This window comes from Oncorhynchus mykiss, chromosome 22 (genome assembly GCF_013265735.2).
Source record: "Oncorhynchus mykiss isolate Arlee chromosome 22, USDA_OmykA_1.1, whole genome shotgun sequence".
NCBI classification, from domain to species: Eukaryota; Metazoa; Chordata; class Actinopteri; order Salmoniformes; family Salmonidae; genus Oncorhynchus; species Oncorhynchus mykiss.
In genome coordinates this window covers 18,990,318-19,062,406 of record NC_048586.1, presented here as the reverse complement: position 1 = coordinate 19,062,406, position 72,089 = coordinate 18,990,318, and the positions used below count along the sequence as shown (strand labels likewise).

The following is a 72,089-nucleotide window of genomic DNA, read 5'->3' as shown; positions in this document are numbered from 1 at the left end:
TTGATGTCCTTTAGTAGTTGTTTCTTTGCATCAATTCAACCATGAAGGCCTGATTCACGCAGTCTCCTCTGAACAGTTGATGTTGAGATGTGTCTGTTACTTGAACTCTGTGAAGCAATTATTTGGGCTGCAATCTGAGGTGCAATAAATTGCTGATTTCTAGGGCTGGTAACTCGAATGAACTTGTCCTCTGTAGCAGAGGTAACTCTGGGTATTCCTTTCCTGTAGCGGTCCTCTTGAGAGCCATTTTCATCAAAGCGCTAGTTTTTGCGACTGCACTTGAAGAAATAAAAATTTTCCAAACCCATCAAGGCCCTGATTGGTGAACCACTGATCCATTCACAGCTCTTTGTCTGCTGGCAAGGTTAGGGACACCCACACACATGAACAGTGCTTTCAACGTACATATTTGACAAACAGGATTACATTGATTACGTTAATTTGAATTCACAACATCTTGGTTCACGGCATTCCGATCTTCCTGCTAAGCCACCATGTCTGTGTCAGTATCTTTAACAGAGCTAAGATTTACTTTGAAGTGCAAATTGTAGCAATACAGGTGAAGTCAGTCATTCACACAGATATGGTGGCGTAGTAGGAAGATCGGAATGTGGTGAACTAAGATGTTGTAAGTTCAAATCCCTAGTGAGGACATGTTGAATAATAATTACTGTATAAATGAAAATGCCCAAGGTAATTGCGTGCCAAATATGCTCTATGTTGAAACCCCTGTGTGGGTGTCCCTAACCTTGCCAACAGACAAAGAGCTTGGAATGAATCAGTGGTTCACCAATCAGAGACTTGAAGTTCTTGACAACAGTAACCAAAACAAATTTGGGGGGACCATAAGGTGATGTCCTAAAAATGTATTTAGGGTATGGCCCCGGTGAAAACTCTGGGCCACCTTTACTCCACACACAGAGATGCATACAAAGCTCTCCCCCGTCCTCCATTTGTTAAAACTGACCATAATTATATCCTCCTGATTCCTGCTTACAAGCAAAAACTAAAGCAGGAAGTACCCGTGACTTGCTCAATACGGAAGTGGTCAGATGCACCCCCACATGGATGCTACGCTAGAGGACTGCTTTGCTAGCACAGACTGGAATGTGTTCTGGGATTCATCCAATGGCATTGAGGAGTATACCACCTCAGTCATCGGCTTCATCAATAAGTGCATCAACGACGTCATCCCCACAGGATTACAGGCAACATCCGCATCGAGCTAAAGGCTAGAGCTGCCGCTTTCAAGGAGCGGGTCACTAATCCGGACGCTTATATGAAATCCCGCTATGCCCTCAGACGAACCATCAAACAAGCAAAGCGTCAATACAGGATTAAGGAAGGTTGAATTCTACTACACCGGCTCAGACACTTGAAAACTATTACAGACTACAAAGGAAACCCAGACGCAAGCTGCCCAGTTACACAAGCCTACCAGACGAGCTAAATACCTTTTATGCTCGCTTCGAGGCAAGCAACACTGAAGCATGCATGAGAGCACCAGCTGTTCTGGATGACTATGTGATAACGATCTCGGTAGTGAGCAAGACTTTTAAACAGGTCAACATTCACAAAGTCGAGTGGCCAGATGGATTACCAGGACGTGTACTCAAAGCATGCGCGGACCAACTGGCAAGTGTCTTCACTGACATTTTCAACCTCTCCCTGACTGAGTCTGTAATACCTACATGTTACAAGCAGACCACCATAGTCCCTGTGCCCAAGGAAGCGAAGGTAACCTGCCTAAATGATTACCGCCCCGTAGCACTCATGTCTGTAGCCATGGAGTGCTTTGAAAGGTTGGCCATGGCTCACATCAACAGCATCCTCCCGGATACCCTAGACCCACTCCAATTTGTATACTGTCCCAACAGATCCACAGATGACGCAATCTCAATCACACTCCACACTGCCCTTTCCTACCTGGATAAAAGGAACACCTATGTGAGAATGCTGTTCATTGACTACAGCTCAGCATTCAACACCATAGTGCCCACGAAGCTCATCGCTAAGCTAAGGACCCTGGGACTAAACACCTCCCACTGCAACTGGATCCTGAACTTCCTGACAGGCCACCCCCAGGTGGTAAGAGTAGGTAACAACACATCTGCATCACTGATCCTCAACACTGGGGCCACTCAGGGGTTTGTACTTAGTCGTCTCCTGTACTCCCTGTTCAATAATGACTGCGTGGCCAAACGCGACTCCAACACCATCATTAAGTTTGCTGATGACACAACAGTGGTAGGCCTGATCACCGACAGCGATGAGACAGCCTATAGGGAGGAGGTCAGTGAACTGGCAGTGTGGTTCCAGGACAGCAACCTCTCCCTCTATGTGAGCAAGACAAAGGAGCTGATCATGGACTACAGGATAAGACAGGCCGAACAGGCCCCCATTAACATCAACGGGGCTGTAGTGGAGCGGGTCGAGAGTTTCAAGTTCCTTGGTGTCCACAGCCCCACCGAACTATCATGGTCCAAACACACACAGAGTCGTGAAGAGGGCACGACAAAAACCTTTTCCCCCTCAGGAGACTGAAAATATTTGGCATGGGTCCCCAGATCCTCAAAGAGTTCTACAACTGCACCATCGAGAGCATCCTGGCCGGTTGCATCACCACCTGGTATGGCAACTGCTCGGCATCTTACCGTAAGGCGCTACAGAGGGTAATGCGTATGGCCTAGTACATCACCGGGGCAAAGCTTCCTGCAATCCAGGACCTATATTATAGGCGGTGTCAGAGGAAAGCCCATAAAATTGTCATACTCCAGTCACCGAAGTCATAGACAGTTTTCTCTGCTACCGCACGGCAAGCAATACCGGAGCGCCAAGTCTAGGACTAAAAGGCTCCTTAACAGCTTCTACCTCCAAGCCATAAGACTGCTGAACAATTAATCAAATGGCCACCGGACTATTACATTGACCGCCCCCCATTTGTTTTGTACACTGCTGCTACCTCCTGTTTGTAGCCTCATTATTGTTATGTTATTGTGTTACTTTTTATAGTTTTTTACTTTAGTTTATTTGGTAATATTTTATTAACTCTTCTTTGAACTGCTCTTTTGGTTAAGGACTTGTAAGTAAGCATTTCACGGTAAAGTACTTGATACTTGTTGTATTCAGTGCATGTGACAAATAAAGTTTGATTTGATTTGAGCAAGCCAAACGCCTCCAGGGGACTATGGCAGAATGTCCTGTGTTTTAAAGTGGTTGGACAGAGGAATGTTAATGCAACATTCCAATGAAACTAGAACATAATTTGTATTTTATTTAAGGAGAAATGTCAGTTCAAAACAATTTCTTATTTACCTTGGCTGCCTACACTGGACAAATGCTGGGCCAATTGTGTACTGCCCTGTGGGACTCTTCCAACTCACAATCACAGCTGCTGCTCCCGATTGGCGCGTTTTTTAACATTAGATTTACTTAACAAAAGGCAAATCTCAGTAGGTGGTCACTGTAAGTCATGGTATAGCACAAGTGGGTGGTGGGCTTTTCCTCTTTTGTTCTCTATTGCTTCTCTATTGTTCCATAACCAAGGGGGGAGGCCGATGACATCACGGATTACCATCAGACCAACTCCTTGAATGCCCTACTCTTTGAAGTTTGCACTATTTTGCTCAAAACTAATTTTTGTTACCCTTTAGTGTGTACTTTACTGTATTTATCCCTGGGATATCACTTTTCAACAGTAAAAGTAAAAAAATTGAATATTAGATATTCTGAGAACATGGCCACCACGTTCCGGGTAAGTTCTGTTTGACATTAACCTTTTACTGCAGTGGGCTAAATCAGTGTCACACAGAGTCTTTCTTGGTAGTCTTAAACAAATATACTTTGAAACAAAAGTATATACACCTCACACACATGGTTATCGGCTTAAAAAAACGAATACACCTGCACCATGTCAGATATAGGGTTGAAATGTATTCAATGTTGAATTTGCATCCTAATACTACACTTTATATACATAACGGAAGACTGAAATACTGTACAACAAAACCGTTTGACAAAGAAACACTGGATTTTTGCTCTTTTTTTTATAATGCTTTTGAATTATGAAATTATTAAAAATATTTATAATATTCCACCCATGAGGCCACTAGGCCATTTGACTGCAGGAAAGGGTAATGTTCTCCTAACTCTAACACTTGTGGTCCCCGCTTTTTTGTGTACTATGTCATCAAATTGTGTACTTACATCATCAATTTCATATGATGTGTTATTTTCTGGTTTTGCAATTCTTATGATATGTGTTACGAATCCAATTCGTACTATATGTTACGAATGAGTTGTTAATAAGATCCTAGATCAGTAGAAGTATGCATGAGTTATGTAAATACTAAATGATTATATAAATGAATAAATAAAGGAAAAGATGAGCACCATCTATTGGCTTTTCTCTTCATGGCCTGAAACATAATTCATATCAGATACAATGGAGCATACAGGCAATTCCTCCAATGGCTTTCAGTCCTTCCACATAATATACAACAGACACATGTGAATAGAAGAGCACTCACTGCACAGACAGGATTCTCTTTTACAACAGAGGTCTAGGCGTCATAAAATACCACCCAAGGGTGATTCTCTACATAGTTTTCCCTGCCAGGGCTTGAATTAGTTGTCTCTGTGTTTTTGGTGCTTCTCTTTAGAAAGTGAAAAGTATACACAAACAAAAACACAACAGTGCACACATAATTATGCAATAGACAGTTGTCTAACTGGTAATGCACATGCTACTTGTGTGTTTCTGTGACTTGGAGTAGGGGGTGGGGAACCTCTAACAGGCAGAGTAATTTTATCACTGAAGTCAAAACAACCAGGTCTGACCCTGATCTGTCTTTGTTAACCAATCACAGGCATTAGAGAGTGACAAGGGGTCGCTGGGGCAGAGATTTATGGTCACTGTGTCATATGTCCAACCCTAGAGTGACCCGAGAGGGAGGCTTAGAACCTCACTTACTGCGTTATAAATTCAACTTAATAAGAATCTATAGTGACAGCTTTAGCTGAAACCCAGCATGAGAATAGTTCTTAAAAAATTAAACTAAAAAACAACATCGAACCTCATGTGACACCTTGTTTCCAGTGTTTGTGTTTTGAGTTGTGCTCTCTTAGAACCACTTCTCCCAACAATGTTAACAATTTTCTTTGTATATATATATATATATATATATATATATATATATATATATATATATATTATTTTTTTATTTTTTTTAAAGAGGTGGATCAGCTTAAATATTGTGGAAAGAATATTGGTTCCATCAATGTAATTGTCTGCATCATTTCCAATCCCCCATATATATTTTGGTAAATATATATATCCATACACACATGCATACATATACACATATATACATACACATACCTATATAGACATACATACTTTTTAAAAGAATATACCTTTATTATTATTCCCAGCAAACCCTACCACCGATCCCCCAATTGGAGTAAACTAATAAAGACTTCGGCTTTTACCTTCAATTTATACATCTTATACACATTTGACATACACAGTCTATTTTACACAAGTGTTTTTTGTTTTTAGTCCTTCCTCTATTTCTGATGTCCATCCAATTTGATTTATATTTGTAACTGTGCTATTTCACAAAAGTTCTGAACATATATTCATTTCACAGACCCCGTATGTTTTACATGGTTTATCTTGATATTAGTCCCTCCCTTCAGCTCCATTCAACCTCTCCCATCTATCTCTCAACATCATCCATTTTGGATTTCTATTTGCCATATATTTCTCAACTGTGCTGTGATGCTTCACAAACGAATTGAACCTTTCTATTCTCATAGCTTCTACAGATTGTAGATTAAAAATAAACGTTTTTGCTAAAATAATTATTATATTATTGATTGATTGACTCTGGCTTTTCAAATCACCCAGTATTGCTGTCTGCATCGTTAGTTCTAGGCAAATGTTGCAATTCTTCAGCCATTCCTGGACCTGTGACCAAAAACGAGCTACATATGGACAATACCAAAATAAATGATCTAATGACTCTGCCTCCTCACAGCAGAATCTGCAGAGCTGGGAAGATTGTATCCCCATATATATAACATTCTAAAAGTTGCAAGAATTGTGTATAGTAATTTGTATAGTAATATTTGAGTCAACCACAGTGGGTCCTAATGTCAAGATATACCTCATCATTTAGCAGTGGTGTAAAGTACTTAAGTAAAAATACTTAAAAGTATTTCTTAAGTCGTTTTTTTATGGTGTATATACATTACTTTACTGTTGAAATTTTTGACAACTTTTACTTGAACTTTACTACATTCCTAAAGAAAATATTGTGCTTTTTACTACATACATTTCCCCTGACAACCAAAAGTAATCGTTACATTTTGATTGCTTAGCAGGACAGGAAAATAGTCAAATTCACGCACTTATCAAGACAACACTTGGTCATCCCTACTGCCTCTGGCTTGGCGAACTCACTAAGCACAAATGCATCCTTTGTATATAATCTCTGAGTGTTTGAGTGTGCCCCAGGCTATCCGTAGATTTAAAAAAGAAATCAAAATGGTGTAGTCTGCTTTGCTTAATATAAGGAATTTTAAGGTATTCATACTTGTACTTTAATACTTAAGTATATTTTAGCAATTACATTTACTTTTGATACTTAAGTATATTTAAAACCAAATACTTTTAGACTTTTACTCAAGTAGTATTTTACTTGCTGACTTTCACTTTGACTTGAGTAGCTTTCTATTAAGGTACCTATACTTTTACTCAAGTCTGACAATTGGGTACTTTTTTCACCACTGTCATTTAGAACTAGTAGACCTACTGTCACGTTCTGACCTTTATTTCCTTGGTTTTGTATTTATTTAGTATGGTCAGGGCGTGAGTTGGGTGGGCAGTCTATGTTTGTTTTTCTATGATTTGGGTATTTCAATGTAACCTTCGGCTCTGTTGTAAGAGGTACGTGTTAGTGCCTGGTCGTGATTTTTGTACATTGTACATTTTGATTCCCTGTGTTTGGGAACGTAACTTTTGTGAGCACCCTGTGGTGCGTTGGTGCTATTAAAAGACGCACAGCATTGAACTCTCTGTCTCCTGCATTTGACTCCACACCCACGACACCCGGAGCCTTACAGAATCACCCACCACAACAGGACCAAGCGGCGTGGTAACGGGCAACGGCAAAAGCAGCAGCAGGAGCAGCAACAGCGGCGCAAAGAGGAATGGACTTGGGACGATGTGTTGGACGGCAAGGGTTGCTACACATGGGAGGAGATCCTGGCGGGAAAGGATCGCCTTCCATGGGAACAGGTGGAGGCAGCGAGGAGAGCAGAGGTAGCCAGAGAGAGGAGCCTGCGATATGAGGGAACACGGTTGGCAAGGAAGCCCGGGAGTCAGCCCCAAAAATGTATTGGGGGGGGGGGCTAACAGGGAGTATTGCTACGCCAGGTAGGAGACCTGCGCAAACTCCCTGTGCTTACCGGGGGGCTAGAGAGACCGGGCAGGCACCGTGTTATGCTATGGTGCACACGGTGTCTCCAGTGCAGGTGCATAGCCCGGTGCGGTACATTCCAGCTCCGCGTATCGGCCGGGCGAGAGTGAGCGTCGAGCCAAGTGCCATGAAGCCGGCTCTACGCATCTGGTCCCCAGTGCGTCTCCTTGGGCCGGCTTACATGGCACCAGCCTTGCGCTCGGTGTCTCCGGTTCGCCTGCATAGCCCAGTGCGGGCTATTCCACCTTGCCGCACTGGCAGGGCGACCGGGACCATTCAACCGGGTAAGGTTGGGCAGGCTCGGTGCTCAAGAGCTCCAGTGCGCCTGCACGGTCCGGTCTTTCCAGTACCACCTCCACACCCAAGCCCTCCGGTAGCAGCTCCCCGCACCAGGCTTCCTGTGCGTGACCTCGGCCCAGTACCACCAGTGCCAGCACCACGCATCAGGCCTACAGTGCGCCTCGCTTGTCCAGCGCTGCTGGAGTCTCCCTCCTCTCCAGCGCTGCCGGAGTCTCCCGCCTGTTCGGCGCTACGAGAGCTACTCAGTCCAGCGTTGCCGGAGCTTCCCGTCTGCCCAGCGCCATCTGAGCCTCCCGTCTGCCCAGCGCCGCCAGTGCCGCCCGTCTGCCCAGCGCCGCCAGTGCCGCCCGTCTGCCCAGCGCCGCCTGAGCCACCCGTCTGCCAGGAGCCGCCAGTGCCGCCCGTCTGCCAGGAGCCGCCAGTGCCGCCCGTCAGCCAGGGGCCGCCAGTGCCGCCCGTCAGCCAGGGGCCGCCAGTGCCGCCAGTCAGCCAGGGGCCGCCAGTGCCGCCAGTCAGCCAGGGGCCGCCAGTGCCGCCAGTCAGCCAGGGGCCGCCAGTGCCGCCAGTCAGCCAGGGGCCGCCAGTGCCGCCAGTCAGCCAGGGGCCGCCAGTGCCGCCAGTCAGCCAGGGGCCGCCAGTGCCGCCAGTCAGCCAGGGGCCGCCAGTGCCGCCAGTCAGCCAGACTCGTCCAGTGCCGCCAGTCAGCCAGACTCTTCCAGATCTGCCAGTCAACCAGACTCTTCCAGATCTACCAGTCAACCAGACCCTTCCAGATCTGCCAGTCAACCAGACCCTTCCAGATCTGCCAGTCAACCAGACTCTTCCAGATCTGCCAGTCAACCAGACTCTTTCAGATCTGCCAGTCAACCAGACTCTTCCAGATCTGCCAGTCAACCAGACTCTTCCAGATCTGCCAGTCAACCAGACTCTTCCAGATCTGCCAGTCAACCAGACTCTTCCAGATCTGCCAGTCAGCCAGGGGCCGCCAGTCAGCCAGGGGCCGCCGCCCCTCTGTCCCGAGCCGCCGCCCCTCTGTCCCGAGCCGCCGCCCCTCTCTCCCGAGCCGCCGCCCCTCTGTCCCGAGCCGCCGCCCCTCTGTCCCAAGCCGCCGCCTCTCTGTCCCGAGCAGCCGCCCCTCTGTCCCGAGCAGCCGCCCCTCTGTCCCGAGCAGCCGCCCCTCTGTCCCGAGCAGCCGCCCCTCTATCCCGAGCAGCCGCCCCTCTGTCCCGAGCAGCCGCCCCTCTGTCCCGAGCAGCTGCCCCTGTCCCGAGCAGCTGTCCCTCTGTCCCGAGCAGCTGCCCCTCTGTCCAGTGGGGTCATGGAGAGGGGTTGCCAGGGTTAGAGAGCCATGGAGGCGGACAATGAGGCGGACTAAGACAATAGGGAAGTGGGGTCCGCGTCCCGCGCCAGAGCCGCCACCGCGGACAGACGCCCACCCAGACCCTCCCCTATAGGTCAAGGTTTTGCGGCCGGAGTCCGCACCTTTGGGGGGGGGGGGGGGGGGGGGGGGGGGGTACTGTCACGTTCTGACCTTTATTTACTTGGTTTTGTATTTATTTAGTATGGTCAGGGTGTGAGTTGGGTGGGCAGTCTATGTTTGTTTTTCTATGATTTGGGTATTTCTATGTTTCGGCCTAGTATGGTTCTCAATCAGAGGCAGGTGTCATTAGTTGTCTCTGATTGAGAATCATACTTAGGTAGCCTGGGTTTCACTGCGTGTTTGTGGGTGATTGTTCCTGTCTCTGTGTTTTGCACCAGATAGGGCTGTTTTGGGTTTTCACGTTTCTTGTTTTGTTAGTTTGTTAGTTTGTTCATGTGAAGTGATTTATTAAAACATGATTCAAAATAACCACGCTGCGCTTTGGTCCGCCTCTCCGTCAATGGAAGAAATCCCTTACACCTACTACATTTCACTGTGATTGATGCTATTCCAACCACCTCTGTAATTATTATACACATTCCAGTGGTGTTATATAGCACTTTAAAAACCAAAACCAGAGGTCTAACATTGTGTCATCTTTACAAATTAGATGGTGATATAATCTGTAAATGACTGATGACCTTACAATGTCTACTGTTTTAACTTGCCCAAGCTTTAAATCTTATCAGGGTTTGGATGGATGAACCACGGTGACAGTGTAAAAGAGCATCTACTCACATTTGCAACTCTTTTATGTACGTTATTTGCGGGTCGCATGAAGGGTTAAAGTTTAGACACCTGTGAGAGCTTAGGCACCTGTGAGAGCTTGTTAGTTACACTAATAACTTGACACACACTGAGTAAACGCATAATCTCTGAAAGGGTCAGCCAGGGTAATCTTTCCCTTACCATCACAGAGACCGTTTTCAGTTGACCGGTCCAAAACAAATTATTGTACTGTGTATTTTCTTAATGTCTCATTTCTGTAGTCCCTCGAATGTGTGGCTAAACTGAGTATTCCTAATTTCAGTTGAACAAATATAAACACTGCACACCAATCGTCTGGTAGTAACACAACCCATATATATGTCCTTTTCTGCTCAATGAACAGCTGGTGTAAAGCCTCTCAGTAGGAGGGTTGCCACACTGAGCTGAGTATGGCCCTGCTCCATATATGCCGTCCTGCATTGTCCAGAGCCACAAAGCACACTGAATCACTCGTAGGCTTTCACAGTGGCCTGGGGATGTCACCGCCTTAATGCCTTTGGCCTTTGTGTCTATGGCCTGTTGAGCTAAGCACTGGCCATTGACTACAGACCAGGCACACTTCACCCCCCTCCTCCCCCATCCTCAACTGAGAGAACAGGCCATCTGCCTTATAGAGGGTACTATACAAGCACAATGACCAAATCAGAGGAACGCACTAATGAGGAAGACTTCAGAGCCATTAAATATTTATCCAGTGTCTCTTTCTATGAGGGTTAATGCCGTCGGTACAGAGATTGTTTGGTTTAGTTAATTCGTGGGAGGTGAAACTCACCACTTGTTTCCACAGGATTAGTTCCACAGTATTGTAAGGAGACTTTCACTTGGTAAACTATTACCTATTTACAGACTACTGATTTTAGCCTGATAAGATAGATCCTTCATTTCCAAACGGTCTCTAACAATTAATGATGGTGTAAACAGGAAGAGTATTTTGACACAATCTGTCATCAGTTCGACAGTGTGCTTGCAGCAGACACAAAAACAAGTACACTCACTTCCCAACGAACAATTATAGGGAGAGAGAGAACATTTTTGTAATGTTACCTGTAATGTTCCCCTGGTGTTTGAGTGTCCCGTTTTCCTTAGTTACTATGTTCCCTAGTTACGGGAACATTCTATGTATGTTAACACCTGAGAATCTATTTAGCATGTTTTGCATTTTGAGTTAGGAGAATTTTCACTTAAAAGGTACAACCACTCAAAAACGATATAATGATGACGTGGCAAGTGACAGATATTATCTTGAAAACTTGACTGCTGACATGCAAAACCTTTTGGCACTGTATAAACAGTGGATTAATGAAGAAAATACCAAAACATAGTTGGACACAGGAATGTTTTTGCAACATTCCCATGAAACCTTTCTAGAACATTAATATCTTATATTCTGAGAACATGGAAACCATGTTCTGTGTATGTTAGGTGTGACGTTGATGGAATATTATCCTAACCCTCAGAAAACACGTTCCAATTAAACATTAATATGGAATATTCTGAGAACACGGTAACCACGTTCTGGGTAAGTTCTGTTTGAATGGTCTCTTGGAAACATCACTGGAACATTCCTATGAAAACGTTAGGTAATGAACTAATGAGACTCTTAAGGGAACATTCTCTCTTGTTGTGGGAACGTTTGTTGTTAGCTGGGTTCGTCTTTCTTATTCTTCTAGCTCTCACACAAACCAAGATCAGGGAAGTGCAAAGGGGTGGGGTAGATGAGTCTGTGTGATAGTGACTCATCAATCTGTGAGGCCTATTGATTTCACAGCAGCCCCTTCGGCTCTCAGCATCTGGCTCATCTATCAGAGGACACACAACATTCAGCAGACAGACAGAAGTAAAGGCAAAGTTGTGGTGTGATCAGTAATGAGTAAGCAGACAGAGAACAACAACAAGCCGTGGGACACCACTGTCGTTCGAGGTAACAGCTGCTGACTGTTTAGTAGGAGTTTTGTCAGGAGAGACAGTAAAAAATAGAACAGAGAACAATTTGTGCAAACTGGCTGCTTTTCCATCAGTCCCAAACAAAACTAAAGGTGTAATCGTAATGATACATAAGAAACTCAAAATGACCATCTTGGGTAAAGGCGAAGAACAAGAAGGCAGAATCACTTTCCTTACATGTATCCATAATGGAAAGAAAATGTATGTATATGATCCAAATTCGTGTGAATTATGAACTAACCGAATTCCATCAGGTTATTGGGACAGGCATACATTAAAAAAATAATAATTACATGCTGGACAAATGTAATAAGATCAACTACAATCCACATGCAACCAAGGCTTTCCAGCATATACTCTGATTACAACCTTATTGATGCTTAGCGAGCACATAATCCTAAAGCAAGAGTACACTTTCTACTAAAACAGGCATAAATCGTTCTCACCAATTTATATCATACTATTATCTACACATCTATTTTCTTTGATCCCAAAAAATTGAAATCCCACATATGAGCTTTGTCTGACCACCACGCTTACTACTGCCAACTTCAAATTTCAGAATCCCACCTAAAAGAGCCCCAACAGGGCATTTCAGCATTTCATTATCACAAAATATCATTACTGCAAAATTCTACATTCTGTCATTCAGTCGATGACCCCCCTGATTCTATGGGATGCAACCAAAGATTTTATACAAAATAATGCAACTGCATTTGGATATGGGTTGAATAAATCACAATTAAAGAAAATATCAGAATTGGAAATATTGTTAGCTGTGTTAGAGCAAACACTCTTTTTAGACAAGGTAGCTATTACTCTTACCAAAGTCAAGACATAGATTAATTTGTTGATAAGACAGAGAACAGAATTTGCCATCCATCGAGTAAGACTCCACCATTACTTCCATGGTAATCTGAACAGAGGAAGCCACCTCGCTGGGAACCCAAATCTCTCTCAATTAACTCAAAAAGGCATTGGATAGCATGAATAAAGGCAAATCACCTGGATGGGACAGTATTCCTCCTGAGGTCTATTTAAAATGTTGGACTCAATTAGGTCCACTATTGATTGACATTATTAATAGAGCCATTCACAAAGATTAATTTGAGAGAGATGTGAATACAGCACTAATTTCACTTTTATAAAAAACAATTTTTTAAAAGGTAAGGATGCCACCCAGTGTTGCCACTGTCACCCACTATCTTTGATAAACACAGATTTTCCAAAATGTTGTCGTCCCGTCTTGAGACTTACTTGGCAACAGCTCCTTGGCTGTATTAGCTCTCGTTGCAGAAAAAGCTTTTGATAGGCTTGAATGGTCATTTCTCTGGTCTGTCTTGGAACATGTGGGACTTGGCTCCAATTTTACTTATATGATTAAAGTACTATATGCCAATCCCTCAGACATAGTTATAACAGGCAATATCTGTTATCCTCCGTTCAGAATCACTAGGAGCAGCATACAAGGTGATCCAATTTCACCTCTACTATTCTTGTTACGCGTGGAACCCCTGGCCCAGGCAATTTGTTAATTGAAGGAAATAACACACATTTCTCTCAAATCTACTGATCACTTCATGTCATTATACGCAGACAATATTTTGCTATATCTAGAAAATGTTTCTCAATTGCTCCCAAGCTCATTGAAGATCATAGATAAATTCAGCTTCCTCTCAAGTTATAAAATGTATCTAGCCAAATCAGCCCTACTTCCTCTCAAAACCCCAATGGTGGACTAGATCTCTACTTATGGAATCCCGCTTGTTTCCCATTTTAAATATTTGAGAGTAGATATTTCCTTCTTTAGATAAAACCATTGCCAGAAACTTGAACAGAATGCTCAAATCAATTAAACCCGACCTCAGTAGCTGGAATAAAATCCCAGTTGCTTTACCCGGCATAATATCTATTGTCAAAAAATATATATTGCTATGGCTGAATTTCTGTTGTTTAATGCTTCCCATGGCTCCTCCTCCTTCTGGCTATTGGGAAAAAATTAATAGTGTGGTTTCAAAATATATATGGCAAGGTAAATGATCCCGGATACAATGAACATATTTACTTAGTGAGAAAGACGTAGGAGGACTATTCGTACCTAACTTTAAATTGTATTTCCATGCACTAGCATTTTGCCCCATCTTAAATCTGTTTAAACATGATTCTTCTGCCCCTGGTTGAGTATAGAGAGAAATATGGTGTCTCCTATTGCCCTGGAAGAGGTTCTTCACTGATGTATCCCTTAAACAAAAATGGTGCCGTACTGGATGGCTGCCGTTTTGCAAGCTCCGACCCAACATTGTTATTTTGTGATTATTTTGTTGTTTATTTTTACTTTATTTTCACAAAATGTATCCTCTATTATTTCTTACAACCAACAATACATTTTGAACATCAGATTGGCAGCTACTTACCCCAATCCCAGCTTCAGCTTCTGCTCATCTTCCCTGGGCTCTCTCTGTAATTCCGGCCCTATTCAGGGGCTCCCCAAGAGGAAACGCTGATGTTACAACGCCACTAGGGGCAATAAAGTCCTAGAACACTGCTATTCTACCCACAAGCAAGCATACAAGGCCTTAACTCGTCCGCCTTCCGGGCAAATCAGATCATAATTACGTACTCCTGCTTCCTGTCTACAAGCAGAAACTCAAACAGGAAGTACCTGTGACTCGCTTTGTTGAGAAATGGTCACCAGAATCAGAGATTATGCTACAGGACTGCTTTGCTAGCGCTGATTGGAATATGTTCCGAGACTCCGCTGATAACATTGAGCTAAAAATCTCCGTCACTGGCTTCATTAGGAAATTCATTGGTGACGTTGCCCCACGGTGAGGGTTCGCTTCCCTGATCAAAAGCCCTGGTTTAATACATTGCTACAGGGACTTGCTTCCATTCAGCCACAAGAGCATTAGTGATGTCGGGAACTGATGTTGGGTGATTATGTCTGGCTCGCAGTCGGCGTCCCAATTCAACCCAAAGGTATTTGATGGGGTTGAGGTCAGGGCTCTGTGCAGGCCAGTCAAATTCTTCCACACCAATCTCCACAAACCATTTCTGTATGGACCTTGCTTTATGCACGGGAGCTTTGTCTTGCTGAAACAGGAAAGGGCCTTCCCCAAACTTTTGCCACAAAGTTGGAAGTGTGACAGGTTAAAGGAAATATTCATAGCCTGTTATACATTAAAAAGTATTAGTAAGTTCCTAGTATGTGAGGATCTTAAAACATCTAAGGTTAAAAAGATGCATCTAGTATTAGTTGATAGAGATTGATAACATTCATATAATTGTGTTAAAGTTCAAATCCGTCAAGCGTACAAAGGGTACGAATTGTGAGAGCAATGTGTAAACATTATATTGATGACTTTATTTTGTGGTGCCTAAAAGTGTTAATCTGTGATCTACGAAATGCTCTTAATCTATGAGCCTGAGATCGATTGCTCTGGTACCCATATTCCTGGGGAAATCGCGGTCTTTTCTCATTCAACTAAAAGTTGAATTGAGAAAACAACACCGTATCACTCTCGTGATTATTTCTCCCATTGTTTTCAGGTACTCTATTGATGATAAAAAAGAGTAATTTAAATGTTATAACTCGCTAACATGTCAAGAGTGTTTAAGGTGTGTCTTAGTAACATCTTGAGGAAGTTAGAGTTAAGTTTGCAGAGAGTAATATTAGTCCTGCTCGGTTGTAGTGAAGAATAGCATCGTACTGAAAGTAGCTGCCATTTTATGTTGATTGTGAATGAACATGTACGTTGTTAATAAGATATTTTGCTGTGTTATTTGTATAATTTTTTTTCTGTTTTGTAAAATGATTGAACTAAAAGTTGAATTGAGAAAACAACACCGTATCACTCTCGTGATTATTTCTCCCCTGTTTTCAGGGGCGTAACAGAAGCACAGAATGGTCTAGCATGTCATTCTATGCGGTAGCGTTAAGATTTCCCTTCACTGGAACTAAGGGGCCTAGCCCAAAGCATGAAAAACAGCCCCAGACCATTACTCCTCCTCCGCCAACCTTTACAGTTGGCACTCTGCATTGGTGCATCCGCCAAACCCAGATTTGTCCATCGGACTGCGAAATGGGGAAGTGTGATTCATCACTCCGGAGAACATGTTTCCACTGCTCCAGAGTCAAAATGGCGATATTATACCTGTGTGCGGCTGCTCGGCCATGGTAACCCATTTCATGAAGCTCCCGACTTATAATTAATTATTGTGCTGACGTTGCTTTCAGAGGCAGTGTTATTTTATTTAACCCTTATTTTACCAGATAAGTTGACTGAGAACACATTCTCATTACAGCAACCACCTGGGGAATAGTTACAGGGAAGAGGAAGGGGGATAAATGAGCCAATTGTAAGCTGGGGATGATTAGGTGGCAATGATGGTATGATGGCCAGTTTGGGAATTTAGCCAGGACACCACTGCTCTTACAATAAGTGCCATGGGATCTTTAGTGACTACAGAGAGTCAAGACACCCGTTAAACATCCCATCTGAAAGACGACACCCTACAAAAGGGAAATGCCCACAATCACTGCCCTGGGGAATTGGGATTTTTTTTAGACCAGAGGAAAGAGTGCCTCTTACTGGCCCTCCAACACCACCTCCAGCAGCATCTGGTTTCCCATCCAGGGACTGACCAGGATCAACCCTGCTAAGTTTCAGAAGCAAGCCAGCAGAGGGATACAGGGTGGTATGCTGCTGATGATGTTGCAAACGAGGACAGACAATTATTACGCGCTACGTGCTTCAGCACTCGCCGGCCCGTTCTGTGAGCTTGTGTGACATGCCACTTCACGGCTGAGCCGTTGTTGCTCCTGGACGTTTCCACTTCAGAATAACAGCACTTACAGTTGACCGGGGAAGCTCTCTCAGGGCAGAAATGTAACGACCTGACTTGTTGGAAAGGTGGCATCCTAACAATGACACAACTGAGTAAAAAGTTGGTCACAAAAAAAGAGACTAAACGAAAAGCTGCATGTCTGCACCCATCTTGAAGCATATCTCACTGTGTGTTTATGTGCTTGTTTGGGCCAAGATTAACTGGTGATGCCAACAACATAAACGGGTAGTGATTTGTATATTCTCCCACACAACCATATGTTGAACAGAACGTCTGTTTGCACCATTTGTTCAAATTGTTGATATTTGAAAGGGATAGATGTTCTTTCCTGGATTGGATTTTTTGGGATTATCTCCCTCTGAAATAAAGATGGACCTTGTGTTTGGATGGAATGAGATATTGCCACACTGATCCTACATTAAGCAACTAGAAGAGCATTTTTGCAGCAGTAGAACAAAGGAAATAGTTGTCTGAGACCCAACATTACAGTATATAACTGACTACAAGTGTATTCATTTTATGATGTGATTTATTGTATTCATTTTACTCATTTTACTCATTTTACTTTTTTCATTTTTCTCAGTTACAAAGGGAATATGCCATCACAATCCCTTTGGAGAGAATGCCCTGAAGTGGCCTGAGATAAATTATGATTTACTAAACAACTTTTCTTTTGCCTATTATGAAAACCTGCCCGTGGGCACGAAAAGTACTTCATTCAATGAATCATGACTAAGAGAATAGCTTGGAAATGGGAGACTGTTGTCTTGAGGGAGAGGCACAGGTGGTGAGTCTGTGGTTGAGTAACTCTTTTTGGACATTGTTAGGCGAGTAAGACTGATGTACTGACTGACACACTGGGGTGTAGGAGGTCACAGGAGAGGACAAAAGCAAGTTATTTGAAATACATAAAAGATCTCCTTTGGATCATAATCACAATAATTGAATAACGTCTAAGAACTACCTGATATGCACTGAGAATCTCCACCAAGACACAGAAGACAGTTCTGATATATACAATTAAATAACACAAAAATATTATTTCTCCTTTAATTAAATAGGCAAGTCAGTTAAGAACCTTAAGAACCAATTCTTATTTACGATGACAGCCTAGTGGGGAACAGTGGGTTAACTGCCTTGTTCAGGGGTAGAAGGACAGAGTTTTACCATGTCAGCTCAGGGAGACGATCCAGCAACCTTTCGGTTACTGGCCCAACGCTCTAACCACTAGAGTACCTGTCACCCCATATATCTTTAAGTCACCTAATACTGTCAGATATGAAACCATATGGAAATATCCCAAGGGAGCGTACTACCCCTGATAATTCAATTAGTCTATAGACACACGTGCCTCAGTACCAGATATAAACAGCTAGCTAGTGAACAGACATCATCCTGCAAGACAATACCCTGCAGATTGATCCTAACTAGCCCCTGAAGCAATGGGGCGCCATGATGGAACAGACATTGATTTGATTTGAAGGAAGAATGAAAGCCGACGTCTGTGCCCTCTGTTGGAGAGGTGAACGATGATTGAATGATGAGTGTCCAGAGGTTTCACTGCAACGCTGTAAGTTGGCAGGCAGCCTGTTCTGAACAGTCACCTTTGCTACAAATACGTGTGAAATATAAAGGAATCTCTGCTTCATGAACATGGCTATAACTACATATGTACAATTTCTCTGCGATTACTGTCCAAACAGGACCCATTTGGATCATCGTGCTTAAAACAGGCACACAAATGTTTTTACCTTATGTTATGATACAAGATATTCCCACTATGGGAATGACACAGGTGTATAGCGTATGTGGTAGCTGCAGTATATTAATGTATTATAAAACAACCAAATATACCAGGCTTATCTTGATACAGGACCGGAGTAAACACATGACCACTGTAGACAAAGATAACTGAAGGACCCAACTCTTACAGCATTGTAGATGCAGCTGATAACCCAGAGTGTCTGCTGCTGACACTTGATAAGCCTGTGGTCTGCCTTAGATGCCAGTAGCCCAAAACAAATATCAAAGTGTCCGGGTCCTTGGCAGATGACAATCAGTCAATACAGTATCAGTTTATACATGGCTGCTAACAAGCTCTGTAAAATCCTTGATTATCTCAAGGTTGGAAGATAGATAAAAGATCATTTAATTCTTGCCGTAAGCTCCGGAGTCTTGTGAGAGAGTTCAACCAACATCTCTACAGAGACATATGGGCCATTTCCAGACAGTCCTATTTTCTTTCTCAAAATACCTGCGCGTCACATCTAATGAGTAAAAACAGATTTACTTCAGAAATACATTTCACACAGATATTGCCAATATAACTGAGCTGAATTTTCCACAAATTGCACCTCATGAAACATTTAACCAACCAAAGAAGAAGCTCTGACACATTAAAGGGTTATGTTTGTGTTCCATAAAAAGACATGTTGATGTTCAATGAGCAGTAAACCATCATTTACCTCCTGTTTTAAATGGCCTAACTTACCCCTATTAAATCATCAACAAGGTAGACAGGACACTGGTCAATGAGCAGTGAACCCAAATGTATTATTTACACCAGATCTATATTTAGTCAAAAACAATCCTCGAAGGATTCAGGGGAGCAAGCAAGGAAAATAAACCCTCCATATCAGCAAAGGGATCTTAAGTATTTAGCAAGAAAATATTTCTATTGTGCCTCAAACTCTGGGAAAATAAACCAAAAGCCAGCAGATTACAAAGCCCTCGGGCCCAGAGTGAGATCCTTTAGGATCTGTCCACAGAGACTACAGAAGGAGGAAACTATACCACTGGGGGAGGGAGGGGCTGTTTACTTTGCTTAAAAACCCACCAATTGTATTATTCCCATGGGAAACTACCTTAATCTTCAAAAAAAGTGTTGTATCATCCCACTGTGCATTTCTGCTAGTTTGAGATCTAAAGAGGACGCCTAAAATCAACTGTCGCATTCACATCGAAAATGTTTTTGTGAAATAATGAACATTATCAATAATCAGTCTGAGGAACTGCTTTTGTTCCTACTCAAACACAAACCCCAGCTGGCAACCGATTCCTACTGGCTCCTTGGGAGCACCAGACGACTGAACGCACTATAATTAGGAGTACAGTTTCACTTGGGGGCTCATAATTATTGCTCACTTCCTGTGAAAGAGAGCAGAAACAAATCAGGTGCCTGTTTTACTTTCTATTACCCTTTCCTAGAGACAACAGGAAAATAAAAATAAAACAACTATTTGTTTTGTTCTCGCTTCAGGCAAGAAGGACCCTCCCTCTGTGTCGTCTTTCAGACTTTCAAGGCACCAGAGCAGAAGTAAAAAGTGTCTCTCTAGCTGGGCTGATATCCATCCTTTGGTTCTTTGTTTTCTAGTATTTGGGACAGATCCATGCCATAACATAGTATTTTCCAACTATCTACTCATTGAAAGGGTCATGCCTTGACAGGAATTATCATACTGTATATGTTGCATTTCCATCCGAGTTAAATAGTTAATGGGCTCAGTCCGACCGTGATGAGTGGAGCTATAAATCAGGCCTAAAAGCAAATGCCAGAGGTGACAGATCTGATGTAACGTTGAGGATGTTAAAAATGCTCCATCTACGTAACATTTATAAAGCTAATGAAGATCCCATCTTCATGTGAAACAACTTGCTAATAGTCAGATGTATCCATGCTCACCACATGATTCCCATGTTTTAAAGCTCATTTTTGTTCTCATCCGAGAGAAAGGAAAGCGACAAGCAATCTTAAATCGAAACACTTTTTTTTTAAATGAAAAATGTTCACTCTGCTATACTGAAATACATCTATTCCCTTTTCAATGAATAAAGCATCATTTGATGTATTGTGTAACAATACACCAATTAATAATGAAGATATGAATGTGCTCAATAATGAGCCTTATCCGCATGTTGATGTCTCACTGAGTGCTAATGCAGGGGATTTGAATTAAGTCTGGATTAACAGCACGTTTATGACTTGATCTCCTCAGACTGTCTATAAACCTTATCTACTGTCATCTGGACTATTGTTCCTCTTATCTAAGTAGATCAGGGCAGTGCTGACCTGCCTATACATTGGGGCCTTCCCTCTCTTCTAAAAGCTACCCGGGCCATATGGATATCTCAGACCAGTGAAAGCTTGAAGGGCAGCCTGTGGTGATCCCTTTCATTGCCTTCTGTCACAAATAGGTGCTGCAAAGAGCTCTCCTGCTGCCCATGGAAAGAAGAGCACTGAAGGAGAATCACTCAGACTGATGGGGAGCTATTGAATTATATGCTAAATCACCTGTCCTTCATTGAACATTGATGCAGAAAACAGTTATCTTCTAGTGCAGTGGTTCTCAATCCTGGTCCTGGGGACCCAGAGGGGTGCACATTTTTGTTTTTGCTCTAGCACCACAAACCTGATTCAAATCATCCGTTATTAATTTGAATCAGCTGTGTAGGGCTAGGGCAAAAACAAAAATGTGCAGCCCCAGGACCAGGTTTGAGAACCAGTGTTCTAGACAAAAATAACTCAATTATAATTATTTTATAAACCACTGAAATTAATATTTACATAGAGAGGGGTAGGCCTAAATGCAGAATTATTTGAGCTGCATGGTCTATGTTTGTAATATCAACTGTAGTATTTGAGATCTCACAAAAGAAGACTGGGTGTTTGTTAAGGCTATTGCACACCGCAAACCACAGTTTAGCCGTTAGGAACAAAGGAAAGGGAACCCGTGTTGCATTTATCATGGACAAACATAAAAAACACCCTTCCCTTATAAAACATAACACTATGTTTCTCAACCACTGCTGTGGCTTATACTTGGGCTCCAAGCCAATTGGATATACACTTCCCCAACAGCCTCACGGGAAGTGCCACCTATTTCAATTTTATTGGCTCATGCCTTTTTTCAAGCTTCTACTACTCAGTGAACCCATGTCAGGTCACACAGTGGCAGGATTTGTGTCATCAGGGTTTAGTTAATTAGAATCCATTAGCTACAACACATGCAGCAGCTACTCTTACTAGGGTCCACACAAAACGTACAAATACATGACAAAGTACAGAACAGTAATAGACAAGAACAACATACAATATGACACAAAATTCAATCAAATAAAAAAAAGACTTAGATATACAAAAGACAGCAAGAAACAAGAAAAATACTATTTACACAGTATTCATATACACATATTCGTATTCTTGTATACAGTACAGTTAAATTAGATATTTAGAAAGAGGAGTGGCACTGTGATACAATATATTTTTTATTTGTTTTTTTAAACTAAACTTGCTTTTTGCCTGAGTAACCTCTGGTGGCAGAGCATTCCACAAGGGCTTGGCTCTATACAGAACTGATAGATGTAGAGGTAGGTAGAGGAAGAGATGTTCTGAAAACCTCCCACTTCCTGTTTGACCCCACCTTTACAGAGGAAGTTGTGTTTGCTGACTTTATACAAGCCTCTTTATATTTCTGTATGAGAAGCGCTAAATGACCGCGCATAAGCATGAAGTGAAGGATGGACACAGTCATCACTTGAACTTTCACTGCCAGTTCTGATGTAGACACCTGCTATCACAGCAAAATGCAATAATGCAGTACTTTTCAACAATGAGTTACGCTGACTGCGTTAGTTTATTTCCAGTGAGCTCTTTCACCAATATCTTGCATATTACTGATTTGTAGATTTAAACAATGAATCAGAGGCCGTCTTTGATTTGAAGTAGACTGTCAACTCTGTGACAGGAACCATGCTAAACATCAGCTAAGAGCCTGTCTGGCTGTTCCTTGGCCAGCAGCAACAACGAGCTGGCTTGTAAGAATTATATACTGTTAGACAGGTCTCACCCTAAACAGGTGGTGAAACCAAAACCTCTTTTTGTTCAGACAAGTTTGGGTGCGTTCCTCCTGTCACAAATAGGCTGTTGTTCATAAAACAGCAGAATACGGCAGAAGACATGTTTTTTTTTCGAAAGAGAATCTGTTCTATTGATAAAACAGAACTTCACATGCAGAGTCTGTGATGTAGCTGTAAACAACTCCCCAGCTCTAACCACACATATGCATCTCCCCACCGGAGACCGGGATTCTTCTATCCTCATCCTCCCACTATTTCTCCCACCTGCCCGTGTCTCGCCCTCTTGTTTCACAACTGTCTGAAACATTCCAATTCATACCTAAGGTTTAAGTTGTTGTTTTTCTTCAACAGAACTTCAGAAATAAGTGATGTTTCTGACAGACAGGTGGTTCATATACTGCAAAGGCCCTGCTGACCAGCATATTGGACCAATGATGTCAGTGGAGGAGTTTTCCTAAAGTCAATACAGTCACCCCACACCCAAGTAGGACGTTTCTGAAGGTGCCTTCCTCAGATAAGGACAACCTTTGTCCTTAAAGCGGGTCTATTGTTTACATTTTTAGGGCTTTCTATAAACACAAGCATTCAAACATGCATTCCGGAAGCTTTCTGAACAAAAAAAATTCTACACAAGAAGAATGTTATCTTTAAGATATTTCAAAGTGCCAATTTAATGAGGAATTACATTTTTTTGCTGGCACCCTCCTACATGAATTCCGATTAACTTCAGCTACTTGGAGCTATGTAAAGCCAAACATGTTTGTTTTTATGACTAATTGTCTACATCACCACTGTTCATGGGTGAGGTGTCACCTACTCAGGTGTCATGTTCTATTCACCCCATCTCTCTTTACAGGAGACAAACTTTTGCACAAAAGCACAGGGAGCAGGCCAAAACAAGCATGAGGGATCTCTCATCCCTACTACCTCCTACTAGATGGCAAACAGCTTCCCCCTCCCCCAAGACTCCACAGACCATGAAGAACAGTAGTACCCCGATAAAATCATTTTAGATACTGGAGTTGTACATTCCAATATGAATACTGAGAATACCTTAATGTTCAGACATGTTGAAACGAACAACAAAATAAACCAGAGTCTTTAACGGATGTTCTACGTTGGTAAATCAACCTATCGGCAAAGAGAACACGAATAAACAGAGAGAGAAAAGCTCTGTAAGCTCTGTATTCCTAATGTTTCAGTATAGGAATCGAATGGGTATGTACTTGCATTCAAGACAAATATCCATAGAAGTACGATATTGCGTAATTAATCAAAACACTTTTATTGAAGACCCACCCATTTAAATATGCTGCAACCAGTTGGCATTCCTTACAGACAGATGAAAAGCATATTTCAAAAACACCTTATTTTTGGGGGAAACCCAAAAGTCAACAACAAAAGGGTGTACCTCCTTTTCTATGTGGTAACAAAAATGGTGAAGGTGATATTTTGGAGTGCTTCAATCATGATGAAAATGTTCTCTGCTAACTTGCTGTGGGCCATGGATGAGTTGTGACTGGAAAACAACCATTGTTGACTCAACCTCTACAAGACTCTGCTTATTCTTCTCTTTATCTCCCCTGCATTCTTACTTCATTTTAATACCCATTCTTGACTGAAGAGCCCTCTTACGGCTGTTCACACTTCTGATTTGTATTGTAAGTAGCTCATAGTTATTTTGTATTCTGATTGCCGAATGCTATCTACAAGCTCCTGCAGCTTACATTGGGGTTTGCAGACCTGCAGACTTTTTCTGCAGTCTTTTGGAAGAGAAAAACATTAGAGATTGTGCAAAAAAGAAAAGTGCATGCCAATAGAAAACAACAAAGAGAGTGAAAAGATTTTTAAATGATCTAAACAAACATTATATCTCTCAATCTAGCATTAGGGTCTCTAAAACCAATGTGGGTTGATTTTCATCCAAGGGTCACTAGAAACAATGTGGGCAAGACTAATGTATTTCACAGTCATTTCTGTGTTGTTCCATGCATGGTGGAGTATATACTAAAACACGAGTGCACATAAAATGCAATGAATAGTTGGGTAAACATTTGTACTGAAGGTAATGGTCTTCTTTACCTTCTATGAGCCCTAGAACAAGGTTTTCATGTCTGCATTCACTTCCCCCCCAAAGGAGGACTCTGACAAACTGTCAAATTCACTATTTCTTTTCTGACGGTATGCTTTCGCAATAAAAAATCTCTGCAATCTCTATTCATCATTGCGTGTGGCGTGAAGTGGTTTTAGAGTGTGGGGTTTTATGTAGGAAGACACCACTTCTACATTTAATCCATCAGCACTTCTTCAACCACAGCTTTTGATTTAAAAGGGACAGAAAACAACTGTTTGCCAGTGGCTAGCTTTGATAAGAGCAGGGCATCCATTCCCATACATTGGGCATTCTCCCTCTCTCTCCGGCCCCTCTCCTCAGGAGTCCGGGACCTGCAGAAAACAGAGTTGAACCAAAGTGCAAAAAAAAATATTAAAAGGGTTCCTAATAAAACGGCTTCCTCTTCTCCTCCTATCCACATCAACTGGTGGTCTCCACTATGCACTATGTATAGTATCTGATGTGATTAGTGTGGTGCATAAAAACACTTGCTTTTACAACCCACATACATTGAACTGGTGAAGTGGATGGAGTCATTCAATCAATCAGTCATATCAGATTTCAAAGAGGATAACTTTGCATGCTATACTCAGCTATTTGGTTACAGAGTGACCATTTTCTTCACTAAAGATCATAGTGACCTGCCCCCTTGTCATCACCCAACCCTTGCTGGGGATTACTTCAACTGAAATAAGAGATGGTGAGAGTACTTTGGTTGAAAAAGGGCGAGAAGAACGGAGTTCAGGGTTATGATCTGTCTTGGGAATGAGTACATAAGGGAGAGAGGGATATTTCAAACCTGTTGGGTCAATCAGCACCTGAAAAGTGTAGACACAACAGTAGCCTACTTAGAAAGTGACAACCTGTGGAAAGAGTCGCGGCTGGGTTTGGAGAAAACTGTTATCAGACAAATCACATCACAGCAAATGCCTGACAGCACTCCAAATCAATGTTGAGAGGATCATCGTTGATTTATTGTGAGAAAAATACATAGCTGCACCGTGCACGGAGATTCCAAACCCAATTTACGCGTCATTCAAAATCATGCGTAGAATCGGTCCAATGTAAAATGCGGGCTACTTAGTTTTCTCATAGTCTATGCATTTAGGGGGCGTCGGCCACTTCTATGGTAACCCTAAAAACGACATGGCGTCACACGCCACCAAGGGCTCCGCCTTTGGGAGGAGCGCAAGGGGCTATTGCAAGTGGAGTAGGCTATTTAGGCGCATTCAAATCTTCAGGTCACCAAAGTTGCTCATACACTGCACCCGCAGAGAAACAGTGCTCTCTTTCAGTCACGATGTCTTCTTATTACGAGGTGAGTTTACCATTTCAGTCATTCAAAAACGTAGCTAATACTCTCTATAGATGTACTATAGGGATAGGGCTATAGATCGTTTTCCTGTAGAATCAATTAGACAATGTTTCTCAGATTATATCATCAATAATTGACCGCTATTTTTGTGTGTATTTAATTTTCTCCAAGTGAATAATGGAAGTTTCTCAAATATAGCAGATGTAGCCCTATAATAGGCATACATTATAAATTTCACAAACAGCAAATTATTCGATTTAATAGACTTATTATAAACTATTATACATTCACACTTTCTCCCCCCTTTTTTTTTGCAGACCATCATTTTTTACAACGACAACAGCTCGGAAGAATCAGGGGATTATGACTTGGGCTATGAGGAGCCGTGCAACAGAGTCAGTGGTGATGATTTTCAAAGGATCTTCTTACCGACAGTTTACGGAATAATATTCCTGTTAGGTATCGTCGGGAATGGACTGGTATTGATAGTGATGGGCTACCAGAAAAAGGTCCAAACGAAGACTGATAAATACAGGCTGCATCTCTCGGTGGCCGACCTCCTATTCGTCCTCACGCTACCTTTCTGGGCGGTGGATGCGGCCAGCAGTTGGTACTTTGGCGGTATCCTCTGTACCGCTGTGCATGTGATCTACACCATCAACCTGTATAGCAGCGTCCTCATTCTGGCCTTTATCAGTATGGACAGGTACCTGGCAGTGGTGCATGCCACCAAGAGTCAAAGCACCAGGACGTTTCTTGCAGACAGAGTGATCTATGTAGCTGTATGGCTACCTGCTGTGATTCTCACCGTGCCTGACATGGTGTTTGCCACAGCTCAGAATAGAGTCTCCAGAACCATCTGTCAACGCATCTACCCCCAGGAAACTAGCTTCTACTGGGTGGCGGGGTTCCGTTTCCAGCACATTCTGGTAGGCTTTGTCCTTCCCGGGTTGGTCATCCTCACCTGCTACTGCATCATCATCGCCAAGCTGTCCCAGGGGTCCAAGGGTCAGGTGTTGAAGAGAAAGGCTCTCAAGACCACTGTCATCCTTGTCCTGTGCTTCTTCAGCTGCTGGCTGCCATACTGTGTGGGGATCTTCGTGGACACCCTGATGTTGCTCAATGTGATCTCCCATAGCTGTGCCCTGGAGCAGAGTCTGCAGACTTGGATCTCAATCACAGAGGCTCTGGCATACTTTCACTGTTGTCTCAACCCTATCCTTTATGCTTTCCTGGGTGTTAAATTTAAGAAATCTGCCCGGAATGCACTGACTGTCAGCAGTAGATCAAGTCATAAGATACTGACAAAAAAGAGAGGACCCATTTCATCTGTGTCTACTGAATCTGAGTCTTCAGGTGCCCTGTCCAGTTAACAGTCACCAACCAATGACTTTTAACCTTCAGGTTAAAACTAAGCTATATTTTCAGGGACAAACTACATTTTGTACAGTTTTTAAAGATTTGTCTATTTGTAGTTGCCACTTGAGTTTTCGTTCTCCCTAAATCAAATTGTTGTATGTAAATAGACAATTTAAATCTACAGGCAGAGCCTGGTGGCCATTGACTTGTCAAATGTATATATTACTCCTGCTACATTTCCTTGCAGATCATTATAAAGGATGCATTGTTCTAGCAATATGATGGGACATGCAATTCTTCTTCATACCTGCTATGGGTACTATCTGTTTTCTTCTAAAGATTTGTACATAGTTGTTTGCCTTTGTGTTCGCACTTAAGTTGTGCGATAAGAAGTTACTATTTATTGCTGTCGCTCATGCTGAACGGATTTTATTATTTTTTCGTATTTTGTTATTAAGTGCTTGTATCATTTCAAAGTCATTGCATTTTTGTGTGTTCTCAAATGTTCTAAAATAAAAAATGTGAGAAAGGACATGTGATGGCTGTGTGGTGTTGATTTCTTCCCCAAAATGTTTTCTTCCAAGTGGGTGACTGATGTCCCCTGGGGGGCAAAGGAGAGGTCTGAGTAGAGGGGGGAGGTGTGTCAGGTCTCCAACACAAATGCCTCCACCTTCTCTGACTGAGGACTGACCAGAGAGCCTTGTAATTGCAAGGGCATCTGTGCACTTTAACATCTTTATCAGCCGCGGCAGTACAAAAGCTCTGTGGTTGAGTCAAAATGAGCACCCATATGGCTTCCGCTGAAGTAAGAGAATAATGGGTGTTTAGTTTAGTTTGCCTACAATGTTTTTATAAGACCGACTGCACCCCTCCCCCAATAATGTACCGACCGCGTAATGGCCCAGTGTGTTTCAACTCAATGATGTCATTTTTAAACTATCTGAGTTTATGATTAGAGATGCTGAACGACGTCCACCAACCAATCCCAGATTGGTGCTTTGTTGATGTTGACAAACAAAGATTGAGATTAAGAATTGATTTCTTGAAATCTAAAGGCTAAAGTAAAATTGGGATAATAATACAATAAGGGAACACACTGATTATGTAGACCCATAGAATTTGAAACGAATAAGCAGACAGACATGTTAATCGTTCCTAAGCCATTGGTGAATGGTGAATGTATTCATTTGAAATGATGAAAGGCTGATGATCAAGTTGGAGACTGGAGGCAGCCACAACAAAGGATGCCATGGCGAATGAAGTAGCTGTATGGCTTCACTGCATCATGGTGTTCACAGTCATTTCACCAGAGTCCAACTAGGAGGCATTACCATATCTTTACATTAAAAAGGTATCAAGTACCCCATCAGTCCCAGAAGCTTATTTTTTTGTCTAGGTTTTTATAGTCTGCTCACAACAAAACAGGATGAAATAAGAAGTAGTTTTTCATTTGTTAATGTGTTGGAATGGTCCACCTATTAGCTTAAGAGCTCAGCTGCCTGAATGAGCTGAATGGAGAATTGTGCCATTCACACTCCATTGAGTTCAGATGTGCTCACCACTTCTGCTTCTTAACCTTCACCTGGAAACCTCTATATCAGTGGTTCCCAAACTGTGGGGCGAGGGGTGGACAGGGAGGGCGCCCCCCCCCAAAAAAAAAAAAAATTTTTTTTAAAGGAACTCAGTCTGGCTTTAAACTTACTCTTGAAAATTGTAATAGTGGAATGCTCAAAGTGCAATTTTGAAATTGGGTAGTTCACCATGTCATGTTAGCCATTGCATACCTTAGAGAGATATTTATAAATTGTCAGAAATGTCCAGATCAACTTGCGCATGTCAGCTAATGTTTTTATATTTAGGATTTTTAGCCCATATCGCTGTCATTTTTTTGTCACTTAAATAACACATCAATTCACATTAGACATGGCAAAATGTAGAGAATTGCAGGAAATAAGCTTTAAACCTGCAAAATTCTCTCCACCAACAAAAGGGATGTGAACAGTTTGTGTCATGAACAGTGTTTCCCAATGCTGGAAGGGGGCCCGAGTTAAAAAGTTTAGGAACCCCTGCTCTAAATGACAGATGGGAGGCTTCCAGACTACTTTAGAGGATACCCCAACGTCATGCCATCATACAAAGATTGTCACTGATCAAGCATTTCTGTTCATACACCATCTAAACATTTTGGTGGTGGAATATCAATTCCTTTGATATGTGATCGGAAATGTATTGTATTGAAATGACATAGAAATGATTTGCTTATTTTGTCAGAAGATCAATTCAGTTTTAATGTGACCATCCCGACCATCACTATCCTCTAATTTAGACAGAATAATTTAGATGTACCTTGATCATAACACAAATCAATGATTTGAAATTCAAATATTTTTGGTTTTAAGGTAAACATTTGACAAAATACTTTGAGCCAACATTTTGATACGATGCTTTGCCCTTTTGAGGGGTTAAAGGCTGAAGCTGTTGACATGCACAGGACATTGTGTCTGAACCTGGGTTCATTATCAATATGCATTCAACTGTTGATGGGTTCCAATCGATGGACATACTGAATAAAAGTAAATTCCATTGCAAGATTTTATCCTTAGCTATGGTGAAACTTGTGGGATGACATTATTGGGGAAGAGCAAGACCACCTTCATATTAACCTTATGGAAGTGTCACATAGTGTTGTGAGTTGGGGGCTTTGGTAAAACAAACAGACAAGGTACCTCTGGGGCGTTAACCTATTATTAACGGTTACATTGTTTTAGTTGGGAAGTGACCAGCAGGAAGACTGTTTCCTGCATCATGAGCTCCTGTGGCCAACAGCCTGTGAAAATACTCATGCTCCCCCAGCAGGGGTGTCAAAGTAATTTAATGCCATTAATGTAAAAGAAAATGTCAGCGGGGTCACACACTGGGGAAAAACAACGCTGTGTAAATCTGTGTATTGGACCTGGGTCAAACACATAAACTACTTGATACTAATTTATTTCAAATACTTGAGCTGTACCTGATTTAATATGACTGGTACAAAAGATGTGTTAGCTGACAACGTCACGAAGACTATGCGCACCTTCAATGGGGCAGAAGTCTGTATGTTGTTGTGATTCTGGTTGGCCAGATAACTACCAACAATGACAAAAAATGAAATGTAGGGGATCTTAAGTGAGTGGTTTCAGATAGTTTAATCTTGTTTTTGACACCATGTCTTGTTTCGAGGTGTTTGGACTGAATTCATGTCAATGCTAATATGGCTAAAATTTGATAGCTAGCTAACTAATAACTGTAGTGATGTATTTGAGAGACAAGTGCTCATTGTGCAAATGTATTTGTTTTCAAAAAACATTGGAGACGAAATATATCCTACATGACAATTGCGCATGGTGATCTCAGGAATGAGTGCGGCTAATCGGCCATGTAAACACATTTCATGAGGCTCCCTACTAACAGTTATTGTGCTGACATTGCTTCTAGAGGCAGTTTGGAACTTGGTAGTGTGTTGCAACCAATGACAACCGATGACAGACTATTTTTACACACTAACACTACGCGCTTCGCACTGCTTTGCTTTATCTTGGCCAGGTCGCAGTTGTAAATGAGAACTTGTTCTTTACTGGCCTACCTGGTTAAATAAAGGTGAAAAAAACAACAACAAAAAACTCAGTGGTCTCCTTCTGTGAGCTTGTGTGGCCTACTACTTAGTGGCTGAGCTGTTGTTGCTGCTCCTAGAAGTTTCCAGTTGACCGGGGCAGATCTGGCAGGGCATAAATTCTACTGTTGTCACGGCCGTCCTCCTCTTCATCTGAAGAGGAGAGACGAGATGGATCTGAGGACCAATACGCGGCGTGGTAAGTGTCCATGGTAAATCTTTAATCAAGAAAGACTGAACACTATACAAACGAATAACAAAAACAATCAACCAAATTCGACCGTGAAGCTACAAAATGAGACCTGTGCTGAAACAAGCCATCAACATAGACAAACACCCACAAACAAACAGTGCAACCCAGGCTACCTAAGTATGATTCTCAATCAGAGACAACTAATGACACCTGCCTCTGATTGAGAACCATACTAGGCCGAAAACATAGAACTGCCCCAAAACATAGAAAAACAAACATAGACTGCCCACCCAATTCACGCCCTGACCATACTAAATAAATACAAAACAACAGAAATAAAGGTCAGAACGTGACAGTACCCCCCCCAAAGGTGCGGACTCCGGCCGCAAAACCTTGACCTATAGGGGAGGGTCTGGGTGGGCGTCTGTCCGCGGTGGCGGCTCTGGCGCGGGACGCGGACCCCACTTCGCCATTGTCTCAGTCCGCCTTATTGTCCGCCTCCGTGGCTTACTCACCATGCCCACCCCTCTCAATGACCCCACTGGACAGAGGGGCTGCTTGGGACGGAGGGGCAGCTTCTCGGGACAGAGGGACAGCTGCTCCGGGCGGAGGGGCTCTAGCGGCCCCTGGCTGACTGGCGGCACTGGCGGCCCCTGGCTGACTGGCGGCCCCTGGCTGACTGGCGGCACTGGCGGCCCCTGGTTGACTGGCGGCGCTGGCGCTGGGCTGACTGGCGGCACTGGCGGCCCCTGGTTGACTGGCGGCACTGGCGGCCCCTGGCTGACTGGCGGCACTGGCGGCCCCTGGCTGACTGGCGGCTCCTGGCTGACGGGCGGCATTGGCGGCTCCTGGCAGACGGGCGGCACTGGCGGCGCTGGGCAGACGGGCGGCGCTGGGCAGACGGGCGGCGCTGGCGGCGCTGGGCAGACGGGCGGCGCTGGCGGCGCTGGGTAGACGGGCGGCGCTGGCGGCGCTGGGCAGACGGGCGGCGCTGGGCAGACGGGCGGCGCTGGCGGCGCTGGGCAGACGGGCGGCGCTGGCGGCGCTGGGCAGACGGGCGGCGCTGGCGGCGCTGGGCAGACGGGCGGCGCTGGCGGCGCTGGGCAGACGGGCGGCGCTGGCGGCGTTGGGCAGACGGGAAGCTCCGATGGCGCCGGGCAGGCGGGAGGCTCCGGCAGAGGCGCCGGACAGGCGGGAGGCTCCGGCAGAGGCGCCGGACAGGCGGGAGGCTCCGGCAGAGGCGCCGGACAGGCGGGAGGCTCCGGCAGATGCGCCGGACAGGCGGGAGGCTCCGGCAGAGGCGCCGGACAGGCGGGAGGCTCCGGCAGCGGCGCCGGACAGGCGGGAGGCTCCGGCAGAGGCGCCGGACAGACGGGAGACTCCGGCAGAGGCGCCGGACAGACGGGAGACTCCGGCAGCGCTGGAGAGGAGGAAGGCTCTGGTAGCGCCGGAGAGGCGGGAGACTCCGGCAGCGCTGGAGAGGAGGAAGGCTCTGGACGGATGGGCCGGAGAGACAGCCTGGTACGGGGAGCTGCCACCGGAGGGCTGGGGTGTGGAGGTGGTGACGGATAGACCGGGCCGTGCAGGCGCACTGGAGCTCTTGAGCACCGAGCCTGCCCAACCTTACCCGGTTGAATGGTCCCGGTCGCCCTGCCAGTGCGGCGAGGTGGAATAGCCCGCACTGGGCTATGCAGGCGAACCGGGGACACCGTGCGCAAGGCTGGTGCCATGTAAGCCGGCCCAAGGAGACGCACTGGAGACCAGATGCGTAGAGCCGGCTTCATGGCACTTGGTTCGATGCCCACTCTAGCCCGGCCGATACGCGGAGCTGGAATGTACCGCACCGGGCTGTGCACCCGCACTGGGGACACCGTGCGCTCCACAGCATAACACGGTGCCTGCCCGGTCTCTCTAGCCCCCCGGTATAACCACAGGAAGTTGGCTCAGGTCTCCTACCTGGCGTAGCCATACTCCCTGTGTGCCCCCCCCCAAGAAATTTTTGGGGCTGACTCCCGGGCTTCCATCCACGACGCCGCGCTGCCTCCTCATACCAGCGCCTCTCCGCTTTCGCCGCCTCCAGTTCTTCTTTGGGACGGCGATATTCTCCTGGCTGAGCCCAGGGTCCTCTTCATTCTAATTCGTCCTCCCATGTCCATACCACCTCGCGCTGCTCCTGCTGCTGCTTTTTCCTTTGCCCATTACCACACCGCTTGGTCCTGTTGTGGTGGGTGATTCTGTAACGGCGTTCGTCTGTAGGAGGAGGAGAAGCGGACCAAAGCGCAGCGTGGTGGTTGTTCATTGTATTTTATTCTCGACACTATACATGAACAAACTAACGAAAAAACAAGAAACGTGAGAACTCAAAACCTAATACAGCCTATCTGGTGAATACTACACAAAGACAGGAACAATCACCCACAAACACACAGTGAAACCCAGGCTACCTAAGTATGATTCTCAATCAGAGACAACTAATGACACCTGCCTCTGATTGAGAACCATACTAGGCCGAAAACATAGAACTGCCCCAAAACATAGAAAAACAAACATAGACTGCCCACCCAACTCACGCCCTGACCATACTAAATAAATACAAAAACAAAGGAAATAGAGGTCAGAACGTGACAACTGTCAATGTTTGTCTACGGAGACTGCATGGCCGTGCAGAAGCATCTAACAATTTACAACAATACACACAAATCTAAAAGTAAAATAATTAAGAAAAATATAAATATTAGGACGAGCAATGGCGGAGTGACATTGACTAAAATACAGTAGAATAGAATACAGCATAGTCAGAAGTTTACATACACTTATGTTGGAGTCATTAAAACTTGTTTTTCAACTACTCCACAAATTTCTTGTTAACAAACTGTAGTTTTGGCAAGTTGGTTAGAACATCTACTTTGTGCATGACACAAGTAATTTCCGGTCCGATTCATCCTTGGGAGCAATTTCCAAACGCCTGAAGGTACCACTTTCATCTGTACAAACAAAAGTACGCAAGTATAAACACCATGGGACCACGCAGCCATCGTAACGCTCAGGAAGAAGACACGTTCTGTCTCCTAGAGATGAACGTACTTGTAACGTTTTTCTTCTGGTGAAAGAGAGGTGGACCAAAATGCAGCGTGGTTAGTTTTGTACATCTTTAATAAAGATGAAAATACAACAATCTACAAAACAAGAAACGTGAAAAACCGAAACAGTCCTATCTGGTGCCACAAACACAAAGACAGGAACAATCACCCACAAACACACAGTGAAACCCAGGCTACCTAAGTATGATTCTCAATCAGAGACAACTAATGACACCTGCCTCTGATTGAGAACCATACTAGGCCGAAACATAGAAATACCCAAATCATAGAAAAACAAACATAGACTGCCCACCCCAACTCACGCCCTGACCATACTAAATAATGACAAAGGAAATAAAGGTCAGAACGTGACAGTACCACCCCCCCCAAAGGTGCGGACTCCGGCCGCAAAACCTTAACCTATAGGGGAGGGTCTGGGTGGGCGTCTGTCCGCGGTGGGGGCTCTGGCACGGGACGCGGACCCCACTTCACCATCGTCTTAGTCCGCCTTATTGTCCGCCTCCGTGGCTCTCTAACCATGGCAACCCTTCTCAATGACCCCACTGGACAGAGGGGCAGCTCGGGACAGAGGGGCGGAAGCTCTGGACAGAGGGGCTCTGGCGCCTCTGGGCTGAGGGGCTCTGGCGCCTCTGGGCTGAGTGGCGGCACTGGCGGCCCCTGGCTGACTGGTGGCACTGGCGGCCCCTGGCTGACTGGCGGCACTGGCGGCCCCTGGCTGACTGGCGGCCCCTGGCTGACTGGCGGCACTGGCGGCCCCTGGCTGACTGGCGGCACTGGCGGCCCCTGGCTGACTGGCGGCACTGGCGGCTCCGGCAGACTGGCGGCACTGGCGGCTCCGGGCAGACGGGCGGCACTGGCGGCTCCGGGCAGACTGGCGGCACTGGCGGCTCCGGGCAGACTGGCGGCACTGGCGGCTCCGGGCAGACTGGCGGCACTGGCGGCGCTGGGCAGACTGGCGGCACTGGCGGCGCTAGGCAGACTGGCGGCACTGGCGGCGCTGGGCCGACGGGTGGCTCAGGCGGCGCTGGGCAGACTGGCGACGCTGATGGCGCTGGGCAGACGGGTAGCTCAGATGGCGCTGGGGAGACGGGTAGCTCAGATGGCGCTGGGCAGACGGGTAGCTCAGATGGCGCTGGGCAGACGGGAAGCTCCGGCAACGCTGGAGAGGAAGGCTCTGGCAGCGCTGGACTGAGTAGCTCTGGCGCCTCTGGGCTGAGGGGCACTGGCGCCTCTGGGCTGAGGGGCGGGAGCTCTGGCAGCGCTGGAGAGGAGGAAGGCTCCGGCAGCACTGGACAGGCGGGAGCACCTGTAGGGATGAGACGGAGAGACAGCCTGGTGCGGGGGGGGGGGGGGGGGGGGCTGCCACCGGAGGGCTGGTGCGTGGAGGTGTTACCGGATAGACCGGATCGTGCAGGCGCACTGGAGCTCTTGAGCACCGAGCCTGCCCAACCTTACCTGGTTGAATGCTCCCGGTCGCCCTGCCAGTGCGGCGAGGTGGAATAGCCCGCACTGGACTATGCAGGCGAACCGGGGACACCATGCGCAAGGCTGGTGCCATGTAAGCCGGCCCAAGGAGACGCACTGGAGACCAGATGCGTAGAGCCGGCTTCATGGCACTTGGCTCGATGCCCACTCTAGCCCGGTATCCGGGCTATGCACCCGCACTGGGGACACCATGCGCTCCACAGCATAACACAGTTCCTGCCCGGTCTCTCTCTCCCCCCGGTAAGCACAGTAAGTTGGCGTAGGTCTCCTACCTGGCTTCGCCACACTTCCTGTGTGCCTCCCCCCCAATACATTTTTGGGGCTGACTCTCGGGCTTCCATCCGCTCTGCCATGCTAGCTCCTCATAATGCCGCCTCTCTGCTTTTGCTGCCTCCAGCTCGGCTTTGGGGCGGCAATATTCCCCTGCCTCTGCCCAGGGTCCTTTCCCGTCTAGGATCTCCTCCCAAGTCCATTTCTCCAAATAGTGCAGCCTCTCCCACTGCTGCTGCTGCTGCTCCTGCTGCTGCTGCCTCTGTTGCTTCTCCTGCTGCTGCTTTTGCTGTTGCCTGTTACCACGCCGCTTGGTCCTGTTGTGGTGGGTGATTCTGTAACGGTTTTCTTCTGGTGAAAGAGAGGCGGACCAAAATGCAGCGTGGTTAGTTTTGTACATCTTTAATAAAGATGAAAATACAACAATCTACAAAACAAGAAACGTGAAAAACCGAAACAGTCCTATCTGGTGCCACAAACACAAAGACAGGAACAATCACCCACAAACACACAGTGAAACCCAGGCTACCTAAGTATGATTCTCAATCAGAGACAACTAATGACACCTGCCTCTGATTGAGAACCATACTAGGCCGAAACATAGAAATACCCAAATCATAGAAAAACAAACATAGACTGCCCACCCCAACTCACGCCCTGACCATACTAAATAATGACAAAACAAAGGAAATAAAGGTCAGAACATGACAGTACTTTGGTGCGGAAAGTGCAAATCAATCCCAGAACAACAGCAAAGGACCTTCTGAAGATGGAGGAAACAGGTACAAAAGTATCCATATCCACAGTAAAATGATTCTTATATCGACATAACCCGAAAGGCCGCTCAGCAAGGAAGAAGCCACTGCTCCAAAACCGCCATAAAAAAGCCAGACTACGGTTTGCAACTGTACATGTGGACAAAGATCGTACTTTTTGGAGAAATGTCCTCTGGTCTGAAGAAACAAAAATAGAACTGTTTGGCATAATGACCATTGCTACAGTATGTTTGGAGGAAAAAAGGGGGACGCTTGCAAGCCGAAGAACACCATCCCAACCATGAAGCACAGGGGTGGCAGCGTCATGTTGTGGGGGTGCTTTTCTGCAGGAGGGACTGGTGCACTTCACAAAATAGATGGCGTCATGAGGAAGGAAAATTATGTGGATATATTGAAGCAACTTCTCAAGACATCAGTCTGGAAGATAAAGCTTGGTCGCAATGTTAAAGCTTGGTCACAATAAAGCTTGGTCGCTTGGTCGCAATGGTCGCAAATTCCAAATGGACAATGACCCCAAGCATACTTCCAAAGTTGTGGCAAAATGGCAGGACAACAGAGTCAAGGTATTGGAGTGGCCCTCACAAAGCCCTGACCTCAATCCTATAGAAAATTTGTGGGCAGAACTGAAAAAACGTGTGCGAGCAAGGAGGCCTACAAATCTGACTCAGTTACACCAGCTCTGTCAGGAGGAAGGGGCCAAAATTCACCCAACTTATTGTGGGAAGCTTGTGGAAGGCTATCCGAAACATTTGACCCAAGTTAAACAATTTAAAGGCAATGCTACCAAATACTAATTGAGTGTATGTAAACTTCTGACCCACTGGGAATGTGATGAAAGAAATACAAGCTGAAATGAATCATTCTCTCTACTATTATTCTGACATTTCACATTCTTAAAATAAAGTGGTGATCCTAACTGACCTAAGACAGGGAATTTTTACTAGGATTAAATGTCAGGAATTGGGAAAAACTGAGTTTAAATATATTTGGCTAAGGTTTATGTGAACTTCCGACTTCAACTATATGTAAGAATGCTGTTAATTGACTACAGCTCAGCGTTCAACACCATAGTGCCTTCAAAGCTCATCACTAGCTAAGGACCCTGGGACTAAACACCTCCCTTTGCAACTGGGTCCTGGACTTCCTTATGGGCCCCCCCAGGTGGTAAGGGTAGGTAACAACACATCCACCTCACTGATCCTCAACATTGGGGCCCCTCAGGGGTGCGTGCTCAGTCCCATCCTGTACTTCCTGTTCACTCACGATTGCACGGCCAGGCACGACTCCAACACAATCACGACTCCAACACCATCATCAGATTGCTGATGACACAACAGTGGTAGGCCTGATCCCTGACAACGATGAGACAGCCTACAGGGAGGAGGTCAGAGACCTGACCGTGTGGTGCAAGAACAACAACCTCTCCCTCAACGTGATCAAGACTTAGGAGATGATTGTGGACTACAGGAAAAGGAGGACCGAGCACACCCCCATTTTCATCGACGTGGCACTATCGGAGCAGGTTGAGAGTTTCAAGCGCCTTGGTGTCCACATCACTAACAAACTATCATGATCCAAGCACACCCAAGACAGTCGAGAAGATGGCATGACAAACCTATTCCCCCTCAGGAGACTGAAAATACTTGGCATGGGTCCTCAGATCCTCAAAAGGTTTTACAGCTGCAACATCGAGAGCATCCTGACTGTTTGAATCACTGCCTGGTATGGCAACTGCACGGCCTCTAACCGCAAGGCACTACAGAGGGTAGTGGATATGGCCCAGTACATCACCGGTGGCAAGCTTCCTGCCATCCAGGACCTCCATTCCAGGCGGTATCAGAGGAAGGCCCTAAAAATTGTCAAAGACTCCATCCACCCTAATCATAGACTGTCCTCTCTGCTACCACACGGCAAGCGGTACCGGAGTGCCAAGTCTAGGTCCAAGAGGCTTCTAAACAGCTTCTACACCCTAGCCATAAGACTCCTGAACAGCTAATCAAATAGCTACACCCCCCCCCCCCCCACACACACACACACTGCTACGCTACTGCTACTCTCTGTTATAATCTATGCATAGTCACTTTAATAACTAAACCTACGTGTACATATTACCTCAGTTACCTCGACACCGGTGCTCCGCACATTGACTCTGTACCAGTACCCCTGTATATAGCCGCGCTATTGTTATATACTGCTGCTATTCAATTATTTGTTATTATTATCTCATACTTTTTTGGGGGGTATTTTCTTAAAACTCCTAACTGACTTGCCTAGTTAAATAAAGGTTAAAAAAATAGAATCAAATAGAAACATAGAACATGGAATGGATGATCAACGAGGTGCTATGCATTCTATGGAAAAATAATGAATGACATGGAAGGTCTGTTCCATGATTTGCAGCATAAACATAACATGTAAAACAATAGCAATTGAATTCTACCGTGCAACCATGCCACAGACACCGACGTCACGCTTCCAGACAAACTAAACACCTTCTTTCGCTTTGAGGATAATACAGTGCCACAGTCGTGGCTCGCTAACAATGACTGCACCTCCCCTCCTTCTCCGTGGTTGACATGAGTAAAACATTTAAATGTGTTAACCTTCACAAGGCTGCTGGCACAGACGGCTTCCCTAGCCGCATCCTCAAAGTATGCTCAGACCATCTGGCTGGTGTGTTTACGGACATATTCAATTGCTCCCTATCTCAGTCTGTTGTCCCCACATGCTTCAAGATGGCTACCATTGTTCCTGTGTCCAAGATAACTGAACTAAATGACTACCGACTACTGTCATCATGAAGTGCTTTGAGAGACTAGTCAATGATCATATCACCTCCACCTTACCGGCCACCCTAGACCCACTTCAGTTTGCATACCGCCCCAACAGGTCCACAGACGACGCAATCGCCATCACACTGCACACTGCCCTATCCCATCTGGACAAAAGGAATCCCTATGAAAGAATGCTGTTCATTGAGGGCACTCAGAGTGTGGTGTCAGGAAAACAACCTCTCACTCAACGTCAACAAAACAAAGGAGATGATTGTGGAATTCAGGAAACAGCAGAGAGATCAACCCCCTATGCACATTGAAGGGACAGCAGTGGAGAAGGTGGAACTTTTTAAGTTCCTCAGTGTACACATCACAGACAAACTGAAATGGTCCACTCACACAGACAGTGTGGTGAAGGAGGCTAAAGAAATGTGGCTTGTCACCCAAAACCCTGACAAACTTTTACTGATGCAGAGTCGAGACGCAAGACGCAATGCATCACCGGGGCAAACTACCTGCCCTCCAGGACACCTACAGCACCTGATGTCACAGGAAAGCCAAAAAGATCATCAAGGACATCAACCACCCGAGCCACTGCCTGTTCACACCGTTACCATCCAGAAGGCAAGGTCAGTACAGGTGCATCAAAGCTGGGACCGAGAGACTGAAAAACAGCTTCTATCTCAAGGCCATCACACTGCTAAACAGCAATCACTATCTCAGAGAGGCTGCTGCCTACATTGAGACCCAATCACTGGCCACTGTAATAAATGGATCACTAGTCACTTTATACAATGCACATTGGTAAACCAGTTTATAATAGCAATAAGGCCACTCAGGGGTTCGTGGTATATGACCAATATACCACGGTTAAGGGCTGCATCCAGGTACTCTGCGTTGAGTCGTGCATAAGAACAGCTCTTAGCCGTGGTATATTTGTCATATACCACACTCCCCCGGCCTTATTGCTTAAATATACCACAAGTATGACAAAACATTTATTTGTATTAATATAGTTATGTTGTTAAGCAGTTTATAATAGCATGGTTGGTGTTTATGGTGTATTGTCAATATACCATGGCTAAGGGCTGTATCCAGGCACTCCGTGTTGCGTTGTGCATAAGAACAGCCCTTAGGCGTGGTATATTGGCATTTTTATATGACCTACAGCCATTGAATTCTACCATGCATATATACTGTGTGTTATATGGAAATAATGCACGCTCCAGAATGACCTTCAAGCCAACCAGAAACAACTATTCAACAATGCCATGGTGTAACGTTCATTAAAATATGTAAATCATTGTTATTTAAATATGTTGGTAACAGTTTTAAAAAAGCAATAAGGCATGCGAGGCAGTGCTATCGTGAATACAGTCACAGGTCAATTGGTTGACTGGCCCTCACTGGTAAATGGGTTGACTACTCTGGCGCGACAATGCCATTTACCTGGGACTGTATTTATGATACAGCACTGCCTCTTGTGCCTTATTGCTTAAACTAAAAGTGTGAACATCCATATTATCGATCTTTCATTATTATTATAAAAAAGAGAGATTTCCACAGCTCTGGCGGAACTTTTGTTCTTTGCCACAGTTTCTACCCGGATTGAGTGAAACTCCTTTCCTTTGCATCAGGTCCTTCTACGACCACCAATGCATGTGGACAGATTATGTGGTGACTCTGTCTGATAATAATAGTCAAGAAACGTTTGATATCTAGCCACCTTAACTTCCCAAAATAACCATAAGTGTCATGACTAAAGACGCTGTCCAAGGGTAAGAGAAAATGATCAGCGTTCTCATTTCTCAATGTTTTAACGTTAATTGCTAACGTTAGCATCTGGCTTGCTAATGCAGGTGATTTCTAAAGCAATTGAATTTATCAGTTTTCTACCAATAAATAAACTGACGTTAGTTTGCTAGCTAGGCAATTGCAAACATGTAACTGGCCATTTTTGCATAGAAAAAGTCAAGCATAGCAGCTACAGTTAAAGTGTGACAGCTAGCTAACGTTAGCAACTAACGACAGTGAACTAACTTGTTAGTAGGAGCTAGCTAACATTAGCAAGCTAATCATGCATGCACGCGAATGTCTTCTGACCGTGCCATCATGCACCAAATCAAGTTTTGTCACATAGACGTGTTTAGCAGATGTTATTGCTGGTGTAGTGAAATGCTTGTGTTTCTAGCTTCAACAGTGTCATATCTAACAAGTAATATCTAACAATTTCACAATAATACACACAAATCTAAAGTAAAGGAATGGAATTAAGAATATATAAATATTTGGATGAGCAATGTCAGAGCGGCATAGACTAAGATACAGTAGAATATGATAGAATACAGTATATAAATTAAGCAAAAAAAGAAATGTCCTCTCACTGTCAACTGTGTTTATTTTCAGCAAACTTAACATGTAAATATTTGTATGAAAATAAGATTCAACAACTGAGACATAAGCTGAACAAGTTCCACAGACATGTGACTAACATAAATGGAATAATGTGTCCCTGAACAAAGGGGGGGTCAAAAGTAACAGTCAGTATCTGGTGTGGCCACCAGCTGCATTAAGTACTGCTGTGCATCTCCTCCTCATGGACTGCACCAGATTTGCCAGTTCTTGCTGTGAGATACTCCACTCTTCCACCAAGGCACCTGCAAGTTCCTGGACATTTCTTGGGGGAATGGCCCTCACCCTCCGATCCAACAGGTCCCTGACGTGCTCAATGGGGTTGAGATCCGGGCTCTTCGCTGGCCATGGAAGAACTCTGACATTCCTATCTTGCAGGAAATCACACACAGAATGAGCAGTATGGCTGGTGGCATTGTCATGCTGGAGTGTCATGTCAGGATGAGCCTGTAGGAAGGGTACCACATGAGGGAGGAGGATGTCTTCCCTGTAACGCACAGCGTTGAGATTGCCTGCAATTACAACAAGCTCAGTCCAATGATGCTGTGACACACCGCCCCAGACCATGACGGTCCCTCCACCTCCAAATCGAGAGTACAGGCCCCGGTGTAACGCTCATTCCTTCGACGATAAACGTGAATCCGACCATCACCCCTGGTGAGACCAAACCGCGACTCGTCAGTGAAGAGCACTTTCTGCCAGTCCTATCTGGTCCAGCGACGGTGGGTTTGTGCCCATTGGCAACGTTGTTGCCGGTGATGTCTGGTGAGGACCTGCCTTACAACAGGCCTACGAGCCCTCAGTCCAGCCTCTCTCAGCCTATTGCGGACAGTCTAAGCACTGATGGAGGGATTGTGCGTTCCTGGTGTAACTCGGGCAGTTGTTGTTGCCATCCTGTACCTGTCCCGCAGGTGTGATGTTCGGATGTACCGATCCTGTGCAGGTGTTGTTACACGTGGTCTGTCACTGTGAGGACAATCCTGCCTCCCTGTAGGGCTGTCTTAGAGTGCGCAAAGCTGTCATCAAGGCAAAGGGTGGCTACTTTGAAGAATCTCACATTTTATTTTATTTGTTTAACACTTTTTTGGTTACTACATGATTCGAAAATAGTACGAATAAAGAAAAACCCTTGAATGAGTAGGTGTGTTCAAACTTTTGACTGGTACTGTATATATTTGCATCTACTGTGCATTAAACGACTACAATTGGCGAGGTTAAATGTAATGAAGACCATGCTCACAGCAGATGTAGGCTAGTCCAGAAGGGATTTGACAGCAGAGGGAAGGTGTCATGGGGGCAGCAGAAGTCCCAAAAAAGTGGAAACACTGTAATAATGAGTGAAAGTTAGCCTAGGCCTATGTGTACAGTAGCCTAGGCCTATTCATTAAAGTTAAGAATGAGTATTGTGCCTAATGAATCAGTTAATGTCATTTTACTTTAACTTATTCAATTCTTTGTTTTCTGTTAATGATTAGTACTTTATTCGTCTGTGCATGATGGCACCCGTTAACATATTTAGACTGACTCCCTGAGTTTTCCATTTGGAGCAATATGTAATCTGTGAAACTAGATGGCATTAACTGTATTGCACCCTGGTCAGGGGTCCTACCACCAATTTCCTCCTCTCCTCATTGTGTTTTAATGCCACTGGATATGTAGATGGGTGTGAATGTGCTTAATTCCCCTCACTCATCCTGGCTATATTGTCTATTGACATACTCGTATGGTTCCCAGGGGTTGCTATGATCGTATTACAGAATTTGAGGATTTTCCACATAATTCAATGTCAGGAATTTTGAGTTTGGGTGAAAGATTTCCTAGTGGTCATTTCCATGTTTAAGACCCCATGAGCACCAAATTGAAGTTTATAGGAGCATATCCATTTTGGTATTAAATGAATGCTAAGAGTCTATATTTTGGGGAAATTAAGGCATAGTTATGTTTTTCAACCATTTTTCTATCCTAAAAATGATTAATAAAGCAAGGCTTTGATATCTGGTCACACAGATGGAAAAGGTTTCTGAAAAAAACATCTACTAGAAAAAGTCTTAAGGTATTAGAAAGTACATCAAAACACAGTAATGTTGAAGTAAAAGCCGGAAGTTATTTCTCTTCGTTAGTTTAGGAATTATTGCCTAGTCATTCTGTTACCAACAGAATGAGAAGACACTTTCTCTACCCCATTAGGAGGGAGGATTATGAAAGTTCACAGAAGTAACAAGTACAGGTAGACCTACCAATTAGTTAAATTGTATCAGTAAAAACTTTGTTCATGAATTATTAAAGCCCCCAAGCATTCCATTTTTAAATCCTCACTGTATATGGAATAAATCAATGTGTGTTTATTTAATGAAAAATAATTCCAAAATATATAGTTTTAATCATTTATTTCCCTGAGCCTCCTTTGTCCATTGAAATGCTCAGTCTGATTGTGTGGGATATGAAACAAATGTAAAGATATTTAAATACAAAGCTCTGATTGGTTGATAGGGTGGTCTAGAGCCCAGTCCCTTACCCGTGGGAACAGTCATTGGTCTATTATAATCAGATCACATTGTGGCCAAAAGTTCCATCTCACTTGAACAGGCTGAAATTCCAGGCATTTATTTAAAACAGCCCTTACACAAAAAGGGCATTATCATAATTTTCACGATATCAGTATTATTTTGATCCCATAGTGTGTAAATATAATTTTTTTCAACTGCGCTGCCCCTTCAAATGATTAAAACTCATCAGCCTGTTACCAAATCGGTAGTGACCGAATAATCTGTAACAAAATGACTACCATTGAATTGGCCACAATGGGAAATCATAGTAGTTACAAACCACAGTTGGAGTAGAGCACAGTAAAGAAAAGTTGAGTATAGTGCATTACAGTAGAGCCCACATAAGTAGAGTACAGTATAATGTAATGTACTCTAATGATGGGGGTGAAAAATCGCTACAATTACTTATTTTTTAATTTTTTTGTTACTGTAGGTAGCGTCAGCTAGCACTAGATGGCTATACCTGCGACAAAACTCATATTTTTCATCCTATAGCTTGTTCTCCATCTTTTTAATTGTGAGCCAACATGTTTTTAGCACTTTTTTTTATCCTCTGATTTATAATGTTTTGTCATGCTCTCTCTTGTCTCTCTGCAGCAGACATACACTGAGTATACCAAACAAGAACAAGATGGTGCCGACAGATATGGCAGCTCTGCTTCTAGCTCCTAAGCAACTTTGCTGTGTATTGTTTTTTTGTGCGTTATTTCTTATATTATTAGCCCAGAAGATTTTTTTGTACACGCATTTTGCTACACCTGCAATAACATCTCCTAAGTATGTGTATGTGACCAATAACATTTGAATTGATTTTGATTAGGAACCCCTTCCTAATATTGATTTGCAACGCCACTTTTGCCCCCAGAACAGCCTCAATTTGTCGGGGCATGGACTTTACTAGGTGTCAAAGGTGTTCCACAGGGATGCTGGCTAGGGTTGCACATTTTGGGGAATATTCAGAGGTGGAAAATTTCCATGGGAATATAGGGGAATTAACGAAAATGTATGCAAATTATTAATAATACCATTTAAATGTAGATGTTTTTTGCATTGGATATATTTATCATATCAAATTGAGACGTAAACCTTTTACCTTATCAAAAGTAGACATAATTGCAAATTATTAAATCCTTCCAATAGAATAATAAATAATAATAATTTAGTTCTAAATTGAACTTGAGTTAAATGAGTTGACTCTTCACATGGGATGATTTCACTGAACAACAAAAGGGAATATTGAATGATCCCCAATGATCCATCGCATCTCCCAATAACGTTTTCAACATCTGTAAAATGATAGTCTAGAAAGTAAAGTTTTGGTTGTCTTCCTCTCAGACTTCCATGTCTTCTCCCTGGACCTCCTCAATGTCCACCTCTTGAACATCAGACTCTGAGGCCTCATCTTCACTATCACTTTCCAGCCTTGTTGAGGATGGCTCGTTGTCAGGCTCAAAAAGCCTCAAATCCACCCAGATGGCCACCAATTTTTCAACCCTTGTATTGGTCAGCCTGTTGAGTGCTTTGGTGTGTGTTCCCAAATATGGACCAGTTGCGCTCTGAGCCAGCTAATGTTGGTGTGATTTGGAGGATGATGTAGGCAACGGGAAAGAGCCTCAGCTCCACAAAGATCCTTCCACCAGGTGGCTGATGAGATATGTTGGCACGACTGCCATATTGCAACTCCATCCCAAAGCCCTTGCTTGGAAGTGTACATCGCCAGACTGCCATGAACCTTGCCCTCATCCAGGCCAAGGTGGCGAGACACGGTAGTGATGACTCCATAAGCCTTGTTGATCTCTGCACCAGACAGGATGCTCTTGCCAGCATACTTGGGGTCCAACATGTACGCTGCGGCATGTATGGGCTTCATGCAGAAGTCTTCACGCTTTTTGATGTATTTCAGAACTGCAGTTTCATCTGCTTGGCGCAACAGTGGAGTGGGCAGGGCCATACAAATTTCTTCTCTTACATCTGCAAGCAGAGTCTGAACATCAGACAGGATGGCATTGTCTCCCTCATTTCATGCAATGGCTACTGCTATAGGTTTCAGGAGTTTCAGGCTGCTTACTACTCTCTCCCAAAATACGTCATCCAGGAGGATCCTCTTGATGGGGCTGTCCATATCGGCAGACTGTGATATGGCCATTTCTTGGAGAGACTCCTTCCCCTCAGGAGACTGTCAAACATGATGACATCACCACCCCAATGGGCAGCTTCATTGTGGTGCTCTTATTCTTCTCACTTTGCTTGGTGAAGTAGATTGTTGCTATAACTTGATGACCCTTCACATACCTAACCATTTCTTTGGCTCTCTTGTAGAGTGTATCCATTGTTTTCAGTGCCATGTGTTTCTTGAGGAGCAGATTCAATGCATGAGCAGCACAGCCAATGGGTGTGATGTGAGGGTTGGACTCCTCCACTTTAGACCAGCAGCCTTCATGTTCGCAGCATTGTCTGTCACCAGTGCAAATAACATCTGTGGTCCAAGGTAATTGATGACTGCCTTCAGCTCATCTGCAATGTAGAGACCTGTGTGTCTGTTGTCCCTTGTGTCTGTGCTCTTGTAGAATACTGGTTGAGGGGTGGGGATGATGTAGTTAATTATTCTTTGCCCACGAACATTCGGCCACCCATCAGAGATGATTGCAATATACAGTCTGCTTTCTCTATGATTTGTTTGACCTTCACTTGAACTCTGCATCCAGAAAATGAGTAGATAAAGCATGTCTGGTTGGAGGGGTGTATGCTGGGCGAAGAATATTCAGAAATCTCTTCCAATACACATTGCCTGTAACCATTAGAGGTGAACAAGTTGCATACAACTCGAGCAAGACATTCATCAGCATTTCTCTGACTATGTTCCTCTATTGAGTCAAAAATACTTCTTATTCCAGGAGGACCATGAGCTGTTGCTTTCGATAAGGTGTGATTCATCATTTTCACTTCGACTAGAAGTAGAGGGACTTTTGTCAGAGGTTGCTTGTTGTGAGCGCTGAGGGAACTTTATGTACTTGGCCAGATGATTCTGCATCTTTGTTGTATTCTTCACATTTGTTTTGGCACAGTATTTGCAAATGTACAAAACTTTTCCTTCTACATTAGCTGCAGTGAAATGTCTCCACACATCAGATGGTGCCCGTAGCATTTTCCTGTAAAAACCAAATACAATTCCATGTATAGATAAATAGTTAAGCAGTTAGATTAAACAACTCCTTTGTAAGACAAATGTTTTAAAATGAAATATGTATGGAAACAGGTGAATTATCACTCCTCAGTGAGCAGGCTCAAGCAAGCTCAAACCCACATGGTAGCAAAAACGAACCAGCAGAAATTGTTAACAAGTTGATTTAAACACACTTTGCTTTAGGCTACTATTTACTAGTTAACTTCTTGACGCACCCATCCCGTTAGTGGGATCATTTTCATCAACATCCGCTGAATTGCACAGCGACAAATTCAATTACTAAAAATATTTAATTTTCAGGAAATCACAAGTGCACTATAGCAAAACACAGCGTAGCTTGTTGTTAATCCACCTGGCGTGTCAGATTTCAATAAAACTCTTTGGCGAAAGCATAACAAGCGTTTATGTAAGAACATCTCTCTCAGTAGACAAAATATTACAAACAAACAGCTAGCAACCAAGTAGATTGTTCACGATCAGAAAAACAATAAATTAAATTGCTTACCTTTGATGATCTTCGGCTGTTTGCACTCACGAGACTCCCAGTTACACAATAAATGTTCCTTTTGTTCCAATAAGATGATTTTTATTTCCAAAATACCTCCATTTGTTTGGCGCGTTATGTTCAGAAATCCACAGGCTCGAGCGGTCACGACATCGCAGATGAAAATTCCAAATAGTATCTGTAAAGTGTGTAGAAAGGCGAGCGAGAGAAAATGGCTGTTGCGCATGAAAAACTCTGCTGGCACCCAGCCATCCACTGATGCGATGGGTTCTTTCACGCTCATTTTTAAAAATAAAAGCCTGAAACTATGCCTAAAGACTGTTCACAGCTTGACGAAGCCATAGGAAAAGGAATCTGGTTGATATCCCTTTAAATTGAGGCAAGGCATCCAATGGAACAGAGAGCGTTCAGGAAAAACAGCACTTCCTTGTTGGATTTTCCTCAGGTTTTCGCCTGCAATATCAGTTCTGTTATACTCACAGACAATATTTTGACAGTTTTGGAAACGTTAGTGTTTTCTATCCTAATCTGACAATTATATGCATATTCTAGTTTCTAGGCCTGAGAAATAGGCAGTTTCAAATGGGTATGTTTTTTTGCCAATAACGAAAATACTGCCCCCTACACTCAAGAAGTTAACAAAAAATCATGTTTGTCATATACAATATATTCCCCCCACCCAGTATTGTAATCAAAACTTACCAGAAAGCGTGTAGTCATTGGCTCAGACAGTGTAATACTGTGGGCTCAATTGAATCTCATTAGTGTGCAAGATCTTGAGAATCAGCTGTACATGTGATGGAATTGCAACCCACTGCATGCACTGCACATGTGATGGAAGAATGCACTGTGCATGCAGTGGGTTGCAATTCCATTGAATTGGGGATAGTTTAACCAAAATATGCTACAAGACCTATGATTGCCTTGTGTATCCCACAAAAAAGGTTCACTGTTTTAAGCTAAACATTTTGATGAATTTAAGCGAAATTCCCCAAACTCCCGTGCTTAACTTCCCATGAAATACAAATTTCGGAAATTTACCAGAAGGTTTCCGACCCTTTGCAACCCTAATGCTGGCCCATGTTGACTCCACTGCTGCCCACAGTTGTGTCAAGTTGACTGGAGGTCCTTTGGGTGGTGGACCATTCTTGATACACACAGGAAACTGTTGAGCTTGAAAAACAGCGTTGATGTTTTTGACACAAACCGGTGCACCTGGCACGTACTACCATACCCTGTTCAAAAGCACTTAAATCTTTTGTCTTGCCCATTCACCCTCTGGATGGCACACACACACAATCCATGTCTCAAGGCTTAAAAATACTTCTTTAACTTGTCTCCTCCCCTTCATCTACATTTTGAAGTGAATTTATCATGTGACCTCAATAACTTTTAAGGCACACCTGTTGATTTAAATTCATTCCAGGTGACTACCTCATGAAGTTGGTTGAGAGAATGCCGAGAGTGTGCAAAAAGTTGTCATCAAGGTAAAGGGTGGCTATTTGAAGAATCTCAAATATAAAATATATTTTGATTTATTGAACACTTTTTTTTGGTTACAACATGATTCCATATTTGTTATTTCATAGTTTTGATGTCTTCACTATTATGCTACAATGTAGAAAATAGTAAAAATAAAGGAGAACCCTTGAATGAGTAGGTGTTCTAAAACCTTTGACCGGTGGTGTATATTTTAAAGTGAAAAAAGCTATTAAGATTTCCTTTGCGAAAGAAAACAAGTTGACCGGGAATTGGTGTAAAAACACTGGTAGGTGCTTCAGGTCGTTCTTTTAAAATCATGTGCACAACGTCATCTAATGCTGTTGTGAATGTTGTTTTGTATTGCTATTTATATCACCGTTCTCCCTTGATCAGTGTTATTTCCTGTAGACCATTTACTGTCTTGAGTACAATGAAACCTCTTGACTATCACAGGTTGTGTATTAGAAGAATACCTCCTGTCTTGCGACACCTAACTGGTTAGTAATATTATTATCGTGTTCTGTGTCCTAGAGATGAACGTACTTTGGCGCGAAAAGTGCAAATCAATCCCAGAACAACAACAAAGGATCCTGTGAAGATGCTGGAGGGAACGGGTACAAAAGTATCTCTAGCCACAGTAAAACAGAAGCCACTGCTCCAAAACTGCCATAAAAAAGCCAGACTACGGTTTGCAACTGCACATGTGGAAAAATATCATACTTTTTGGAAAAATGTCCTCTGGTCTGATGAATCAAAAATAGAACTGTTTGGCCATAATGACCATTGTTATGTTTGGTGGAAATAGGGGAGGCTTGCAAGCCGAAGAACACCATCCCAACCATGAAGCATGGGGGTGGCAGCATCATGTTGTGGGGGTGCTTTGCTGCAGGAGGGACTGGTGCACTTCACAAGATAGATGGCGTCATGAGGGAGGAAAAGTATGTGGATATATTGAAGCAACATCTCAAGACATCAGTTAGGAAATTAAAGCTTGGTCGCAAATCGTTTTTCCAAATGGACAATGACCCCAAGCATACTTCCAAAGATTTTGCAAAATGGCTTAAGGACAACAAAGTCAAGGTATTGGGAGTGGCCCTCACAAAGCCCTGACCTCAATCCTATAGATCATTTGTGGGCAGAACTGAAAAAGCGTGTGTGAGCAAGGAGGCCTACAAACCTGACTCGGTTACACCAGCTCTGTCTGGAGGAATGGGCCAAAATTCACCCAACCTATTGTGGGAAGCTTGTGGAAGGCTACCTGAAACTTTTTACCCAAGTTAAACAATTTAAAGGCAATGCTACCAAATACTAATTGAGTGTATGTAAACTTCTGATCCACTGGGAATGTGATGAAAGAAATACACGCTGAAATAAATCATTCTCTACTATTATTCTGACATTTCATGTTCTTAAAATAAAGTGGTGATCCTAACTGACCTAAGACGGGGAATTTTTACTAGGATTAAATGTCAGGAATTGGGAAAATTGAGTATAAATGTATTTGGCCAAGGTGTATGTAAACTTCCGACTTCAACTGTAGGCTTGATACCTTTGTAGTCCTTAATCCCATTGACCAAGAATTTGAAGCAACCTATTAGTTCCCTAATAGTTGTGTCTATTGTTAGGTTGATGAGCCATGTTGCTGTCCAGGCTATGTCGTTAGCAATTAATGTCCACATCCTTATTTGTCTTCACAGTAGACTGATTGTATTCTGTCCAGCTCCCCTTGAGTTATTGAGTTGTCAGCATAACACATTGTTTGCAAATAAAGGCACCACTAGTTATCCAGATGAATGCTATCATAACAAGGTTATCCGTATCTACTATTCATTTCGAGGGCTTTTCTCCTTTTGAGGGGATTAGAGAGGAATAGTAAAAGCATTGTTCTACTCCCCAGCTCATACCAGCTTTGTGTTTATCCATCTAATCTCACTGTGTGACAGTGTAAACACCTTTCCCCGCTCCATCCCAGAGTTCACATGCTAACTGCTGTGTTTGAAAGCATGTGAAAACAATAGGATTAAAGGTAGACAAACTTAAAAGCCTGTCATTGGGACAGCAAGCCAGAGGTGGTGATGGCTTGAATTAACTGGTCAAAAACTTCCTACAGGAAGCTGGAAAAATAGACCTAGGAAGTGGACTTAAATGTTTTGCGTTGTTCTGGACTTCCTGTTGCAGAGCCGCGGAGGAGGCGGACCAGGCCCAGTCGAAGAAAGGCCTGAAGAAACAGCAGAAGGAAGCGGAGAAAGCGGCGAAGAAAGCTGAGAAGCAGGCCAAGCTGGTCAGTGGGTTTTATCTGCCTCTCTGCCCCTCACAGCTGTTGACGTGACGTGCGGAGGGCACAATCGGGCAAGGGAGGGGGGTTCCATTGTTTATCAGTTATATTTGTCATAATATCAGTCCACTAGCTGTTTCCAATACAAGGCCCTTTATCAGGATTCATCAGGATGTCCCGTTGCATTAACTAACTGTTTTGCCTCTATTGTTTTCAGGCTGCTGACACACAAAGCACAGATGAAGATGTAAATATCCTGGGGGATCAATTCACTTTTTCAGTTTTCAGATGTTACTTATTGATTTACACCTTTTCTATATGGTGGAATGTTAAATGAATATTACATTTTATGCACCTCTGATGTTTCCTTTAATGCTATTGTATTTAAATGTTTAGCAGATTATTTGTTATTTGTGCAGGACTTTGCCAAGGATCGGTACGGTGTCCCCCAGATGGTCCAGTCCCAGCAGAAACTGGGTCAGTACAGTCAGCAACTTCCTCCTCCTCTTTGTTCTTCAAAACAAACATATTATATACAGAGGATATCTCTATTTCAACAACCATGTTTACTACTACTTGTTAAGTAATATAGACAACGTGATTATATCTGAGTGACTCAGGGACATGGCGTCAGTAGTGGCAGTAGTAGAGACGGCCTAGATATCAAAGATGATTGTGGTGACTAATAGCCTGCCATTGCTCCCAGATAAACGTGAAAGAAACTGGGTCGTCCACCTGTCTGCCTGCTCTTTCAGCTCCAATGGCAGAGAACAAAGTTTGTTTCTCACCTGCATGCCTGTCCTCGTGGATGAGGAATGATAGAGACAGCCAGCCTGCCTTTCATGTGGGTGGAATCAGGTTCAGCCAAATGGGCGGCTCACAGCCGTCGGGGCGCATGAGGCCGCTCTCTGTCTCAACTAGCTGATCGTAATAACGTTAAGCATGCCTCAGAGTGACATGGCAAAGCCGAGTCCATTTGTCATAAGGCGCAGAGAATGGGGCGACTTCTATGCAGTGTTTCATATTTATGACTTTTGTTCTCCTCGTAATATGAGTGTGTGTGGGGGGAAGGGGGTATATGGTCTTTTAAGTTGTATTGAAAGGTGCTCTTTTCTGCCCTGTGAGCCAGACAGGGTGTTGGTGCGCGTCCAGAAGCTGACACCTGAGAAGGCTGACCAGCTGATCTGGGTGCGTGCCAGGATTCACACCAGCAGAGCTAAAGGTGAGATTCTCCATCTTTGTCCAGCTTCATAACACACTTCCTCAGGCCACAGCCATGTTTCTTATCAGTGGTGGGAAAAGTACCCAATTCTCATACTTAATTAAAAGTATAGATACCTTAATAGAAAGCTACTCGAAGTAAAAGTCAGCCAGTAAAATACTACTTGAGTAAAAGTCTAAAAGTATTTGGTTTTAAATATACTAAAGTATCAAAAGTAAATGTAATATGTAATTGTAATGTAATGCTAAAATATACCCAAGTAAAAGTATATATCATTTAAAATTCCTTATATTAAGCAAAGCAGACCGCATCATTTTCTTGTTTTTAAAATGTACAGATAGCCAGGGGCACACTCCAACACTCGGACATTATTTATAAAAGATGCATTTGTGTGTTTGAGTCCTCCAGCCCAGAGGCAGTAGGGATGACCAAGTGTTATCTTGAATAGTGTGTGAATTTGACCATTTCCTATCCTGCTATGCATTCAAAATGTAACAAGTGCTTTTGGTTGTCAGGGAAAATGTGGAGTAAAAAGTACAATATTTTCTTTAAGAATGTAGTGAAGTAAAAGTAAAAGTTGTCAATAATATAAGTAAAGTACAGATACTAAAAAAAATACTTTAAAGTACTTTAAAATATTTTTACTTAAGTACCTTACACCACTGCTTCTAATCTAAATGGCTCTGTAACTGAACCTTAGGGTTTACCAAACAGATCACCAACTGTCCTTGGGCCAAATATCAGGGCCTAAAATGAACTATTTGGTTCACCAGTCACTGTAGCAGGTAGATCAAAAATCTTCCAGTCACTCAGATCTTTAACCAACAAAAATATTTCTTTGCCATAATTACATTCAAAAAACACAAAACAACAGATGATTTAGGAAAATAACTGCATGGTACCAGAATGCTTTCTATTGTTTCTGAAACAAGAAATGTATTCGTAAGAAGTAATGTGGTATATTGCTCAATTTAATTTCAGTTTTTGTTACTGGAGTCTTTTAACCAAAAAGTTCAGCTGCCCCTTTAAGGGCGTGCAGTTACCGTGGTAACGGGTCCACTCGAGTCATTGTGTGTGTGTGAGATTTGAGTTCTGACTAGGGCGTCTCTTCGCTATCAGTTGAAGCAGCAGACTCAAACTAACGTTGAAACAATGTACATTTTCAATGCGTTGGGCCAGTAATCGATAGGTCACTCGTTCGAATCCCCGAGCCGACTAGGTGAAAAATCTGTTGATGTGCCCTTGAGCAAGACATTTTAACCCTAATTGCTCCTGTAAGTCGCTCTGGATAAGAGCATCTGCTAAATTAGTTAAATGTAAATAGCCAAGAAACACGAGGACAAAGTTTCACTTTGTAAACTTTCAAGTAAATTAGACCAACTTTTATGCCTGTGTGCAGCGCCTCCAAAAATGAATCTATCAGCATTTCACTCAGTGCGCACAGCTTTCCTGCCAAGCAGTGTTACTTTGCGAGGTGGGTTATAGGATTCCTATTTCTTTGTGCAATTAGCAGCTATGAAACAGAACAGCAGAATAACTTTGAGAACGGCTACTGCAGCTTTTTTCTAACCCTGACTTCCACATACTTGACTTTTGACCATTGTTATTCTCAAATGTAACGTTCACACTGTGGAGCCCTGCAAGTTGACCACCCGCCAACGTGGCTGGTGAAATAGACATTATTTTCAGTCAACTCTCCTCAGGTTGGCAAATGTGGTCAACAGCTACTAGAAATGTACACAATTTAGGAAAATAACTGCATGCTACCAGAATGGAGTTTTTCACCTTATTTGCAACCCGGGTGGTGAGGGACCTAGGCGATGGGGGTCGCAGAGTGCAAAGTTTTATATAACTTTGCACACTGCGGTCATCAGTCATTTGAAATAAATTCATTAGGCCCTAATGGATTTCCCATGACTGGGAATACAGATTAGCATCTGTTGGTCACAGATACCTTTTTTTTAAAAAAGGTAGAGGTGTGGATCAGAAAAACCAGTCAGTATCTGGTGTGATCACCCTTGGCCTCATGCTGCGCGACACATCTCCTTCGCATAGAGTTGATCAGGCTGTGCACTATTATGCTGAAACATGAGGTGATGGCGGCGGATGAAGGGCACGACAATGGGCCTCAGGATCTCTTCACAGTATCTTTGTGCATTCAAATTGCCATCGATAAAATGCAATTCTGTTCATTGTCCGTAGCTTATGCCTGCCATACCATAACCCCAGCACTACCATGGATCTCTGTTCACAACGTTGACATCCGCAAACAGCTCGCCCACACAATGCCATACACGCTGTCTGCCATCTGCCCTGTACAGTTGAAACCGGGATTCATCCATGAAAAGCACACTTCTGCAGCATGCCAGTGGCCATCGAAGGTGAACATCTTCCCACTGAAGTCGGTTACAACGCCAAACTGCTGTCGGGTCAAGACCCTGGTGAGGACGACAAGCACGCAGTAGAGCTTCACTGAGACAGTTTCTGACAGTTTGTGCAGACATTCTCCAGTTGTTTAAACTCACAGTTTCATCAAATGTCCGGATGGCTGGTCTCAGACGAACCGCAGGTGTAGAAGCCGGATGTGGAGGTCCTGGGCTGGTGTGGTACTCGTGGTCTGCTGTTGTGAGGCCAGTTGGACATACTGCCAAATTCTCTAAAATGACGTTGGAGGTGGCTTATGGTAGAGAAATAAACATTAAATTATCTGGCAACAGCTCTGGTGGACATTCCTGCAATCAGCATGCATATTACACCGCCCTTTAAAACTTGAGACATCTGTGACAAAACTGCACATTTTAGAGCAGCCTTTTATTGCGCCCAGCATAAGGTGCACCTGTGTAATGAATGATCATGCTGTTTAATCAGCTTCTTGATATGCCACACCTGTCAGGTGGATGGATTATCTTGGCAGAGGAGAAAAGCTCACTAACAGGGATGTAAACAAATTTGTGCCAAGCATTTTAGAGAAATAAGCTTTTTGTGCATATGGAACACTTCTGGTATCTTTTATTTCAGCTCATGAAACTTGGGATCAACACTTTACATGTTATGTTTATATTTTTGTTCAGTACAGATTCCTCTGTAGGTATTACACAGGCACATGCAAGTTCCTTTTTGAAAAGTTTGAAAACTCAGACCAAAGCTCAGTTATTTAAATGGCACCACAAACTTGGATTAAATGTAGTCATTTTCCGAGGTTGTCTGAGTTTGAGTCTATAATACAATGAACTCAGTGAGCCTTGCCTTAGTCGGATCCCATCCAGAATGATTCGAAACATCGAGCACGTACACATCTGTGCTAACAATATGCTAATCAATAAACCATCATATTGTGATGATCTCGCGGCGGCTTCCTTCCAGGAAAACCCCTCCGTTCATTCATTCAACTCTACAGTGAAGGATGTCCTTGAGAGCAAAATAACATCCTGATTTACACTGGGATGAAGTTAATGTTTTTTTTGTAATCGGCCCTCCTCCAGTCAATGAACAGAGGAAACCACATCAAAGCACTTGGGTGGTCTCTGATGTTGGCATGATAGTTGACTAACTTCGTTTACCTTGGTCTTAAGGTGTGTGGTTTGGGAATTGGCTCTCGACACCCCCCCCCCCCCCCCCCCCATACACTTTCTTCAAAGGGTTGTCCGTTCACTGCTCTCTGACCGTTACCTGGAAATGCATTGAAAATGTTTATTTTTTATTTTTTATGGGCGAGAGGTGGTATCTAAAGCAGGTATGACCTCTGCCATGTTGGCCTGAGATAGTGACCTGGCATTGTATAGAACCATGGCTCCTTTTTTGACACGTGCATTAGGAGTTGCTAGACCCAGTTAGAGGTACCCAGCTGATGTCTATTGTGTTGTTGTGGTCATTATAGGGAAGCAGTGCTTCTTGGTCCTGCGTCAGCAGCAGTTTAACGTGCAGGCCCTAGTCGCCGTGGGGGAGCGTGCCAGCAAGCAGATGGTGAAGTTTGCCGCCAAGTGAGTACAAGACTGCATTTCCTGGTGGCCCCCGACAAACAATGGTGGGAAAAGCTGGATCCTAATGGGCTCCCGATTCATTTTCACACATTCTGAAAGAATTGTTAATTTTTCAGCTCCCGACAAAAGGGTCCACTTTTTCAGATGGGATACAGTACAGAAGTGTTTAATGGAGCCGTTCCTGCCCAGATAAGAGTAGATACAATATATACAGTACATCAAAGTTGAAGAGGTAGTTAAGAGCCTGAGTATCATTAGTCATTCTGGGGTCAGAGTCAAATTAGTCCATTACTGGAGCTTTTTATGAAAAGCATAACAATAAGAGGATACTGTACTTTTCCATACCAAGCATGTGATATGTTCTCATCTCTTTCAGTTGACTTGATTGCACCTGACAGTAATGAATGACTAACACTCGTTACAAACTATGAAGTGTAAACGGGAGGACGAGATAGGTCAAACGCCACTTGTTTTGTGATCAGTAAATCACTCCAATACGCTTGGAATGTGGAGACATACGTCAAAACATTAACTTTACTGGAGACACCTTGGAGACAGTGTCGCGTTGGCTAGCAAAGAGATTTGTGGTGGCTAATTAACGGCAAATAAGTGAATTGTTTAAAGTTAGACCCACATTTAGCCAGCAAAAATGATTAACAATTAACAATCACTCCTACACTCTTATTCTAGCTACAATAGCGCTGCTTTGCCAATAACATGTCTCCAAAAATGGCAGTGTCTCCAGTTGTTTACATGTAGCGATTGTGACGCACCTTCCATGCGTATTTGGGGCGGCAGGTAGCCTAGTGGTTAGAGCGTTGGACTAGTAACCGAAAGGTTGCAGGATTGTATCCCCTAGCTGACAAGGTACAAATCTGCTGTTCTGCCCCTGAACAAGGCAGTTAACCCACTGTTCCTAGGTCGTCATTGAAAATAAGAATTAGTTATTAACTGACTTGCCTAGTTAAATAAAGGTAATAAAAATGAATTCCACTTAATGTCACATGTTTGCCAGACCCCAGAAAAGCTCTTACCAGGTCTCAGCCACTTGTTGGTTTCCTGCTGAACTAGGTCTATGTCAGGCTTAGACTGGTAGGGAAGGAAACTGACCACAAATAAAGGCCACACAAGTTATTTAGGCCAAGGCTCAAGTCACACTGGTCCACCTCATTGACGGAAACTTCTGACCAGCCTTGTAAGTTGTATCAGAGTGGTTTGACCACTCTGTTTCCTCTCGACCTTTTGTGTGTAATGATACAATCTGAAGGTTGCTTCAGAGCTGGCTCGTATTCATTTGTGCAGGCCGAAGCAAAACTCTTTGCAACCAAGAAAAAAAACAAGCGTTTCTTATTGGACAAATTCAGCAAGGCCCCTGTTTTGGCCCATTTGCTTTCGCTTGGCTCCTAGTGAATACGACCCTGGTTTTTACTTCTTTAAAGGACATTAATGCTCTGGCTTGATCTTGTCTATCAGATTGTGTGTTTCATAGAAATCCTGTGGTGCGATTCCTCAAATGATTTGGTTCCTTTTTCCTTTGCTTGTGTAATGTCATGTGGTTTGATGTGGCAGTTGATTGTATTGCACTTATTGCATGCAACCACTTACCCCATGGATGGCTCCTTCCCAAATAGCACTCTGTTCCCTGCATAATGTACTACTTTTGACTGCTCTGATCAAAAGTAGTGCACTATATAGGGAATAGGGTGCCATTTGGGATACTACCCATTTGATCCATGACTAAGCATCAGTCACAAACCAGCTTCTATCAAAGCATACTCAAGACAAATGTATAGTCAGGGTTGAGGCCCGCAGCTTCTGCACTAAATCCGCAGAGGTCTAAACATCCTGCCCCCAATCTTAACAATCCACATAATGCATATTGCACTCTGCCCAACATAATTTGATCTGCAAAACTATTGGCTCTAACAAGTTGTTCAAATCAAGCCTCTTAATGTTCTATGTTCCTTGAATTCTATGGACGCTTAGTAAGCTTTGCATTACAGGAGTCCTTTCATATTCATCAAGGTTGATTGAGGTTAGTGGTGACATATAGAGAAGAGCTTGCAACACCTGTCACATATAGTATTTAAACTTCCCCATACAGAGTTAAATTAGGGTTAGGGTATCCTCTGCGTCCCCGTCAACAATTTCCTCTACGTGTCTCGTTTTACGTTCTCTTACTAGAGCGCGTTAAACAATGCATTGAAATGTTTCACATATCTTTATAATACATAGTCCGTTGTTCGCTAAGACAGTAAGTAGTAGTAGTAAATAGTAAGTAGCCTTGTCTGAGCCAGAGCGGTCCATAGGATCTCCTTTTTCTGTATTGTAAAGGCAGCTTGATGTACAAGTACAGCCCGTGGACAAGACACTAGTCCGGTCAATCAAAAGCCTTACTTGTATGACTCATTAGTTGATGGGCAGTGTTTATTGTCCCCGGGCAGGCTGGTAGGATGTTTGAGGGAGGAGGTTATTAATGTGGGCTTTATTTGTCTAGCTGATCCTTGTAGTGGATGTCTGTGACTGAGGCAGCTGCAGAGGACTGACTGGGATCACCATTCACCACTGTCCTGTCTCTCGTTACTGCTTTTTAATGAGAAGAGGTGAAGGATTACACTGGGCTTGTTCCATCTGGCCCCATGCTATGTGACAATTGGTATTGATAGCTCATCATATTTCTATAAGGCTCTGTTGGATCTAGAACAGTGAGAAAGGACAGCGGTGACAACTAACTGTCTTTCAGATAGTTGATTAACCTCTGTCTTATTGTTGTGTGGCCACTGGTGTTTTACTGTAGTTCATATTGGTGTCTCATTATGTTTATTTTTAATTTTTTACACGTTGTCCCAATAGACTGATTCAATCAAAATAATATAGGAAATATATCTGTCAATATGGTCATATTGAAACCATCCAAACAATGTGATCCTGTGACATTTTACCTCAGGAAGAGTAGTGTCAGTGTTATGATTTGTTTTATTTTTTTTGAAAAAAATCCAAGTTTACCCCCCCCCCCCCACACACACGAACACAATTTTCTCAGCTTTTGAAACACTTCTGTGACTGTTTGAACTTCAATCAGGGTTTTGAATGGAAACTTTCAGTTCTCAGCTAGCCTCCCACTTGTTTGACTCCAATTGAACTGTGTAGACTTCTAAGCGCTGTGCTTCTCATCCCCCCCGTCTGTAGCATCAACAAGGAGAGCATCGTGGACGTGGAGGCGATGGTGAGGAAAGTGGAGCAGAAGATCGAGAGCTGCACTCAGCAGGATGTGGAGCTGCACATTGAGAGGGTAGGGCTGTCTGATGCTCCGTCTGACCACACCCACAGTCCAACAGACTTACTGTGGCGAAGGGACAGCCATTGACTCTCATTATTAATCAGAGAAACTACTGGTTAAAAGATAACTGTATGAGACTTGATTTGCTTTCTGATTTTGGAATTGTGGTACTTTCCTTTCCACTCTGCAGTTCAACTTGGAAAGTACCGTGAATGTAGAGGTATTCTAACTGTAAATCTATTTGAACCAACATCTCCCTTCTGAAAAATAAATAAAACTAAATCACCCCCCCCCCCCCTGTCTCAGATTTTTGTGATCAGCCAGGCCGAGCCTCGTCTGCCCCTGCAGCTGGAGGATTGTGTGAGGCCGGATGGAGAGGGAGATGAGGTGAGGATGAGGGCCAGGGCTCCTGGGCCTCCCGCAGGCAGCCCTTTGTAGCTGATCAAATGTCAAACTCATTGCATTCAGAGATGAATAATGCTGTTCCAGTTCAAACACAGACACTGGATGAAAAATGCATGACTTGGTCCCCACACTCAATGCCTGTGGCTGTTGTTTTGGAGTTGTGTTGGTCCTATACTGCCATGTTCGCGGTCGGTGTCTGTCTCAAGGGTCGCCTCTCTCTAGTGTGGTTCAGTTCAGAGACAGCTGAAGGGTGTCAGTGTTTATGACATAAGCGAAACCCAGCTGCAGATGCGGCCCAGGTGTTGTCTGTCCGTCACTAAGTTACAGCACCTGCCGTTGGGGAGGAGACTCTGGGCTGGGCCTGTCTGTTCTGTCTGTCCGTTACAGCACCTGCCGTTGGGGAGGGCTGACTCTGTGTCTCCCTGTCTGAGCAGGATGTGTGAACTGTGTTCAAAGGCTGTTTTAACCCCACGTGAGTTCCAGGAAGCCTGACAACCTTGGGCATCGTGTTCTAATATTTAGGAGCTTCTTGTGCTCTTTTAATCTTTTATATGATTGGAATTGGTCGTATTCAAACAGTTCATTGGTGATTGCATTGTCTGTGTATCTGTTGGGGCGGTATGTAAATTGTAGTGGATCTAAGGGGTTGGGTAAGATCTAGGTAATATCGTCCCTAAATAGCCTCTCAAAGTACTTCATGATTACAGAAGTGGGTGCTACGGCAAAAGTAATTTAGTTCAGTTACCTACTCTTTTCTAGGGTACAGGGACGATGTTGGACATCTTAAAGCCAGTGGGGATAACAGACTGGGACAGTGAGAGATTGAATATGTCCGTAAACACTCCAGCCAGCTGGTCTACGCATGCTCTGAGGACGCGGCATGGGATGCCGTCTGGGCTGGCAGCCTTGCAAGGGTTAAATGTCTTATTCACGTCGGCCACGTAGATTGGGAGCGCACAGTCCTCAAGAGTGGCAGTGGCCCACGTCGGTGGCTTTGTTGTTTTCCTTGAAATGGGTGAAGGTGTTTAGTAGGGTTGGGCGCTATCCAGATTTTCATATCGTCACACCGTCCTCCTCACATACCGGGATTTACGGTATTACCGGCTTAGTACATAAGGGGTCGCCAAAAACGCAACAGCCCATTGGGTGTCTATTTCCAGAATGCTAACAAAATTAGCACATGTAATAGTGAATTTCCATGGAGGCTCATAGCTTAATATGATAACGAGCTCAAACTAAAATAAACGAAATGCTAAGACAGGCAATCCAGCTTATAAAGTTACACATATGTAGGTAGGGTCTAGCGAGTTTGGTCATATACAAGTAAATTTGAACGAGAGACATTGTGCTAATGAACAAAGTCTTGACACATGCTTGTCTGAAGGAAGAACAGTACAGTGTACACTCTTTGTCTGTGTGGAGTATGGAGTCGTTAGGGCAACGGGCCTGCCGGCTCTGCTCGGAGAAGAGGGGGGAGGAGCAGACAGGCCGAGAACAGAGAGGAGAAAAAAACTCAAGGAAATCAAGCAGTGGCAGCTGTACAGATAACTCGTCCAATGGGCTTATACTTCTCAAACACGGCAGAAAGTGAACACTATATAATGCCCCGTCACCTTATTTATTCAGCCACTTGCTTCAACTTAGAGGTCGTGTTAACGCAAAATTCTGTGTTTTTTTCCGCACAGGAAAAACTAAATATAAAACGCAGATCTAAAATGCTTCTGGTAATTTCTGCTCGGCATCAGACTCATTTTGGCCTTCAGTTGCACTTCTCCACTCAGATGAGAATTTACAAACGGACATTCGATAAGCAGACAGCGCTCTGACTGATGTGTAGCTACTTTTCTCTGTATATTGTGTGTGTATCCAGTGTATCCAACCTACTTTTTTCTGGTAAAATGAAAGATTAACTTTAAGCAAAACAATGGAAATGTATTGACAGTGACTAAGGAGCAGAGTAGGGTACTGAGCAGAGGCCGTCATGATATTTGTAATGTTTATCATATAAAGAATGTAGCATTGTGCCCTACATTCTTTATATGATAAACATTAGAAATATGATGGCCATGCATGTGGCTGCCAGCCAAATACTGTGGCTTACGGTAACAAACACCACAAACACGCCGATCCTCAACACGGGAGCCCCACAAGGGTGTGTGCTCAGCCCCCTCCTATACTCCCTGTTCACCCATGACTGCGTGGCCACACACGTCTCCAGCCTCAATCATCAAGCTTGCTGACTACACAACAGTGGTTGGGGTGATTACCAACAACGATGAGACAGCCTACAGGGAGGAGGTGAGTGCCTTGGTGGAGTGGTGCCAGGAAAATAATCTCTCCCTTCACGTCAACAAAACGAAGGAGCTGATCGTGGACTACAGGAGTCAGCAGAGAGTGCACGTCCCATCCACATCGACTCGGACGGAGTAGAGAGGGTCACAAGCTTCAAGTTCCTCGTTGTTCACGTCACTGTGGACCTGAAATTGTCCCTTCACACAAGTGTGGTGAAGGCGCAACACCGCCTCTTCAACCTCAGGAGGCTGAACAAATTCGACTTGTTTCCTAAAACCCTCACCAACTCCTACCAATGCACCATTGAGAGCATCCTGTCGGGCTGCATAACTGCCCGGTACAGCAATTGCACCGTCTGCAACCGCAGGGCTCTCCAGAGGGTGGTGCGGTCTGCCCAGCGCACCATCATACGGCACACTGCCTGCCCTCCAGGACAACTTCTGCACCCGGTGTCACAGGAAGGTCAAGAAGATCATCAAGGACCTCAGCCACCCGAGTCATGGCCTGTTTACCCCACTACCATCTAGAAGGCGGCAACAGTACAGGTGCTTCAAAGCTGGGACAGAGAGACTGATTAACAGCTTCCATCCCCAGGCCATCAGACTTTTAAACAGCCACCACATGACGACCTCTGCCCAGTACCCTACTCTGCTCCTTAGTCACTGTCAATAGCCGGCTACCACCAGGTACTCTATCCTGCACCTTAGAGACTGCTGCTCCATGACCATAGTCTTTGAACACTGGTCACTTTAATAATGTTTCCATACTATTTGTAGATTTACTGCTGCACTACATTTTATTATAATATATTTTTTATTTATTGTGTGCTATCCTGTTCTATTTTTAAACCTTATAGACCTGCTTTGTTTAAAAGCAGACAGACATATAGATATACACTGAGTGTACAAAACATTAAGAACACCTTTTCTTTCTAAGATGTAGACTGAACAGGTGAATCCAGGGTGCGCAACTCAGTATTAGGAACTAATACTAAAACTAATACTAATACTAAAACTAATGTTTGGTACACTCAGTGTACTGTAGGACACACAGAACATTTTATACATTTTGAATATCACACTGTAGGCACAGTTTTCACACTTAGCTTGTTCCGATGTTCTTCAGATGTGTTAATTACTTCAGTGTTTTGTAACGTGGTGAAATGATGGTTGTGTGTCTCCTCAGGACGGAAGAGCGACGGTCAACCAGGACACCAGACTGGACAACCGAGTCATTGATCTCAGAGTAAGTTCTACACTATCACTCATAAGCCTTCTTTGATGACAAATGAATTACACAAAAAAAGAAACATAATGAGTTTTATTGGGTTTTGAAGACATTACATTTGTATCAACAGATATTGTAATGATGAGATGCCATTTGTGACAGAATCACGACATTATGTCCCTTTTCGCAGGAAGGCACTGAGTTAGCCTGCTTGTAGAGTGCAGTATAGAACTGCAGGGATTCGGGAAGGAAAGGGTTGCTAGAGGTCTCATTGTTGTGCCCTGTTCTGAGGCGCCCACACTGATGTGGCAGCAGCAGGAAAACAGCTTTAGCGCTCGCCTCAGACTGGCTTTGTCACAACACCTGCTTCTACACAATGTCTCTTTGAGCTCATGGACTTGGGCCTGTTATCACAACCACACTTAAATGAACAGTAAACCCATAAAGCGGTTTTCACACAGACCCCAAACCCGGCTCAACAATCAAAGGTCAAAAGTAATGAAACGACTCCTAACACACCAGGCTCGGTTTTCCAAGTTGTTGTGAAAATGGAAGGATTAGTTCCCAGAATTTTCTTTGGAACTCCCTTTGAGAAATAGATATACTAGCTAGACATTTTTGCTGAAAATAAATTGCTGCACTCTAATGAAAGACAATAGCAGTAAGTCACAATCTGAGTGGTGGTGGTGGCATGTGACCAAAACCACAAGCCATGGCCCGTTAGACACTTGTTTTGAGAGCTTGAATGTCAACGAGAGTGACGCACTGAGCTATTTTGCTCTCACTCTCTTTTATACCCTCCACCCTGGTGTGAGGATGTCGAAAGAGAAGTGATCTATGATGACACCACAGCCCGCCCATCTGCTCACAGTAGAGGTGCTTTACACAGGAAATCCTTGAGTTATGTAAATACTTTTGATATGTCAGTTCCTACTCAGGCTATCATAGCAGTTGGTTGGCTCGCCGGGTATGGTATTTGTCTCGTGTTTTTTTCTAGGGTTCTTCAGAAGTGTTTTTATTCATCAGAGCAGTAGTTATTTTCTGACCTCTGTCAACTATACATATAATCCATGAGCTGGGAGGGGGGGGGTTCATGGACTAAAATATGAGTTGACCATTTCTAACAGGGCCCTGAACTAAAGTCTGACTGGCCCAGAGTCATTGTCTGACAATAGGATAGTCACACAGAAAACTCCCGTTCAGGACTTTGGGAAAGTCTAGAAGATAGACATGTGAGCCTTTTTTCAATCAGGAGGTCCATCAAAGTGCCTGACCCTGGCTTTATGTAGATGCTTGAAGCCAGATAGAACTGGTTGAATAAATCCTTACTAATAACACCAGTCATATTAAGAAATGAGTCAACTTAGAACTAAGAAAGAACACACCTATTCACAATGCTGTTTGTAGCCCAACGGTCATAGGGTTGGGGGGGGGGGGGGTTTAACGGTTCCTCTGCTCTTTCCCAGATGTTCTGTGTAATACCCAGCTCGTTGACGTGCCTCATCACGAGTTGTTTTGATGATTGATTTTCAATGCAACTAAGTTTACCTCAGTATACAACCAGATTGCTCAAAGCTGATTTTATATGTGACTATATGTTTGTATGTGAATAGAGAATTTCAGATGAACTTGTTTGCCAATGTTAGGTTTTAAAAAGAGAACAAAGCTTTATATCTCATGTTTATTTTCTAAAGGCTTACATTAGTGTGAAATGCACCCTACTCTAACTTGAATCAACGGCAAAAAGTACAATTGAAAAAGTAAAATAAAAAGGTAAAATTGAGTGTTCCATTTGGAAATAGGCCAAGCCTTACTATTTCCACTCACTTTAATGAAATTAAAGGTGTCGAGACTGTATGAGGCAAGATGTGACTCAAAGCAGTGTTATTGACTCATCTTTGGCATTGTGTAATACCTCTGTTGACTCTTGTTGTTTCTGCTTGTTGCTCCTCTGGTAGACAACAACCAGCCAGGCCATCTTCCGCCTGCAGTCGGGAGTTTGCCAGCTCTTTAGAGACACCCTGACCAACAAGGGCTTTGTGGAAATCCAGACCCCCAAAATCATATCAGGTACCACCAACGTGCCCCCTGTGTCTCAGACTGGACATGATTTGTCAATTAAAAGTTTAAAGGCGAACAATTTTGGCCTTTAGATTCCTACTTGACTTGTATTAAGTACAGGTAGTAGGAAGACGAGGTACTTTTCCACTATTTTGTCTGCAAATTGCAAACTGTCTCAAGGATACATGCTCTTTCATGTTCAGATGGGTTTGGGTAATGGAAGGTGGGGAGTAGAGTGTGAGCAGTGTAGAAATTCAAGCTCAAACGGCCATTCATTCCTCTATTGCTGATAGGGTCTGTAGTTCACATACCCTTGAGATAATTCACAGTAGGATTACTGTCTACCAGTTACCTTGTGGAGCAGTGCCGGCTCGGCTTTGTCTGGTCATTTGTGCTCTTATTGATGAGCTAAACTGCACTTCACAAGTGTGAGCACATAATGAGTGAGCGTGTGTCATATTTTGTAGCTATAGAAATAAGCTTTAAACCAACGTAAGACATAACAGTGTTGTTTTACTGCTGTACATTCCACCACATCACAACATGTACTACCTCGTGTAGTGTACTGAGCTGTGGTGTAACAAGTGTTCCTTTCACTTCCTCAACTGTAGGAGCCAATGAAATAAGCCCAGCCTGGCATTGACACATTTAAAATTGCCGCCTTTTTAGGTGCAAGCAGCTGTGTATCAACAGTGTTTACTACTCAAAGAAAAAACATATTTTCATCTGCCAACACCCATCACACGTACACTGTACAAAATGTACTCTGTGACCACCCTTCTGTAAAGGACAACACATTTGTCAAATATGGCTCATACGTAAGTTAGAGACATGCTCCAGAAATGTGGCGCCAAAAATTTTTTTTTATTGATTGTGTCAATGTTAATGCTTTTTGAGGTTCATTCGGTTACAGTTAGATTCTACAAAAAATAACCACGGGTTTCGGTTTCAATCTTCTTCTTCTTTTTTACATTAAATACACGTTTTAAAAAATCTAAAATGAAGGGTAGTGCCCATTACTGCTTATTACTTATTAACCATAATTTATTCACATGTATTTTATTTGATGACTTTATTATTTAATTCCTAGTCATCATCTCATCTCTATAGAGCTGCTACCTATGCTGTCTGACAAAATCACAATTTTAGTTCTTAAAAGTAAGCAAGGCGTACTTTTATGACTGCTGAATACCAACTATCAATCACTTATATCAGGTATTTTCGGGTAGCGAAGCAACTGCTTTCTGTCCCTCTCGATTGCAAGTTTTCTCCCCCGTCTCCGTGTCTTCCTACACTGTTCTTATTATAGCTCAATACAGACCGTACAAGTAGGCAAACGCGCAATGGATTATGGTCATTGTTGTTACCACGTTTTCTGCCCTAAACTATGTAGAATATTGGCCTGTTGGAAACTACAACTCCCTACTACATATCACAGTTTAGGCTTGATCTGATTTATCTCTACAGAAACTGCACATTGAGCTCACAGAAAGAAAAAAAACATAATGGAATTCAAATAATTGAACCGAAGTCGGTAAATGAGTTTAAAAAACAAAAAAATATAAACATTTTAGAGAGTGAGAGAGCAATGAAGTGGGGCACATATCTGCTGTAATACGCATTTTCCGGGGACCACTTTTGGACATGACCGCTACTTTTAGAACTACTAGCTAAAAGTACTGTAGAATCTCTTTTTAATGGTTAATAATTGGAATCAAAATCGAATCAAATTGTATTTGTCACATGCTTCGTAAACAGCAGATGTAGATTAACAGTGAAATACTTACATTGTTAGGAAATTTAATTGTCACAAAGGTTAGTTAAAAAATATTATTTTGGGTCATGTGTTGCTTCTCTTCTGGGATAGTTTGACTCAAATGTAACTTTCTCCTCTCTAGCTGCCAGTGAGGGTGGTGCGAACGTCTTCACTGTGTCCTACTTCAAAACCAGCGCCTACCTGGCCCAGTCTCCCCAGCTCTACAAGCAGATGTGTATCTGTGCTGACTTTGACAAGGTGTTCTGTGTGGGACCAGGTGAGTCAATATCTGAACCTGTGGTCTAGCTGTAATGCTTCCCGCCAGGCACATATACTTTACCCCCCCCGCCGGAGACAAGGGTTCAATCCTCGCGTCCCCCCTTACTTCTGTGTTCCTGCTGGACCCGTCTCTCCCCTTTTGTTTCAAGCCATCTGAATAAAGTGTCAAATATAAAAAGATATATATTGAAAAGACAACATCTCTAAGCCCTTCACCTAACCCCTTTTCACTCCCCAATGAACACTGTCCAATAATGGGAAGGAATAAAACTGTTGTGTTGAATACATCAGTCGCTAGTTATGTAGTCAACAAACAAACACTATTCAGGAAAAGTGACCTACACAATATTAAACCTGGGCGGATTACCACATATACACCGATTATTTCATGCATATGTAGATGGTGTTGTGATTGCGCACATGTTGAGCCATAGGAAACATTCATCTCACTGGCTTGTGCTTGGTTGCATAATGTCCCCAGTCTCTTCTCTGTGAGGTAGCTCAACAGGGACATCACCTGGCCAGATCCACACATAACCAGGGGAGTAATGACTTCTCCCCCCACTGCAGTCTCGTATGTCTGGTCAATGTGCCCTGGTCGAAATAGTGCACTATAAAGGGAGTAGGGTGCCATTTGAGACGCTACCTCCGATGTCTAGTATACCTCTGGGGTGATGGATCTAATCCTCTTAGTGAAATACAATGGCGCTGATACTAACTGAAGATGTTCTCCGTTCCAGTGTTCAGAGCAGAAGACTCCAACACCCATCGTCATCTGACAGAGTTTGTAGGTCTGGATATTGAGTTGGCGTTCAACTACCACTACCACGAAGTGATCGAGTCCATCACCGACACCATGGTGCAGATCTTCAAAGGGCTCCGAGACAAGTAAGACGTTGATGCACTTCTAACCCATATTTGCAAGCAAAGTGAATGAGTACGGTTGAATCTTTAGAGGGCCCATTACAGGGCTATAACTGGAACACATGGATGACGCCCTATAGAAAGTACACCGCTGAAAGGGCACGGCGTCTGCGCTGAGGTAGCATGTGTATGTTTGGCTCGCCTGTTTGTTTATGTGTGTGTATGTTTGGCTCGCCTGTTTGTTTATGTGTGTGTGTGTGTCGTCCAGGTGCCAGACTGAGATCCAGACGGTAGGGAAGCAGTACCCCAGCGAGCCCTTCAAGTTCCTGGAGCCCACTCTGAGGCTGGAGTACACAGAGGGCGTGGCCATGCTCCGGGAGGCCGGGGTGGACATGGGAGACGAGGAGGACCTCAGGTCCGTGGCGGGTCAAGAGTTTGCAGCAGTGTTACGTTTGCACATGTTGTTGATAACACCTTCAAGTAAAGTTCAAATAAAGACGGCTTTAAGTCGGGAACTGATGTTTTTCTTGTTTATCTTTTAATTGATCTAAAGTAAATTGCTTAACGTTTTTCACAGCACTCCAAATGAGAAGTTGCTCGGTCGTCTGGTGAAAGAAAAGGTATGTTATCATGCCATTGACTTCTCGGGGTGACAACAAATGTAGTTATATTACTCTCTGTATCTACAGGTAACTGCCCAAATATTAGAAACACTTGAGTAAACAAGGGATACAAAGTATATTGAAAGCAGGTGCTTCCACACAGGTGTGGTTTCGGAGTTAATCATGTATAAAAATGCTGTTAGGCCATTATTTTGGCTACCATGGCTATGCCCCCATAGGATAACAAATCACAGGGCACGAGTGGTCACTTAATGGTTTGATGAGCATGAAAATGATGTAAAGCATATGCCCTGGCTGTCTCAGTCACCAGATCTCAACACAATTGAACACTTATGGGAGATTCTGGAGCGGCGCCTGAGATAGCATTTCCCACCACCAGCAAAACACAAAATTATGGAAATTATTTTGTAAGAATGGCGTTACATCCCTTCAATCGAGTTCCAGACACTTGTAGAATCTATGCCGGCTCGTGGTTTCCCTATGCCCTATTAAAACACGAAAGTTGGTGTTTCCTTTATTTTTGGCAGTTACCTGTAGGTACACATGCAGGTCATATCTAGCTGTAAAGCGGACTAACTCATCTCTGTTTCCTTTCTGTTAGTATGACACTGACTTCTATGTGCTGGACAAGTACCCCCTGGCTGTGAGGCCCTTCTACACCATGCCTGACCCCAATGACAAAGTATGCGCGTCACTAAACGCACACACACACATGCACAACACATGCTCATGACACCATTGTGGCATTCACTGAACTTGTTATACGACTGATGGTTCCTCCTCAGAAATACTCCAACTCCTACGACATGTTCATGAGAGGAGAGGAGATCCTCTCTGGCGCTCAGAGGATCCACGATGCCCAGCTGCTCACTGAGAGGGCCATTCACCACAACATTGGTAATTAGACAACTCTGCCTTGTTATTCAAGACGGCAATATTAGTCACTCAATAAATCATGCTTCCTTCCCTCCTCTCAAGCGATTGCTAGAGAATAAGCATATTTTTACTATGTTACAAATACACTGGTGGCTGGTGCTGATATGTAAAGTGTTGATGCAGATCTGGAGAAGATCAAGTCCTACATCGACTCTTTCCGTTACGGAGCTCCCCCACACGGAGGTGGTGGCATTGGTAAGACATTAAATACTTATTCTAAACCCATACCCTCTCAATATGAAATCCAATGTAAATATATGCTAAATATACTCATGGTAAATATAGTCATTATGAAAAACATTGTAAAGATACTCTAAATATACTCATCGTTAGTGTACTGTGACGGTGACGCTGAGTTCTCTCCCTCAGGGCTGGAAAGAGTCTGCATGCTCTACCTGGGTCTTCACAATGTCCGCCAGGTCTCCATGTTCCCCCGTGACCCCAAACGCTTGACCCCCTGAACGGCCATCGCCACTGGAGACAGATGCAGGACATGGGGAATCTATATCCATCTCCAATACACCAGACAGAGTTGAGAAATTAGTGCCACGACACTGAAGTGCTACTGCGATTAACAAATAGAGAATCAAGCCAGGGTACCACGGTCAACAGAATTCAGTAATAGAAAATGACACATGAAGAAATAGATTGATAATATAAGGGAGAAGGAGTCTTAATACACAATACAGAAGTGGAATATGATTAAGGGATGTGTTGGCTTAGGCTCACCTATGGATTACTTAACTTGTGTTGTATCTCTTAACACTTTTCTATGGGGTTGATCAACTTTGATACCAGTCGTTGTCACACTACAGAGGTATGACTAATAAATAATCATGGTCTGCTGACATTTGTTGTAATTGTTTGATGTTTTTGAAGTAAAAAGTATTAAGAACTTCAAAAGCATATTTCACTTTCTTTACATTCTTTTATGGGAGAAACAACCCCTATCGTATTCAACACATTCTTTGCTGTAGACAATGTGCTAAGGTGCTTGCTTTTCTCCACTGATTCATTCAGGCGTTTTTATCACTACAAGCCTGATTACTTGAGAAACAATGTCGAAGTCTTTTGATTACCTGTGGGGACGGCTGATGTCATGTTT

General features: G+C 43.7%; 2 protein-coding genes across 2 annotated transcripts; both read left to right on the top strand.

Moving 5' to 3' along the window:
- The first annotated feature begins 25,897 nt into the window (after window positions 1-25,897).
- On the top strand, window positions 25,898-27,942 carry LOC110501543 (C-X-C chemokine receptor type 4). Its single transcript, XM_021579192.2, has 2 exons — window positions 25,898-26,051; window positions 26,366-27,942. Exons 1-2 carry the CDS (start codon window positions 26,034-26,036, stop codon window positions 27,419-27,421), a joined length of 1,074 nt encoding a protein of 357 aa, XP_021434867.2. The 5' UTR covers window positions 25,898-26,033; the 3' UTR covers window positions 27,422-27,942.
- Window positions 27,943-41,266: 13,324 nt separating this feature from the next.
- Window positions 41,267-71,887, top strand: LOC110501541 (aspartate--tRNA ligase, cytoplasmic). The gene is made up of 18 exons (XM_021579191.2): window positions 41,267-41,433; window positions 51,963-52,065; window positions 52,277-52,306; window positions 52,479-52,536; window positions 53,189-53,281; window positions 57,159-57,261; window positions 60,451-60,553; window positions 60,848-60,928; window positions 64,424-64,483; window positions 66,424-66,535; window positions 68,425-68,559; window positions 69,302-69,449; window positions 69,694-69,840; window positions 70,003-70,045; window positions 70,650-70,730; window positions 70,834-70,945; window positions 71,108-71,179; window positions 71,354-71,887. The coding sequence occupies exons 1-18, from the start codon at window positions 41,411-41,413 to the stop codon at window positions 71,443-71,445; spliced, it is 1,596 nt and encodes a 531-aa protein (XP_021434866.1). The 5' UTR covers window positions 41,267-41,410; the 3' UTR covers window positions 71,446-71,887.
- The last annotated feature ends 202 nt before the right edge of the window (window positions 71,888-72,089 follow it).

Bases quoted from the DNA above. Each gene is read 5' to 3' on its own strand.
- LOC110501541 (XM_021579191.2), top strand. From the start codon at position 41,411: ATGACTAAAGACGCTGTCCAAGG. The intron at 64,484-66,423 runs GTAAGTTCTACA...CTCCTCTGGTAG, and splicing joins ACCGAGTCATTGATCTCAGA to ACAACAACCAGCCAGGCCAT. The intron at 69,450-69,693 runs GTAAGACGTTGA...TGTGTCGTCCAG, and splicing joins TTCAAAGGGCTCCGAGACAA to GTGCCAGACTGAGATCCAGA.